General features: G+C 40.1%; 5 protein-coding genes and 1 pseudogene across 8 annotated transcripts in view; 4 read left to right on the forward strand and 2 right to left on the reverse strand.

Moving 5' to 3' along the window:
- The first annotated feature begins 1,489 nt into the window (after window positions 1–1,489).
- On the forward strand, window positions 1,490–2,498 carry LOC129776951 (actin-related protein 2/3 complex subunit 4). 2 transcript variants are annotated; one of them, XR_008743182.1, is made up of 3 exons: window positions 1,490–1,615; window positions 1,677–2,287; window positions 2,348–2,498. XR_008743182.1 is itself a non-coding variant. In XM_055782917.1 (2 exons), the coding sequence occupies exons 1-2, from the start codon at window positions 1,494–1,496 to the stop codon at window positions 2,200–2,202; spliced, it is 648 nt and encodes a 215-aa protein (XP_055638892.1). In that variant the 5' UTR covers window positions 1,490–1,493; the 3' UTR covers window positions 2,203–2,498. The 2 variants fall into 2 exon arrangements, 1 of the variants encoding a protein (XP_055638892.1); XM_055782917.1 differs by having other exon boundaries at window positions 1,677–2,498.
- A 661-nt stretch (window positions 2,499–3,159) lies between these two features.
- On the forward strand, window positions 3,160–9,574 carry LOC129774504 (succinate--CoA ligase [GDP-forming] subunit beta, mitochondrial-like; annotated as a pseudogene).
- Window positions 9,575–14,816: 5,242 nt separating this feature from the next.
- LOC129777493 (uncharacterized) lies at window positions 14,817–17,102 on the forward strand. 2 transcript variants are annotated; one of them, XM_055783782.1, is made up of 7 exons: window positions 14,817–15,023; window positions 15,092–15,275; window positions 15,342–15,548; window positions 15,643–15,687; window positions 15,752–15,844; window positions 15,906–16,216; window positions 16,287–17,102. In XM_055783782.1, exons 1-7 carry the CDS (start codon window positions 14,907–14,909, stop codon window positions 16,818–16,820), a joined length of 1,491 nt encoding a protein of 496 aa, XP_055639757.1. In that variant the 5' UTR covers window positions 14,817–14,906; the 3' UTR covers window positions 16,821–17,102. The 2 variants fall into 2 exon arrangements, with proteins under 2 accessions (XP_055639757.1, XP_055639756.1); XM_055783781.1 differs by having other exon boundaries at window positions 14,821–15,023; window positions 15,342–15,527; window positions 15,586–15,687; window positions 16,287–17,098.
- Window positions 17,103–28,774: 11,672 nt separating this feature from the next.
- Window positions 28,775–49,708, reverse strand: LOC129777866 (zinc finger protein 208-like). Of its 2 annotated transcripts, none has more exons than XM_055784429.1 (5): window positions 49,258–49,707; window positions 48,317–49,193; window positions 47,566–48,255; window positions 29,879–30,565; window positions 28,775–29,388 (listed from the first exon to the last, which is right to left on the reverse strand). In XM_055784429.1, exons 1-5 carry the CDS (start codon window positions 49,390–49,392, stop codon window positions 29,162–29,164), a joined length of 2,616 nt encoding a protein of 871 aa, XP_055640404.1. In that variant the 5' UTR covers window positions 49,393–49,707; the 3' UTR covers window positions 28,775–29,161. The 2 variants fall into 2 exon arrangements, with proteins under 2 accessions (XP_055640404.1, XP_055640405.1); XM_055784430.1 differs by lacking the exons at window positions 28,775–29,388; window positions 29,879–30,565 and adding exons at window positions 40,284–40,869; window positions 40,941–41,475 and having other exon boundaries at window positions 49,258–49,708.
- A 5,811-nt stretch (window positions 49,709–55,519) lies between these two features.
- LOC129777224 (ubiquitin fusion degradation protein 1 homolog) lies at window positions 55,520–56,904 on the forward strand. The gene is made up of 4 exons (XM_055783378.1): window positions 55,520–55,744; window positions 55,809–55,929; window positions 55,985–56,139; window positions 56,200–56,904. The coding sequence occupies exons 1-4, from the start codon at window positions 55,742–55,744 to the stop codon at window positions 56,824–56,826; spliced, it is 906 nt and encodes a 301-aa protein (XP_055639353.1). The 5' UTR covers window positions 55,520–55,741; the 3' UTR covers window positions 56,827–56,904.
- A 14,453-nt stretch (window positions 56,905–71,357) lies between these two features.
- LOC129774505 (tigger transposable element-derived protein 1-like) overlaps window positions 71,358–71,625 on the reverse strand; it is a 1,386-nt gene continuing 1,118 nt past the window's right edge. The window contains exons 2-3 of the mRNA XM_055778252.1: window positions 71,587–71,625; window positions 71,358–71,524 (exon numbers count right to left, since the gene is read on the reverse strand). The exon at window positions 71,587–71,625 is cut by the window's right edge and continues 258 nt beyond it. Of these exons, the coding sequence (XP_055634227.1) occupies window positions 71,358–71,524; window positions 71,587–71,625 (206 nt within the window). The remainder of the gene's footprint in view (window positions 71,525–71,586) is intronic.

Here is a 71,625-nt window from a genome sequence, read left to right on the forward strand (position 1 = left end):
ATTATCCAATTCACTTCCTGTTTCTTCGGAATTTTCTCAGCAACAACAAAACACACCGCCTTTTCATCAGATCCGTAATATGCGTTTGGTTTCCTCGATTCATTTCCATTTTTCTTCTCGGAACAATCTGCAACTCTGTGGCCTTCCTTTCCACAGCCGAAACACTTGATTTTGTTCTTCTTCTGCTGCCTTTGCGGCTTCCGAACTCGCGACCCAGAAAAAGCTGCTGAATCCGTATTCGCCTTGATGTTTTCGACATCCGCACTCCTCTTCTTTGTCTCCTCATCGAGTAAACGACACTTGACAAATTCGAGCGTTAACGTCTCCTCCGGCATCGTCTCGATGGCAGTCACAACCGTTGCATATGACGGCCCCAAAGTCAACAATAAATGGCACACGATATCGAGTTCATCAATGCCAGCGCCTGTGGCTTTGTACTCACGTACTATCCGATCGAATTTGAGAAAATGCTCTTGTAGACTAGCACCGTCCTGCCGAAGAGTGATCAGTTTCTTCTTCAAATGCAGCCGACTCGCTATGCTTCGTCTCTCAAAAATTCGTTGAAGTGCTTGCCAAATCGCTTTCGAGGTCAACTTGTCTTGGATATATTCCAATTGACTATCGTGAATACGGGAGATCAACAACGATCGACATCTTTTATCCCTCTTCTGTCTCTTCTCCAAAGCCTTCGTCTTGAAATTTCGTTCCTCAGCCGTGTCTTCCTGATTAATTTTCAGCTCTTCTACTTCCGCTACTTCCTGCTGGATGCATTCCATCAGCTCATGCTCATCAAGTAGAGCCAACATCCGGAACTTCCACGACGGATAGTTAGAACCATCAAAAAGTGGCACACGGACAAAATCGCCTTCTTTTTCCATTTTCATCCAATAAAAACTTATTCTCGACACTCGCGAATAACTGGGCCCATAACCTTATGGGAGATTGAAAAACGGGTTAAAGAAAAATGGAAAAACTAACGGAACGTTTTATTAACACGTCTGGCTTTTATAATGGTTGTTAAGCAAGTGAAGAAAATTCTGTAACAAACTAAAAATGTTGCTATGGTTCGCAACAAATCAGAACTACTTCGATTGGATTGAATTGGCTATGGCATTGTACATCTTAATAGGGCAAACAGTGTACGGCCTCCTTAATAACCATTAACCGATACTTTCATGTATTTAAATGCCGATTCCCCCCCCCCCCCAGGCAGCTCTGTTAGGGAACACATTTCGGTGGGAACAAAAGCTCCCCCTACTTCTACTTCTACTTCTGCTAGATTAGAAGGTCAATCTATAAACAGTTCTGCGATTGGACCCATTAACGTGCGCTTAGTTAAAAGACGTGGATGTGATAACGGAAAATAAATTTTGAGCAGGATGAAGTTTGCCGGGTCAGCTAGTAATAAATAAATAAATTAGCTAGAAGTCGAATTAGAGGCGAAATCCTGTAGATAAAATTCCAAAGGGAGTTCCATTTTCGCACTTGTCCCAATGCGTAATGTCAAACGGTATGAGCTGTCGTCGATCGCAAAAGGTAATCAAAAGAGGAAAGATAAATCGCTATCAGTGGGAGTGTTTTCTAATTTTTCACCACAATTTGAACACATAATCAGGTATGGGCCTATCTAAACGAACCATCGTTCCGCAAGCGATGTAACTGCTATCTTCTTCCAGCACACAAGCACACCCGAGGATGGCCGCAACGCTCAAACCGTATCTCACCGCGGTCCGGCACACCCTAACCGCGGCGATGTGTCTGACAAATTTCTCCTCGCAAGTGGTCGAACGACACAATAAACCCGAGGTCGAGGTTCGTTCGAGCAAAGAACTGCTGCTGACGCCTGTGGTCATCTCCCGGAACGAGAAGGAACGGGTTCTGATCGAAACGAGCGTCAACTCGGTGCGCATCAGCATTGCCGTCAAGCAGGCGGACGAGATCGAAAAGATCCTCTGCCACAAGTTCACCCGGTTCATGATGATGCGGGCGGAGAACTTTATCATCCTGCGGAGGAAACCGATCGAAGGTTATGACATCAGCTTTCTGATTACCAATTTCCACACCGAGCAGATGTACAAACACAAGCTGGTCGATTTCGTGATTCACTTTATGGAAGAGATTGATAAGGAGATTAGCGAGATGAAGCTGGCGGTCAATGCGAGAGCCCGCATATGTTCGGAGGAGTTTCTGAAGCGGTTCTAAGTCCAGGACGATTGTGTTGCATGTTTACTCTCGTTCAGTCCCCTTATGTTTTTTTTTTTGAGAATCACTTTATTTTTGTTCAAAGGTTTGACAAAGTCGATGACTCATTTTGTGGACTGATTTGTATAAACATGGTTTTCTCCAGTTTTAGGATGTAATTTTCGGATGTCGCCGTCTCCCACAGCTGGAAACACGAACGCATGATTGCAAATTGTGCTAATATAAGTATTAAAGTGACAGTTCTAAACATTCGATGATAACTAGCGAGCCAAATCTAGGACAAGAAAGCAAAACAACGGTTCTGTTTATTCATTTTTGGAGAAAATTCCAAGTTTCGCTCGAATTAATACTCCGATGAGTACGAATCATTATGACGAGATACACTCGAATGGGTCCTGGTTTATGAGCCTTCCATAGAGAAAAACAACCATCATGGCTCAATTCGCCTAGCCACAACATTAGGGCGTGTTTACCTTTAGTTCCAAACTTCCGTCTAGAGGAATGACTATGCCCCCAAGTACCCCTAAAATAATAAGCCAACGCCGATGCGAAAACCTTTGTCTGTCATCCGATCGCAAGGTTGTGCTGTTGTGCATTTATCGGTTATGGAAATCTGGGTTCAATTCATTCATGACTTCTTAAACTTGTGGCAGCAAATCCATTGGATAGAATTAACTCTCCTGAGGTCGAATCATCATATAAATTTTAACTATTCATTCATAGTTTGTATAAGTTTTGGAAATCGGATTAACAAACGCCAGATGGCTAGTCGAAAGGTCTCATTTGCCCTATCTACAAAACGGTCGATCGACTCGATTGTAACAACAACTATTAAGAGATTACGTTGATCAATTCTGCATACAAAGTGCTCTCCCTATCCTGATCTTCCGACTGAGAAAGTTAGCGGAGCCCTTCGACGGCGAATACCAAGCCGGTTTTCGAGAGGGACGCTCCATGATGAACCAAATGTTTACCCTGCGACAGATCCTAGATAAGTTCCGGGAATACAACCTGCAGACTCATCATCTGTTTGTGGATTTCAAGACGGCATATAACTCTGTCAAGCGAAAAGAGCTGTGGCACAGTTTTCCGGCGAAACTAATCAAGTTTATCCGAATGACGCTGAAGAAATCTTATCATACATACGAATAGCGGGTGAGACCACAGCCGCTTTCGTAACGTTTCGTAATCGGCTGAATCAAGGTGGTGCGCTTTCGAACTTACTATTCAACATTGTACTGCAAGGTACAGTACGAATAGCAGACGTGCAAAGAAACGGTACGATTATCATTAAATCTCACATGCTTCTTGGTTTTGCGTATGACATCGATATCATCGGGATCGACCATAGAGCTGCAGAAGAAGTCCAGGGTCTTTCAGATTGAACGCTCACCCAAACAAAAATCGAATAGTTTTCTATAATTTTTTTTTGCTCCGTCGATGGTAACATTATATTCTCCACTTCGGGACCCGGGTTCAGTCTGATCGGATGGTTTTTGGTGTTAAGATGTACAATTTACAAAAACGTTTATTTTTAGTGAAATCGTATTACTCGAGCATCCGAAGCCTTAATGAAATTTTGTCCTCTTATGGTAAGAATTTGAACTTTTCTCATCGTCGATTACTTCCTCTAGGGGTACGTGAAGGACTTTCAACGGATTTTCAATAGCATCGAAGTCGTAATGTTAGAGTTATCACGTTATCGAAAAAAGAGGTTGTCACACCGAAAATGTCCTAAAATAAGCTTTATTTTCGATTTCCAAAAATAAAAATCGGTTCACTTTTGTAGAAGTTATTAAAATTTGTCGCGTGAGCGTTTAATCTGAAAGACCCTGTATTTAGGCCTTTCAAGATAGCAATGGAAAAGTTAAGACTCATCATTAACTCTACCAAAAAAAAAATTGTAAGGGGTTGTATCTAGGACACGACCGCATATTTTTGACGTAGAACTACGCAGTTACATTATGCAATACACTTGTTTACCACTTCGAATATTATTTTAGAATGCATCGAATTCATGTGAACAGCAGAATTATCAAACGATCATTGTATTTTACATTTCCCTTTGAAATTATTGCACATCTCATGTTTACGTAGTTCTCGAACCGCGAAAGTTCATTCACCTCTAGTATCTGAAATGACGATTTTCCCAGGCCTCTCAGTTTAAAAGCACGTTTTAGGGAAACATTCCGGTCTGCTCAATGACAAGCGGGTACGAAAGTACTCAACACCAAAAAATACCCCCGACTTGAATGTATTTGCAAAGCGGATTTCCACAGGTACATCGATTTTGAAGTCTGTGTTGAGGAAACCGTAAATCGGGCCAATCAAAACTTGGCAGTCAGGGCGTTTAAATAACGCTTGACATTTTACAGTTATTCAATTGTTTATCTCATGAAAAATAACATTTTATTAATTGTGATAGACGCGTAGAAATATTTCCTATCAATTGGTGCAAACTTCTCTCCGATCTGTTAAGAAATGTTCGAGTTATAAGCATTCGAAACACGGGTAGGGTTAGCACGCAAATCGACAGAACAAATGTATGGGAAAAAAGGAAGTTCTTCCAGTTTTCATGAATTTAAATACTTTAAAGATTAGCGATGTAATGTATAGCATATCAAACAAATCTTAGAGAATTTCCGATTCGATTGGTATGCAAATCATGAGAATTCGTTCACAGTGAAAATAGTGATTAACGTTAACTTTATTTCATAAAAACGTGACCTGTTCTCTGATTTGGCACCCTTCCTGAAAGACGTAGTTCTACGTCAAAAAGTACATGGTAGCTGGTAGAGAGCGTGGAAGTCCCAGTAAAGTTGGTGCTGAGGCGGATTGGATGGGGACCGATTCGAAGTGATTGAAGAATTCGTATATCTTGGTACACTCGTGACCAGTGATGGAAAGAAATCGCTTTGAGCGATCAATGAATTGGTATATACCACTAGTCAGATGTATTGACGTTACCAGCAACGGCCATGCTTTCTCGTTTTCTTCATGCTTACACAGAGAGAACACTATAAACGGAAAGCTGCCTAAATCTCACAAAACCGATATGGCAGTGGAATGATTACTATCTGCACTCCCAAAGCTTTGCTCACACGATTCAAGGTTTATCGTGAGGGCACGCTACAAACGATTAATCTCAGTTGGCGAAGCTGGGGATGAAATATTGTTCGTACTCTTTACTACTGACGAACATCTATGATCTAAGAATTACTTCACTCTGATTTTGAATTGCCGAAACGATTGTTAATAACGAGCGTCGATTTTGTTGCACACTCATCTCCCGTCTCGCCTGCAAAGACGCACACGGAGAGTCAATTTTACATTCGGTAACATTGGGGTCGTGGCAAGCTAAACTGAGCGGAGAGGCGAGATACTGACAATCGTATACCATAGAAACACTTGCCTTCGTGGAGCAAATTACTGCTGCGATTTGTATTAATAAACTAAGAGTAACCAAGAGAACATCAATTTGTTGGGGAGGGAGCGGATTGATCGTTGATCGCAATTTGTACAGATCGCGATCTGTTCAGTTTGCGATTAATCATGAATCGAATCATGATCGCTTAATTGCCATCCTTGCTCGTAACTTGTGACAACAATGTGATCCGTGAAGTCAAAAGACGCATTGTAGCTGCTAGCAGGACTTTCTACGAATTACGTGGTCCCGTAGTCTGCAAACACGCACCAAACTAGCGCTGATTTTCCCGATTGCCCTTTACGGACATAAGCATGGACACTGAAGGAAGCCAATCGAAGAGCGATGTTTTTGAGCGTAAAGTGCTGCGTTCAATACTCGACGGCAAACTGGAAGATACAATGTGACGCAGACGCATAAATCACGAGTTGTATCAAGTTTATAAACGTGCTGATATAGTGAAGTTAATACAAAGAGGACAGGTTACGGTGGGCTGGACATGTGGCCAGAATGTCGAAAGAGTCGCCAAAACTACTTTCAGCAGAAAGCCAGGAAAATGGTGCAGACTCCGGAGTAGACCTCGCACCCGATGGTTATGTACTGTGAAGGAGAATGCACGAGCCGTCGTTGTTTGAGGTGACTGGAGAACGGCTCTCCAGGACCGACGATACTGTACATCTTTAATTCGTTCGGCGCTGGTCCGGTAAGCGAACTGTTTCCACAAAAGTAAAGTATGTATCCGCGATAATCTGGACAGGTTCAAAACACTAGCTTTTGAAATATTTCACACAACGATATGTCTGTTCTAAAAGAGGGTATGTTCGATTTTGACACTCTATAAGCAATATTCAAGATGGAGAAGAATGAAAAAAGTGCGCGAACGTATCCTGTATAGCTAGGGTTACCATCTGTCCTGATATAACAGGACATGTCCTGATTTTAAGATCTATTTGAGGCGTACTGATTTATTTTTCCCCATCTAGCCTTTGTCCTGATTTTCTTTAGCAGTTCAATTTTGTTGCAGAATCAGAATTATTTTCAGTGTTTTTGAGTAAAACCTTTTTTATTGAAGATCAGAGTTTTGTGAGCATATAAAGAGTAGCAGTTGGATCTTCCACGAGATCTTCCATCTATTTTCATTAAGAGATTTTGCTTCACTGGCCACCACATCTCCATGTTTTCGTGTTCTGTCTCGATGTTCCAAATTTTTTTTTTTCAAAACGATCAAAACGATCGTTTCATTTTACAGACGAATTTCGACGAAAGAATACCTTTTTCAAAAAATAATTTAAGGATTATGAGGCCAACGCTGCATAGGGGTAGTGGGGGCAAATTGGTCATGGGGTGCAAAATGGCCACCTGCTTGTTTGGTAGTATAACTGTTGACTATTGAAACCGTATTGAGTCACCTTATGTTTGAAGAATTTAATGTCACCCTGTACTTCAGTAGAGCTGTCAAAATGTCAAAATATGAATAAAAACAAAAATTGCTCTCTCGAATTGCTTGCATTTTATTACTTTTTCTCAATCAACGGCAATTTTCATTTCCATGTGCATGTATTTTCCTGAAATCTTTATGATAAACCACGGTCAACGAAAAGAAAGATCCTTCTTTTCTGTGAACATGGTAAATGGAAAGTCCTTAGTGTAATATAGTGTTTTTTGGAACTCGTAGCGATAAATATAGAAATATCAAGAGTGGTGTTCATGATATCTTCTTCTTCTTCTTCTTCAATGGCACTAACGTTCCTAGAGGAACTTCGCCGTCTCAACGTAGTATTACTTGCGTCATTTTTATTAGTACTTAGTTGAGATTTCTATGCCAAATAACACGCCTTGAATGCATTCTGAGTGGCAAGCTCTAGAATACGCGTGATCACAGTGGGTGTTCATGATATACAATTCTTAAATTAGAATAATGTTATATGATGCATCGAACAAAACGAAAATAATCATCTCTATTCCGGTTCACGATCGGCGAACGGATTTCACAATCCGATCGGGTTCGACTACTACATTCTGCAACCCGTCCGAGATTTAAACCCAATCGACATACGCAAAAATGGCAACATTACCATGACTTGAAACAAACGTCAAAATAATTTATACATATTCGTGAAGCTGTTTATTATGTTATTTTTGAGGGCATTTTAAAGGATTTCAGTAAGTTCATATCTTTTTTATGCGTTTTCGAGCGCAACACATGTAACGGCGGCCGAGGCAAAGATCATTAATGGTCTCAAGAGAGGCGTCCATATCTCCGAGAAGTGAGTATCGATCGTATCGGGCGAAAAGATGAATGTTCTTCCGGAGATGTTGAAATTCTTCCGGACGGGGGAATGTGACCCGTTTCCTGGAGTTTAAAAAAGCGAAGATTAACTTACTGTTGAAAATCGATGACAGACGAATAATTTCCGTTTATGTCGAGTTAAATTTTGATGACAACGTCGAGTTTCGACTGAGAGACATTTTCGCGATGGACGTTCACGAAGATGAAGACCCGAAGGCGGTGGAAACAAGCTATAGAATCTCAACTATATCGCCATGGAGGGTAACATTGGTTTTTTGGTGAAAGAGCCGGCTTGGTAATGACAATAATGGACTTTATCAAATTGAACGGAGGCAACCCGGCAAACTTGGGGGTCTTTGTAGCAACATGGTTACGCGTTCGTTTACTAAGCGATCGATCGTGAGTTCAAACTCAGGGCCCTCAATTGACCATCTTTGTGTTGTTATAGAATAACTACGTCCACGCAACCATCATCCGCGATGGAGAACGATCCACGGTCGAAATAAGATCGATTCATCCATACAACTGCTCTGCTCTGCAAGAAACATCGGGCTGCTGTTCTATAAATAACCCAACAATGATCAATGTCAACTGTCTCCGCTGTCCGGTCTGCTGAACAATGGAAGAACAGATAGAATACCCTTACGCCTAAATGGCTACAACAGTGTAATTTACCATAATGTAATGGAACAGAAAAACCTCCTAAACTGTGCCACCATTGCTAATGGAATTGGTAATGCTTCCTAAACGATCGGACTCAAAGCACCACTGTTTGTACGACTGGAAGGTACTGACATGGAGGCAGCTCAAAAAATATTGAAGGAATCAGGGCTGAATTGACTCCGCTCAGGACTTTGACGAGACAGAAGGCTGTCGAAGCGCTATGCTAAATTAGTACTTTTAAAGAAATCGCTTCGGTTAAGTCCATTTATTGATAAGATTCTACAAGTTTAATATGTAAAAAACGAATTTCCAAATATAACTTAAGTTTTTCCTATAAAAGAAGGACAATACGCAGTTCCGGGGTCACATTCAGCTTTAATGATATTCATCTTGAAAGTAAAAAGACGGGTGGGTAATGTCGGGGACATAACCGGAGTGACGTAGGACTATACAAAGGGGACAGCTTTTGTTAAATATATATTTTAAATATATTGTTTTATTTTTTTCTCACTATCTTTTAGTTGATTTTTGATTTTTTTCTGAAACCTTTGTACTACTACAACTGTTTAATTTACAATTTATAGAAACATAAACATATGTACATGTACACGATAAAAACCCGGCTCTGTTACAGATAAAATGCTAATGAGCCTAAGAAATAAATAAATGGGATAAAAAAAAACCGGCAAACTTCCTAGATGTGGGCGGTAATGTGAAGGAAGAGCAAGTATTAAAGCCGCTTCAAATTTTAACCTCAGATCAAAACGTAAAACCGACTTTGGTGAATGTTTTCGATGGGATTGTAAACTGTGCCACCATTGCTAATGGAATTGGTAATGCTTCCTAAACGATCGGACTCAAAGCACCACTGTTTGTACGACTGGAAGGTACTGACATGGAGGCAGCTCAAAAAATATTGAAGGAATCAGGGCTGAATTGACTCCGCTCAGGACTTTGACGAGACAGAAGGCTGTCGAAGCGCTATGCTAAATTAGTACTTTTAAAGAAATCGCTTCGGTTAAGTCCATTTATTGATAAGATTCTACAAGTTTAATATGTAAAAAACGAATTTCCAAATATAACTTAAGTTTTTCCTATAAAAGAAGGACAATACGCAGTTCCGGGGTCACATTCAGCTTTAATGATATTCATCTTGAAAGTAAAAAGACGGGTGGGTAATGTCGGGGACATAACCGGAGTGACGTAGGACTATACAAAGGGGACAGCTTTTGTTAAATATATATTTTAAATATATTGTTTTATTTTTTTCTCACTATCTTTTAGTTGATTTTTGATTTTTTTCTGAAACCTTTGTACTTATCAACGCCGGGCAACTTTTGGAGTATACACATATCGTACAATCAAAATGATGGCTGTGATAGGGAATGCATAGGTGGTCATCAGCGCGCGTTTTGTACTCTAGCGGTACACACTCACAGGATAGAGACAAATCGACAGACTCAGCCAAAGGGGCGAGTCCAACGAGACGAACGAATGAGCGTTAAAAGGGAGCGATGGCAAAAAAATACATTCATTACGATTTTTTCGCTCGTTGGATTCACATGCAGGCTAAAAAGGGTCCTTTTCAGGATCACAAAATTATCTTCATCCTAAAGAGTTTATTGTTTTGTTATCACTCGATATCCCCATCTTGTTCAGCTAAACCTTTCTGCTTTCACAGTTGGAAAATTTCTTCCCATCCAGCTTGTGACATATTTTACAGTAAATTTTATTCAATGGCACGTCGCATTACCACCACTCAGTGTCGGATTGGAGGTAATTTTAACCTGTAATTGAACATTTGCGATGACAGTGGTACAGTGTCGACTTTCAATGTGGGGTCATAATTTGGATCTCTATGTTTACAAAAATGTCCAACTAAATAAGTCGCATTACATGTCCGTCCAATTAGCTAAATTTTACAAAATGTAATTGTAAAATACTGTAATCTGGAAACAATTTAAGAATTGAATAATCAGGAAAGTCCCCAACTATCAATAAGCTCAGAACAACTGCCAAATTCACATACTCATCATATCCTGGCAAACAAATTATGAAAAAATCAATTTGTGTTTTATTATTATTTTGGATATTGTTTTAGAAAGCATTGAACTGTATTTCCTAAACTCTTTTTTGGAAGGTTTAATGGCCCTGAAAAGCGCCTTGTTTTATGGAATGGTTCCAATTTAGAAAACTTTGTACTCGTGGTTTTGAAAAAAACCATTTCGAACGCCCTCGATGCCGCCTTGTTCTGGATTTGCCACCAAAGCAGTTTGTATAAAGAACAAACTTTTTTCTTCTGCTACCTGATGCCGTTTTGCGATTGCGTTTGCCACTCGCCACTCGCTGCAACTGCCTGTTGTCTTGATGTCCACCGAACCGAATGTGTTCTGTTCCGAATGCGGGTTTTCTTATCGTCGCGAGCAGCTTTGCCAGCTAACTCGATCACTTCGGCGGCCGAAACTATATAACGCCGGCTAGGTGGACTGGTACACTGGTACTAACGCGCTCGGCCTAGCTACTCTTGCGGGGAACTCCAGATCAACACGGTTCGAGCGGGATTTTGCCTTTCCCTTCACTTTTCCTCCTTTACCATGTCCAGACATGGCTGCTTGGGTTGGTTTGTTGATGTGTTGTGATGCGAACCTATGTGGTGTACGGTTTGGATGAGAATGTTCGTTACGGCAGCGGAGCGGGGATTTTTAAGCTGACTGGCTGGCTCGAGAATTACGCATGTGTGAGACTGCGACCAATGTTTCCCTCATTTTTTTTCTTTTTCCTTTCCAATCGTGCTTCATTCTATTTCGCTGCTGCTCTGGTTGCCCGTTTTGGTCGGTACGATTTGAGGAGCACAAAATGGACCAATCAAAAATGGGCACATAGTGCATTTGGACAATGCTTGATATTTCACAATTATTCAATTATTTATCTCAAGAAAAATGAAATGTTATTCGTTATGATAGATGCGTAGATATATTTCCTATCAATTGATGCAAAAACCTTTGCGATCTATTGAGAAATGCTCGAGTTATAAGCGTTCCAAATCTTGCATTTTTTCCTACTTGTTCAGTGCCTAGATTTCCATTTCACCCCCTATATCTTCCGGTTAGACGTAGTCCTACGTCAAAAATGAACATTTGTATTGATAACTTTTTGTTGGTGTTGAGTGTGTGTATATTTTCTTAACGATTATTTCTTTTTGCTCAGTACTTTTGTGGTTTGACTATGCGCTGCTGTGCAATGCATTTCTGTATTTCTTCGATACATTCGTCACTGTCTGCACTCCTCTTGGAATGGTTCCAGAGTACGCAAGTCCGGCCAATGCTAGGAAAATATTAAGAAATAGTTAAGTTAGGGTGAGAAATACGTGTTCAAAATATTTGAATAACACCAAGCGATAATTTTCATTTATATTTCAACAATGTAAAACAGCATTCTGGCATCTTATTATTATAGGGAGTAAATCGCTTCACGAATACGAACGAATTATTTTGACCTATTTTGACGTTTTTTTCGCGTCAAGACAATGCTGCCACATTTGCATATGTCGATTGGGTTTGAATCTAGGATGGATTTTAGAATGCACAAGTCGATCTCGTTCTCGTTCACCGCGCAGAATAAGGAGGATTGTTCCATAACTTAATTTTTTTGTGGAATCCCTTCAGAAAATTTAATTGACACCACACGTAGTGATCCCCGATTTTGAAATTAATCGTTCATCCACTAATCGAATACTTTTCAGCAGTTTGTTATGCGATACGATTAATCGCTCCAAATAATCGATTAATCGTCACACTGAGAGAAATAATTAGTTAGACTAATATTTCTCATTTGTTAGAAAACCATCTGGAATCAAAAAAGTGTTCATTCCGCCTGAAAATCAATTATTATCTTTTACGCTCCCCTAAACTCGTAAACGAAGATCATTTCGAATCGAAGGCATTGAGATTCTTTTAGGGTGCTCATACACTGTTTGACCGAAGCCAAATATTTTACTCTTTTTGACAGATAAATTTTGTCCAACGTGTACTGATCAAATATATTCTACACGACAAGCAAATATTCAATTAGGGGCTGTCCACATACCACGTGGACAGAAAAAGCACGGTTTTAGACTCCCCCCTCCCCCTCCGTGGACAAGCGTAGACATTTTCATACCCCTACCCCCCTTTGTCCACGTGGACATTTTTCCTTTTTAAATTAAAATAATTAAGGAAATGACTGATTTGCGCCTAAATTCCATTTTAATTATATTTAAGTTGTTTTTATTTCAAATTTTACTTGCTGTACCCTGTACCTGCTTTGTTGTGGCCCATTGTTTTTGTATGGTAGAGAAATGAGTGGCATAACAAGCACATGCTTCTTGTGAGTTTAATTTTGAAACACTTGTGAGTACACAATTTTTTTTGTTTTTCCATTATCAGCGAAGATATAAAGGTTATCTGGTTTGCTAACACGGAAACATGCAATGCAAAGTTAACCAGGTGAGGAACAATCCGCATCTGAATATAAACTACACAACTTCAAAGATTGATCTTGAGCTTTGCTAATTGAGATTGCAAGATCCAAACGAATAGAAATAAATGGATTTAAAATCATTTTTAGTTCACGATTTTCTAAACACTTGCAAAAAAATGTGTTGATATCATATAGACGCCAGTAATAATCCAGTCAACTTGATTATTTCATATGGAATTCCAGTAGAACTTTTTACTACAGGATATTCTCGATCGAATGAAAAGTTATCCTTTCATTTTGGATTATGAATATTCAATGACATAACGATCGCACAGCAAATCGAAGGGCAATTGTGGAAACTTGAAAATGTTCTATACAAGATCCAGTTATTGCTTTGACAAATGCATTATTTTATTTGTCAATTGCATTGTTACGGTGTTACAGTGTAACTCAAAATTTTAGATGAAACAAATCTTTGCCCACTCCGGAATATGATCGATCACAGTAAATGCCGATTCTTTTTCACTCTGGATTTCCGATTCACCTTTGGTCGGTAGCGCAAGTCAAAACCTTTTCCGCCATAGTTCGGAAAATTTTAAGAGGGTATTGAAGGCGTCTTAAAATATTTTATTATTTTTCAAATCCTTATGGGTCATTCTGCATTGAGCGTCTAGATGACTTTCAAAGTGCTTGCGGGGAAAAATGACATCAGACAACTTACGATACATTGATTCCCAAGTATGGAATTAAGATCAAATCTCAACTGTGAAAGTTGAATTTTTCTTGAGACTCATTTTTTGCTCTAAATTGACCCCAATTCAAAATTACGCTACTTAGAAGAATTTAATTGTTATCCTAAGACTAACTGTTCTCGAGATAGAACAAAATCTGTAGAAATATCATGAAAACTTAACCATTATGGAATCGTTTATTCTTTATAGGTTTAAGCTATGAACGTCCATGCACAGCCCGCAACTATAAAATTATAGGATCATACAAAAAAAAGCTCTGTCGCTCACAGTTTACATGAGTTATTTTCAGAATATAGATATCAGTGAACAAGTTCAATGATATTAGTAAAAATATATGAAGCACTCTCAGGCAGCTCAATCTGTTTATTGATAAATACGTAATACTCAGGATGGGCGGAAAGTTTTAAAATTCTTGAATATGGATCAGTTTTTATTTAATTTAGGATGTATCGGTGATTATATTTGAAAAAAATATTTATTTTTCGTGTCCACGTGGACATAGTCTTTATCCCCTCCCCCCTCTCCGTGGACAAGCGTGGACATTTTCATACCCCCTACCCCCCCTAAAATTGTCCACGTGGTATGTGGACAGCCCCTTATTGGATGCCTAAAATATTTTTTCAGTCTGTTCTTCGAACCTGTCGGTACATGGTTAGTTTACCTTGAAAATTTCAGTTGATTTTTTCCATGTTCGGTGTTTGATATTGTTTACTACTGTTGAAAATTGAAGAGTGGCAAACAAAATAGTGTTTGTACAAATATCAAATCAAAAATCTGTCAAAAAATATCAAATATTTGACCTCCGGGCAAACAGTGTACGGCCACCTTTAGGAGTTTAGGAGAGCGTCAAAGATAATGATCGATTTTCAGAATAAAACTGCAACGGCCGTACGGTTTTTTTTGCTCTGGGTTTGGATCGATTGATCGACGTAAATTTTTCGTTCGCTTCGATTTCTATAGGAAGTATTCGATTAATCGAGCAATTATCGGGGATCACTAACCACACGCTTCACTCAATGTTTGTAAACATAGAACAAATGTGCTTGTATTGGTTGAAAAGTATTGCTTGTGGAACAGCTCCAAAAAATCACAAAATAGAAAAACACTTCGGCTAAAAATGACTACCGTCTGTCGTTTCTGCTTAAAGAACTCCCCGAAACTAGTACCACTGTTTGAAACACTTATTAATGGTGAATTGCTGATCGAATTTATACGATCAACCCTTCGAGTGGAGGTAAAATCATGTGGTTAAATCGTGTTTTATTACGTGAAATTATGCTACCCATTTTTTATTGCTTTTAGATCGATACCAGTTTAGATTTTCCGCGTGAAGTCTGCCAAGATTGCCTCAAGAGGGTTCACTCTCTGCATAATTTTCATAGACGACTGCTTGAAAGCCAATCACTTCTCATTCAATGGAGAAAAGAGGGTAGAGCACTAGCTGTAGCCATAGAAGAGATGAACACCAGCAGTTCCCAGGCAAACGGTAATAAATTTCCACTATTAACGAACGGTAATAAATAACAAAAGTAATAAACACATTCCGCTATAGATGGAAGCAGTCCCGAAATAATCGTTGATCATGATGTGGTAACTGAAATCATTCGGGAGCCTGTTGAGATAAAAAATGAACTTTTGATTTCCGATGACGAAGAGACCACACAAAGCCGAGATAACGGTAATGTAAGGCCTCACCCTAAGAAAAGAAAGAGAAGTACCATAGCAATAAATTGCCGAGGTGAACACTGTTTTTCCTTAGGTACCACTTTATGTGATCACTAATGACTTTCCTACAGGTCAGTTAAATAATATTGATTCATCTTCACGAGATTCTTCTCCCACAATAATTCAAGAAACTCATCAAATTGCATCAGACTCGCCAGTTGGTATCTCCCGAAGTATGTCCTATCACTTGAGTTAACGTGACGTTACTTCTTATATACTATTTATTTTGTTCTTCAGGGTCGCAACAATCAACAGCATCCGCGTTGAACAACAAAACATTGCAAACTACTTCGAGCGAAGCCAATGGAACTTCTAAAAATCCTAATGATTGTGAGTATAATTCACATTAAAAATCTTTTTCTACTTCAATGTATCATATTTATAATTTGAGGCGGCTCGAGGTGCTTCCCGTTTGCATCTTTCAAACAAGAAATGGACAAATTCAAGGTCGAACAAAGCGTGATTATCCACACGGCTGTAGAGTCTGCTGTCACGAAATGTTTCGATCAAAATTTCGCACGTTTCGCATCGTTACTGGGTATTAACAAAACGACACGCCGAAGTATTCCAGATAACATTGTTGAACGAAAGGAAATTGCAGATGTGAAAACGGCCTCAGAAAAATGGAATTTGATAACAAACGAGCAGGAACTTGTTGAGTGGAATGATAAACTAGATGACAGTGAGCTCTGTCAAAGTTATGTAAGTACTGTTAAAAATGCATCATGTCAATCATCTGTTGTACTACAAAAACACTTCTTAATTTCTCCAGCTCAACTATTTCTCGAATATCGTCATGCCAAACGCTTACGTGGGGAAGGGAGACAACGCATGCTACATCATCGTGGACTGTCTATTTTCACGCGAATTTTGGAATCAGTTCACATGGACAGGGATAAATCGCGGCCAGAAGTCCAAGCGAGGATTCCGCCAATTTGGAAATGTTACAAAATTGCTACTGGACATTGTACGGATTGGTGATCCCCAGTACACCTTCCAAAAGCTGGAAACCTTCTGTAAGGCGCGATTATTCCGCTATTCCAAATCACGATCATCGAGTAAGAAACTTCGCAAGTCGGTGTGCCGTCCTGGGCGGAGTAAGGCAAACAAAACGTGTAAGGCATATGGTTCACCTGATGAACAAATCCATGTAAAATCTGAGGAATTCGTGGACGAGGGATACGAACACACAATGTCGAATGAGATGGCGTATGTTGATGTGGACAACCAAATGGAAGAAGAATCGTTAAGCAATGGCGAGAATTCCGAGGGAGCCGAGGAGTATCTGGAAGAAGACGACGATTAGTGTGAGCGACATTCGACGTAATCATGATTTTCAGCAATTGATTTGTATCTTTTCTGGTATAGTAGCAAATCAGAATTGGTTAAATTTTGAAAAAGTGTGGTTCTTCCAAAGTTCGCTTTAAATAAATAAATACAATATCACCCGTAATTACTACTGTGGCTACATAAAACTTGATTCATTTAGAATCGAGAATCACAAAACCTCTCGGGATTGGCAAACCCTTTAACGGGCCGTGAGAACTAGGCATATAATCAACGCAAACCACAATAGATCGACATGTTTACATGCTAAAATACACAAAACAATTTTTTTCAATACGCAAAACAATAAAAAAATGAAAAAATTGGTGGCACTTCTCAGCTAGCGGTAAACACTTGATGGTAAAATTATTTTCTATATTTGAATTTTTGATGTTAGTTTCAACAAAAACATCCAATAAAACCCATGATCAGACTCAGCAGGTCCTAAACAGTCAAAAAGTTGACTGTTTTTCAATGATTCTTCGGGAAATTTGCCCTTGCTGTTCTACATTGGGAGTTTTTTTTCCAAAATATTTTTTTTTTCTTAAGGCTCATATGGCGTTAGCTTCACGGGGCCGAGAGTTCAATATTTCGACAATTTTTGTCTTATGACTGTTAGTAATATGTAACCGATTACTCGCGGCTGGCTCGAGGTCAGTATTACATCGTATTCTCTTATTTGGGATGTTGCAGTCTCCAATGCACTGTATGTGTGGCCGACACGGGATACATCCTATTAAGGGGCCACTGACCATTAATCAGCGTCTGTACCCCATATCAATCGTGGTGCATCTCCCTTGGCTAGAAGAATCCTGGGTAGAATGGTCATTGGCCGGTACAAACATCAGCTCGTGTGGAGTTGTCATGAGCGGTACAACCTTTGGCTCTTGTTGAATGTTCAGTGGCCTGCACAACCTTCGACCTGTGTATCTGTAAAGAGTATATGTATGCATTGCCGTGAATAATAGCGAATTCGTTTTTAAAACTGAGTCAGTGCCACACTGACTCTGTAATTAAAAAACGTTTTCAGTTTCACGAATGCGGTGGTTTGTTGGTGTGCGTTATATATTCTGATTTGTTTATATTTGCGACGACAAATGTACAGTGTCGACGTCTGGTGGCGATATTAGTGCTTGGGAGGTAAATTATTCTCTATCAGATCAGAAGGGCCAAGTGCAGTGTAAAAATATAAAACTTTGAATGAAAATTTTTATTTCATATTGTTTGATTACCTAACACATGTAGTCCTGACACTCACTTAACCATTTTTCGATGCATTTCCTGTTTGTTCCACAAATAATTACTTTTATGATATAAAATCATCGTTAGACACAGTTTTCGTTGAATGTTTCTGCGAAACCGAAAAAAAAACCCTCTTATTTTATCATATAAAATAAATATTCGATACGTTAAAGTAAATTTTCATTCATAATTTTGATTTTGAGAGCATGTTTGTTCCTCCTGAATATCCATAATAATTTTCGCCTCCCAATGAAAGCACACGGAGCTTAATGCCGTCTACACGAATATACTCTTCAAAATCAGAATCCGAATTGGATTACGATTCCAATAATACAAAAGCAAGAGCAGCAGGTTTTCCATTTTCATAGTATTTATTTTTAGATTTTCCAAAACAATACTCGGAACTTGACAGTTCATTATAGTTGTATTGGTGAACCCGAGTGCCAACCCGTGAAACATCTCAGTGCGAAACTAACAGCTTTCGGGGCGAACTAGTGCGACACTGAGTGCGAAACTGAGTGAATAAAAAAACGTTTTGACAGCAGTTAGTGCGGCACTGGGGTTGAAACTGAACAAAAACGAATTCGCTATAAGTAAAAGTTCATCGATCGGTTAGAAGGGATATGATACAGGGATACAAAGGAGGAAACATTATTGAACGTTGAAATCGGCGTTTCTGAGAAACACGTATAGATGAAGCAGAAGATCAGGATCACGGCTACCAAAGATATCCCGGACGGGGATATCCGGATTATCTGCCTTGTGGCAGCATGGAACCGGATACACGACCAGACAACATGCTTGGGAGTTGTTAACACAAGAATACCTCTAAAATGTTTTTGATTTTTTCGCGCTCAAAAAAATCGGGCATGTTGCTAGAAGCTTACAGAAGAGAAAAAAAATAAAATCGTTGGTGGCATAATAGTTGTAACCAGGGCTTGGAAATATTGAGCTTGTAATATTGTAATATTGAAAATATATTTTTATCAGTGTAACGCGTTTATTTCGCTTGTCGATGCTGCTGTCATTCATTCGACGTCAAACAAATTTACAACTGTGTTCATTCATATTCATTATGTGCTATCTGAGCCAAGACGGGTCTATGGTACTAGGTGAGGCCGTTTCGTCACTAAGTTGGTTAGGGGAGCGGTATATGAAAACAGTACGGAAGAAAGCAGAAGGGGAATTATTTGCTTGTAGCGTGAAAGAGACAGACTGATCACGAGCGAGCTCTGGCTCTAGCGTATTGTGTTTTGTTTACAAACAAAACGCAGTAGACTGAAGATCAAGATGGCTGAAGAGTGGTTTTAGCAAGTTGGCCCACCTTAGGATATACTTCTAGGCGCCTTGATCTGAGCTTTCCTTAAAGTTCGAGTCATGAAAATTCATTCACATCTATTGATTGCCATTGAATTTTCAGAAATGTTGTGACTGTTCATTTTCAGTATCCCGATAAGTGTGTGATTTTCTCATTGAGTCAGTGCCTTGCTTATTCAGTTATTTTTGAAGTTACTCCGAAAGGGCAACACAATCGGTGGCGCAAGCGGAAATGTCAACAAAAGACCAATATCTGCATGCACATTCACAGCTAAGAATTGCATAGGCTTGGACGGCGAGGAATCATTCTGCAGAATCGATCCGAGTAGCGAATGCATACTTCGTCAGCCAAAGCTGAATGTTGGCAATTTCATCCCCTAATTCGGATCGGTTTGATCCGTTTGCAAAATGAAGCAAAAGCAACATTTGAGTCAAAAATTAAATGTTCGAAATTCGAGTCATGACGGTATTTTTTACATCGGAATTGGAGTCTTTTGAAGCATTTCTGACAAGTCGAATTGGAATTGCATATTCACTATGTAAAATGAAAGCATTTCAACTGAGACGGAAACCTTGCATGCTTGAACAATTTAATTTCTTGTCACTATTATGAGCATCCTGTACTTCGTTATCTTCCTCAACGAATTTCTCAGTTTCGTCAGTGTCCGAGAACGATGCTGATAGTGAATGAACTAGTATAATCATATCAATGAATGACAAAACTAGGAATATTTCCTTTTGCTTACATTCCGTGAACACAGAGCAGAAGGAAAAAGAGAATGAACGAAACTGGATGAATAAACTGTAAGTGGCTTGCTGTGATTGTGAGGTTTGGCGTTGGTTCATTTTCGGTATCCCGAAAGCAATGGTATAATGATCGAATGTGGTCGGAAATTCAGCTGAAAAGATTGATGTGAAACAGATACTTTCAAGCACTGGTAACTACCCATTAAACGGTTAAAGGTACAAAAAAATAATTACATATCAAAATATAAATAATTGTTCTTTTTAGAAAAAAAATACAAAGTTTTTTGGGACAATTTTCTGCCGAAAGATTTCAGATACGCCTAAAAATGAACAGTTATTCCAATTTCTAGCTGAATCAAACTTTACTACTTCAAAAAAGATATTGTGATCACATTTTATTTTATCTTATTTCATCAATTACACATTGTTTATTCAATTTAATTAATTGAAATCTTACTAATAGCACTAATAGCACTTCAATTAACTTCAAGTCCGCTGGACTCCCATTAACCCCTTAGCCTACGATTAAATTTCCAAAACAACGGACCAAATGCAAACGGTTTGATGAATAGTTTCACTACAGGTAAACGATTTTTATGTGCGATCCTTTTTTGTGTGATTTTCTATTCTTGTGCGATTTTTTGTGCGGTACATGAAAAGAAGCATGTTTGTCGATGTTATCGTCCATTTACTTTTTTTATTGTTTTATATGCATTTCAGTGCGAAGAAAGCATATTTGCGTCTGAATTATCCACTTCTCAAATCATTCCCATTCTTTCATCATATGCTCTATTTTACGAACGCGATGTCGAGGTTGCCGTGTACATAACGTACAAATGAAACACGCACGAACGTAAACACAAACAAAATAAAACTATTTTATTGGACGGACTAAAAACATACTGTGTACATTGAACGATGACGGAATTACAATTCTCGCGTAACTTTTGAAAAGGTCCTATGTAACATTCACATCAACTCGAGAAAACCAGGGGTACGACTAAAACGTCAAATCCCTCATATTGCCAGTGTACCCAATATTGCTGCGGTTTACTGACATTTTGGTTCAATCAATTACTGTTGTGTACAACTCGGTGCGGTTATATAGTCGAATAGTGGCTAACTTTAAACTCCATGTTAAATGTGAACACCTCCATGTGAAACAGGAATATGAAAATCGCTCATGCAGTTAGAATAAAGCAGCGCATTTTTCGATTTCAATCCTCGTAAATGATATGTTGATAAACAAATGACGCCATATTGATTTTGATTTTGGGTAGCCTATATTCAATTGATGTCTAACCCCTGGAGAAAACAAAGTTAAAGACCAGAACATTATTCCGCGAATCGTATCAAAAGGAATCGATCTTTATCACTTCTTTTACCACTATCAGCCAATAATAACTCTGAAAAACCAATCGTAACTGTTGTAGGGTGCGACTTCGTGTTGTTTTTATTGCTTTGTTACTTCGGACGTATCGAACGTTAGAGGAAAGTGGCGTCCGAAGTAACAGTTGAGTGCTTAAAATTACAATCTATACTTTGTGGAGGCGATCCGGCGTAGTGGTAACATCCATGCCTCTCACGCTAAAGGTCACGAGTTCAATTCTCACTCCCAACATTCTTCCAAAAATGGAAGTAAAAGTGGCGAACCAGCCAAATGAGTTGAAAGTCACTATAATACAGAAAAAAAACAAAAACAATCTATACATTGAACATATTTTGTACCGGAGATAAAAAGGTGAAAAGGATAGATACTTGAACGGTTGTTTTCGCAATGCGTTCAATGATTAAGAGCTAATGGTGTGCATTCATTAACTCTATTTGTTTACATTTGTTACTTAGGACCTTTTCAAAAGTCACACGAAAATTGTTATTGTTTTTATTATGCTGTTGCGCGCATCTACGGGTGACAGCTTAAGCCTGGTTTAGAGTTCCCGTGAACGTGAACTTGAACAGGTGGTGAAATAGTACGATCATTTCACGGTGAACTACATTGCGATCAAACAACTCAAAAAATCGTGGTGAATAGAAGGATTTTGTTCACGTTCACGTTCATATTACAAGTTCGGCAGTAAACGTGAAGTAAATAAACACCGATCTTCAATAAAGTTATTCGGATAAAATATACAGTTGTTCACAAATCAACTCGAAGCAACGAAGTTTTTCAACCCGCGCAGAGATCCGATTGAATGAAATTGCATCCATATCAAAATTTTCATTGAAAACTTGAAAATTTTTCAGAATGCCTTGGTACATTCGAACGTGAACATGAACGGGGAAATATTTTGACGTCTATATTCACCACTGTTTTCACGTTCACGTTCATTCCTATCGTTTTAAAATGTTTTCCTCGTGATTTATATATGGACTGATGAATTATTAACAAAAAAGTGTTTGTCCGCGTTCACGTTCACGGGAACTCTAAACCTACCTCTGCAGTGTTGATGCTGATAACGGTCGTTCTGTACCAGGATGTAAGTTCAAAGTTTCGAAAACGAGAGAGTGACGCTGGACTGCAAAGTTTTGAATGTTAATACCTCTTTTCCGGCTGAACGGAGTGGTATGATAATCATTTCATTTCAGTTATATGATTGTTAAGTATTGACCCAAAAACTTGTTTCAATAATAGCTTTAAAATTGCTTAGGAAACGGGTTATTGCAACCGTATATAAACTCGCACACGCTCTGGAAATCCATTGAACTTAAAGATGTAGAACTCTAGGTTGATCACTTGAAATGTAGTATTATATTATAATGTAAACCAAATTAAGAAATAAAAAGAATTCAAGTGAAAAAAAAGTGAAAGTGAAAATCCATTCGGTTGATGCGGCGATGTGAGATGTAGACGGTCGCACTCAGATGCCTATGCATTATGCTCTTCTTTTCCAATTCCATTTCTCTCCTGCAGTTGAACCGAACGCCACTTCCTTTGCTTTCATCCATTGCTACCTCTACTTTCATACCGTGAGAGCTCGCTTCATTGAGACCAAGCAGACAGCTCATAAATCTACCGGTGGTAAGGCACCACGAAAGCAGCTCGGAAAAGCGCACCAGCCACAGGAGGTGTGAAGAAGCAACATCACTACCGACCGGGAGGTCGACCGAATTGCTGATCCGCAAGCTCCCTTTCCAGCGTTTGGTTCGTGTGATTGCCCAGGACCTCAAAACCGACTTGCGCTTCCAAAATTTCGCCGTTTTGGCACTGCAGGAGGCAAGCGAGGCATATTTAGTCGGCCTATTCGAAGATACCAATTTGTGTGCTTTCCACGCAAAACGCGTCACATCATGTCCACGGACATCCAGCTACCCTGTCGTATCCGAGGAAAGCGTGCTTGAACAGCCGCGCTTCCACTTTCGTGATTATTATCTTAGCATATATTCAACGGCCCTTTTCAGGGACACCAAATTTGATGGATTAGAGTTCAGAAAAGTTTCTGCAGGCCGAACTGAAAGAAGCATTTAGCGAAAATCGTGGTGTCGATGATAATTCGATACCGATGGGTGCCATTGACTATGGATTTCATAAATATATTAAATATATGACATAATGTATTAAACATTTCATCATATCGAAGAAATCACTTTGATGAAAGCTGCGTTATAAAATTATTTGTGCCGCAATGCCACAATCGATAGTCGATTCTAATTTGCGCTGGGTATTTCATCAGAGGACTAGATTCCTCCTTTGAGGATTAATAATCCCTTTCTGGCAAAACGAAGTGGTATGATAATCACATTATTCGAAAGATAAAATGCACAAGTTTTCTGCCAATCTCCTTTCAACCTCCAACATCTCTTTCTCCCGTTTGTCGTTTTTCAATTCCATTTCTCTTCTGTAGTCTGACCAAACTGAGCATTTAGCGAAAACCGAGATATTGAAGATAAATTCGGTACCGATGGGTGCCATTGACTATGGATTCGATAGCGAAGAACACGATATGATATGGTGTAGTGGATATTATACTACATATCGAAGAAATCACATTTATGAAAGCAGCGTTATAAAATTATTTGTTCACGAATTCTGCAATCGGTCTTCGTATTAGAAATATGGAATTGTTGGGAAGGGGGTCTTATTTTTGCTGTGTAATTCCGAGGAGGAATCCATTCCTTCTTGAGTGTGGATAATCCTGCTCCGGATCAACGATGATTACAATTGTCGGGGCTTGGGAATGGGTATATTTATGCTGGGTATTTCCGAGGAGGAATCGATTTCCCCTTTGAGCGTTAATAATTCTTTTCTGGCTAAACGTGGTGGTATGATAATAACTTTATTCGAAAGATGAGATGTCTAAAATTTATATGCTTATTACTTATTTATTGCTAAACAAATGTTAGTCCTCGTTTGTCCACCTTGCGGTTATATCAAAGATATATCAAACTTCTAGTTTTTGACGTAAAACTACGTCTTTTAAATTCCCTAAGATTTGTAAGATACGCTCTACATCACAATCCTATAGTCTGTATATGGTTTAAATTGATGAAAATTGGAAGCATTCCCATTTTCACATACATTTGCTCTGTCCATTTGTATGCTTTCCCAAACAGAGCTGTCAATAACGAATAATAGAGTATAAACAGTGGATCTTGCTGAGGCAAACTTTGCTTAGAGGCGAATGAACTGGAAAGTTTAAAGCCTCTTTAAAACAAAGAAGAAGAAGAAGGCAAACTTCAATCTTCGTGAGGACACCGACTGGACAACATCGTTGCTGGGCGAGCTGGACGGCGAGGAATCGATTGGTTTTCTCAAGGCAATGGGGGTGGAGGAGTAATATGAGGAAAGAGTAGTTTTCCAATGTCCTTTTTGAAAGCTAGAGAGGAATCAACTGATGAAGTTTAAAGTCTCTTCAATAATAAATCTAAAAGTAAGGAAAGGCAAACTTTCAGTATCGTTCTAGATACGAAGCAATGAACATCACTTGTTCTTCCTTGTTTTGCGCCATCACATGTGTTCGCTTCGGACTGAGCTGTGGACGCAACCAAATTACTCACTCGCTGATGTCTCTGGCATTGCAATCATTGCATTAAACTGACGCCATTCCGTTAATGTTTTGAGTCACACAATTTTGTGGGGAAATAGTTCACCAAGAAAATGAATGCTCTGGAATTTTGTCAGTGATTTGATTTCGCATGACGGTAGGAAAACTCTCTTCACAAAGGACGACAGCTAAGCTTATCTAGACTGGCAATATTAATAGAAAGAGCTTCTGTTGAGAAGAGCGCAAAACAGAGATAGGTGTGTATATTTAGTTGCTTCAAGCCATCGATATATGGATATTTGTGTGCGTACCTGCGTGCTTTATAACCCGTACGTAAAAATAGTGCATTTTCGCTATGCTGAAACCCCATTTGTGATGATAAATATAAACAAGGAGGGAAAATAGCGGGCGGGAATTTACGCTAGGAGATTAGTAATGAATCTCAAATATTCAGCCTTTTTCCAGCTTGAGCTAGAGCTTGGGTACACTGTACACTTCGTAGTTGCTCTCCGTGATTGACCTGAACCAGCGAAATTGCACAAAGAACACACTGAATGACGCTTGGGAGTAGCAAATCATTCTCATTGTGCAAGTTTCGGAGATTCGAACTTTAAATAGTTAATAACGACGCCGGCCACGTCCTTACAGTCACCAGGGGAAGGGAAGGAATCTTAGTATGATATTCACCGCCCGAAGGCCAGAAGGGTCGCCTCTATAGCGCGGTTCCCTAGCGTTTATCATGGGAGGGGAGAGGTAAAAATCAGGATTCACTGAGGTAAGTGATGTGATTATATAAACGCGAACTCTTAACTATTCGAGGAAATTTCGAAAATAATATTCATTTTGACCTGAGAATGTCACTGAGATAGCTCATTCAAAAACTCTCGAACTATGTATTTTAATTCGTCACTCGTATTGCATTTCACTTTTTCTCAACTGTTTTGACCGAGGATATTTTTGGCAACTTGAGAAGTTCGCCAAGAAACTCCTTTCATATTCCTCGAGTAGACGATATATGTTCAAAATTGATAAGGTCACGGAGAGAGTTTCTGACTTAGGGGTTTATCCACTTCTTTCTTTGCATAATAACCAATGATCACAGGTGCGCCAAAAAATTATTAGAGGCTTTGGACCCTCTGCTCTGATTCCCAATAATTCCAGTTCTAACTAAGAATAGATCAACAGCAGCAAAAAAAAGAGCCAAGGACATAAGAGCAAACCCAATCGCGCAGCCCGCCATGATGCGAGAAAACGGCTGAAAGAAACCAGCCCTCCAACTCCATGCCGCGTCCGTACATAGAGCTAGAAAGTTGGTCTCCCCCTCCCCTCCCCCCACACCACAACAATTGCACGACCACGACCGCCCCCATGCTCCCAGCTCCTTCCCAATGCTATTGATTTATTCCCAATATGAAAAAAATGTTTCTGTTGAGAATAAAAAGGGGAACTTAGTTGATTTTGACGCGCTCAACGATGATTTTTTTTTGCTGTGATACATTCACTACCAAGTAATATTTCGCACTCGATATAAGAAAGACAAGAACAAACACATATACGTCACTATGTATCTATCAAGCTAATGCAAGCGAATCATTCACCACACTATTTGGAAAGGGAAACGCAATAAAACCAAACCGAACATGCGAATAATCGAGAGTGCAAAAAAAACTTAAAGTTTTCACTACCACATGCGAAGTAAAAAAAATAGCTTCGTTAACAAAAATTTCACAAAATTATAAACATTTTGCATTAGAAAACTTTATACACTCCATAATTACTAAAGCAGGGAGCACACTTTTTCGTGCATTCCAAACACATTTAAAGACACAGCGCACAAACGAACACATTTCTTCGGTACGTTGCTCAAGCCCCTTTTTCAACACAGTGATTGGAAAGAAATTTCGAATTCGCGAATTTAAGCACTTTTCACGACTATATTTAAAATCTGCATTTAAAACAATGAGAGCAAAACATATTTGTTCCTATCTCACGTAAACAAGCAATTTCAAACGTAAATACGCGCGGAGCAACAAAAAAAATACATCCGCGCCCGACGACTACCCGATCCCTCAAATATTCAGCCTTTTTCCAAGCAGTTAACATTGTTTGTTTTCTGTCATCATAAAGGCTTCGTTGGTGCCTTTGACATTGCACCAATGTATTGAACTGACGGTATGGTGAAGCAGGTGTTAAGGTTGAGCACCAAAGAATTATTTTTACCAAGTTATTCAATAAGTTCTAATAAGTCTTTAATTTATTTGGGTTCGCGTTCAGATAGAGTTTATTTCGCTTATTTAGTCACCAAGAAAGTAAATGTCGTTCTGGAATTTTGTATGTGATTTGGTTTCGCTTGCCAGTAGCAAAACTTTCTCCACTAAGGATGACAGCTGCGCTTCTCTCGAGCATGTATTGTTATGCGAGCACAAGAATGAATCATCAAACAATTATCGTCAAATGATTCTACAATAGAAAAAAACATTTCATGGCGACCAAACTGGTAGAATGATTATTTCAAAACTTTCGTAGCATTATAAAATAATATCCGCAGTTATAAACAAGCGACTTGAATTAAACTACAGCGTAGTTCTACGCCAACAATGCGGTCGTGTCTTGAACACAACCTCCTAGATTTTTTTACTCAATTATATCTTTTTCTTTGAATAAATACCAATAACGCCTAAAAATACACAATAGCAATATCACAGAGACGCGTGCAGTCCAGAGTACACAAATTACGATTTTTCGCGCGAGTATTGGAAGGTTAACAAGAGACTTGAATAAAATATCAACGTAGTTCTAGGTCAACAATGTGGTCGCGTCTTGGACACAACCTCTTATAATTTTTTTTTCAAATTGTGTAGCGAACACGATTTTTTAAAGATACTGGTGAAATTTTGTACGAGTCTTTTATGCGTTTTTTTGTGCGGTCCCTATCCATCGCACAACAAAAGGTTTGTCTGTACACATCAAAAACTACCAGGAATTACGTTTTGATGTCCAAAATCTTGCAATCATATTTTGGTAAGCAACTTTCTGCTTCCAAATTCTTAATTCAACCCCCCTTTTACGTTTTTTGGACGTAAAATTGCGAAACATTTCCATTTTTTCAACGCTTCTCTCGTTGAACATCACACAATTTCGGAAATTTCAAAAGTTTTGCTAACTCTCGAGCGAATAGACCGAGTTTTTCGTTTCGAGCTTGCTGGATTGAAAATCGCGACGCTGAAACTCGGAGGCGGTAATGCATATTCTATTCAGTACGTGGCCAGGCACGTAGGAGTACTCCTACGGAGTAGCAACCCCATTGTCCAATTTTAGGACCCGCATTTGACCACCTTCCAATCAGTCTTCTACAAGGCTAGAGGTGAAAGAACTGCACAGTTTAAATCCTCTATAATAGAAAAAGAAGAACACTTTTTTATCCATTCCGACCAGGTGTGAAATAAAGAGTTCTCCTCCAGCATCTTTAGCAAGCTATTCATCAGTGGGATCCATAAATGGGATCCCCATTTAGATTAACATTATTTTCACACAAAGACTAATCACGCCCAGAAGTAATCAATTTTTAATTCCAAACATCCAAATTTAAACTTCAGTTAGATTTTCGGAATATTCGGATCAGTCTTATACTATGATTTAAAAATACTTTTCTAACAACGTATTTTTATTTGAAATACGGATTCCAGTGCTCAATCAAATGATTTGGCAACTTACCTGAGTAATATTTTGCTGTTTTCGATGCTTCGATTCCAGGTTGTATTATTTTGTTTTGTGTTCTGAATGGATTCAAGGGCAGAATCATTGATTTTCTAGTTCACACAGAATATACCGAAGTGCGAAGCTGCGATGTGATCAATTATTGATAGCAAGATTCAAACAGGATGTCCTCCTGTACCAAACAGTACCAGAGCAATATGGAAATAATCTTGTTTAGATCAAATATATCACGTCCAATATCAAATCATGTTCCTAGCATCCTGCTGTGACGGCTGTGTCGGCTGTGTGATGTAGCATTTGCTTGGAGTAGTCTTCATTACTCAACCATTTCTTCATAATCGGATTGATTTGGTTCAGTTTTGATACCAAGCGGTTCCAATTTTATCAGCTCCGGACTGAAATATGCATCTTCGTTCTGATTGTCACTTCTAGCGGCGATAGTTTTCTCTGCGGTTCCAGGAAATGCCTTATCATTGCTATCATCATTGCTAGGCATTGAATTCATTCCATTTGTGTTAGTCGTTTTCATTCGTTCCGTGTTACCTTGAAAGAAAATTATCTGCTTAATATAGGATAAGGTGGAAGCATTGATATGTAACCCGTTCGCCTACAAATAAATTCGGATAGGTTAAATATGCCGTGAGTCTATGCACATTCCGGCTGGCATTTTAATGATATGACCCGAATGTTGCGTTTGCCTTGGGTACTATTTAATTGGGTAGTTTGTCATAGCAGACGAAAAGGCTAATATAAGATTTGTTTAGAAGTTCTGTATAGAAATAAACCTTAGTCTTTCGAATTAAGATTATTTGATTAGTAAAGCTCTAATCATTTAGAAACCAGAATCATTGAATCAGTTTTATCTCGAAGTATTATAGCGAATAAAAAAATGACCCTCCGTTGTCAAACCTGAATGGTCATTTCGTTACACCATTTCATTTTCACTGCCACTACTAGAAAACAAGCAGCGATTCCTGATTTTAAACCACTTGAGCATCACTTGTAAACGCTAGAAATCTATATCAATACTTACGTATACACAAAAACGACACTTTATGCCTTTTCAGGGCAACCTCTGCTGGGAAAACTCTCTGGCAGGGTTCACACTTGTACCGTTGCGTGATCAGATCCTTGTGACGGTTTATATGTTTCAGATATGAGTGGTGATTTATTTTAGTGAACCCTTTCCCGCAGGTTTCGCAGGTGTATGCGATTGTTTTTTCCTCATGAATTCTTCGTATGTGACCCGTCAGCCAAGAACTCTTCCGATACCGGAACGGGCAGTGCGGACAAACGTAGTTGAATTCGTGCCTCTGGAAATGTTTGTTCAGAGCTACCACAGTGAGAGCCACGATGGGATGGACATCTGTGCTACAGGGCCCGCATTTATAGGGTAGCATATCCTTGTGGCTTTTGAGATGTTCATCGAATTCGGTTTCGTTTCCGAGAATAGTACCGCAAACGTAGCACTTAGTTGGAATGATTTTGGCCACCTTGGTACCTCGCTTGAATTTTATTGGTTCATTGGAGCGGCTAGACTCATCCTTCTCGCTATCATTGCTTTCCTCATCAGTGGATTGACGAGCCAATTCATCGTGATCAATAGTGCCCTCCGGGTCGATTGGCTCTGTTTTTACTATTGGAGTTGGATTATATTTCTGTTCGACTGTTTCAGCGTCCGCATTGCTCATTTCTTGTGGTGTCTCCTTTGTTTTCACACCTTAAAGGATAAAAAAATTATTTGATTGTAGAACAGTTTTGCTACGCTTTAATAGTTTAAATCTACTACTAAATATCATATTGGGTTGGGGGAAAAGAAATGTTGTATATTGTCAATATATGGCAACACTTAAACATATCTTGTGTTGTACTTATCGCATCGGGTCATACTATACGGCGGATTAAAGACGACAATATGTACTACAAGTGTCGTTTTGACGGTGTAGTGATTGTCCTTTTCAGTCTCAAGTTATAGCGCGTCAAAGATGGAGTTCATCAAGCAAGAAATTCGCCATATTTTACGTTTTTACTACCTGCGAGCTAAAACTGCAACGAAGGCGGCCGAAAAAATTCGTGTAGTTTATGGACCCGATACTGTAACGATTCGCACAGCACAGCGTTGGTTTGATCGATTTCGTTCTCGTGTAGTGGCTATCGAAGACGCACCTCGTACTGGTAGGCCAATCGTCGTCGAAACCGATAAAATCGTTAAAATCATCCAAGTAGACCGGCATGTGAGCACTCGCTCGATTGGCCAGGAATTGGGTAAAGACCATAAAACCATTTGGAACCATTTGCAGAAGATTGGATTCCAAAAAAAAGCTGGATGTATGGGTGCCACACGAGTTAACGCAAAAAAATCTTTTAGACCGAATCAACGCCTGCGATGCACTGCTGAAACGGAACGAACTCGACCCATTTTTGAAGAAGATGGTGACTGGTGATGAAAAGTGAATCACGTACCAAAACCTAAAGCGAAAAAAGTCGTGGTCGAAACGCGGTGAGCCGGCCCAAACCATCGCCAAGCCCGAAGGGTTTTGCTGTGTGTTTGGTGGGATTGGAAGGGAATCATCCACTATGAGCTGCTCAACTATGGCCAGACCCTCAACTCGGTTCTCTACTGTGAGCGGCTTGACCGTTTGAAGCAGGCGATGGACCAGAAGCGGCCAGAAATGATCAATAGGAATGGTGTTGTTTTCCACCAAGACAACGTTCGGCCTCACACATCTTTGATGACCCGCCAGAAGCTACGGGAGCTCGGATGGGATGTCCTATTGCACCCACCGTATAGTCCGGACCTGGCTCCAAGTGATTATCATCTCTTCCGGTCCATGCAAAACGCTCTTGGTGATACTAAGTTGGCCTCAAAAGAGGTTTGCGAAAACTGGCTGTCTGAGTTTTTTGCATATAAAGAGGGGGGGGGTGTTTTATAAGGGGTGGATAATGAAGCTGCCTTCTAGATGGCTACAAATTTGCGAACAAAACGGCTCATATTTGACTTATATTGGATAATTTTAAGTATGTTAAATAAAGCGTCAAATTTCGACCAGAAATACGACATTTCTTTTTCCCCAACCCTATATTTCCACCTCTTGCCATTTTATTTTATGCATTTAGGATCATTCATATAAATAACAATCTTTTTCAGATGCACTGTTATATACGAAACCCAGCCCAGCAGCACAACAATCCAAATTTCACGTTCTAACAGTCCAAGGTCAGATGATCATCGAACCGCGAACTCAGTAAACATTTCCCACGAGCAGTTTAAAATATAAGCAAATTCCCATGAACTATCACCATAAACAGGAGATAACCTCATCAGCAGAATTCACAATCACAAGTTGCAACACGACACCATGAAACATCATGAATGGGCACCAACGAGGAGAGCGGATCGAACTATCGTATCATGGATAAGGAGTTTGCAGGTGGGTGACGTCTTTAGAAAACTCCTATTGAACTGACAGGAGCCAACATATCGAGTATCCCACTGACATTTTCCCTTTGTTTTCCCATGAATTGGGTATCCCACTGACAGTTCTGCTTGAGATTTTGCTAAAGATCTTAGCATCAATCATAGCACCCGGCTGAGAGTTTGAGTCGAACACACACCGTGGCAGATAAACATCAACACAGCCCAGAAGAGGTAGAGTCTGGTCGCAGCTGTGGTCCCAGCTAGGGAAACTATGGAGCTAGCACTGAGTCAGCATTTTTCTGGATCAACAAAACGACTACGAAAATCTGCACTGTCTAGCAGTGACGGAAATCCGAAGCCGAATCGCTGGCCGGGAACCAACGGAGTTGAATGCGCAAAAACCAGCAACTGGTGAAACCAAATTTCTGCAACTGCTCGTACAAATCCGGTTAGTTAATCACACACATCACACATCATCAGAAACAACATACTTGGAACGTTTCGGAAGAAGCCTCTTTGTCTGGCCACATACACATTATTGACGAAGAAGTACGTCCTTCGTTTCTGTACCTGGGTGTAAATTCAAAGTTTCGAAAACGAGAACGTTACACTAGGAGTGCTCTAATGCTTTGAAATCACAATAATCTGTATATAAGCCGGTGCCCGCTCGGAAATACATTTAGTAGTGATTGCAGAGCGACAGGGAAATGGTCTCACTCGTTCGCTCGTCTTCACACTATGCTTTTCTCTCCCAACCCCATTTCATTTCTGCCACCGCATTGAATGGTGCGAAAAACGGAGAATCGATGATAACTCTTTGCTTGGTATAGCTTGGTATTCTTTGGTATTTCGAGGGGGGATCGAATCTTCTTTTGAGCGTTATATTTTTTTATGGCTCAATGGAGTGGTATGATAATGATGATGACGCACCTCATACCCATACCATGGTTTGAACAGGTCGATTTATCTTATATATAATATTTATGTTTGCATTAAAATTAAAAGACCAGTATTATAAAACAAAAACAAAAACGAACTGACTCTGTTGCAGGCATGAATTTCTAATAATCGAACAATATAAATAGGCAAAAACTGTGAAAAAACAATGGTTCTATCCGTATCGACATTGACATAAACATAGTCTAAACTTCAGGTACAAAGCTTTTTCAAGGCATGTCAAGAAAATTTCCAATCCGGGAAGATCCACGACTGATTGGGAATTTAACCCAATATCTAAAAGTGGTAATTGTTCACTAAAGTGAATTTCTTTGCAATGGTTCAACCACGTGAGTGAGTCGAAAATGGGTATCAAAACAGGTGCAGGAGTAAATGACCCCAGAATGAAAATATCTGTAGCTATGGGAAACTGGCCAACAGTTTTTCAGGCAGAAATAGCTGCAATCATTTTTTTTTCAAGTTTCTTCAAAACATTTTTAGGAAATACATTAGCCTATTACGACAACTTAGTCAGATAAGTTTGGTAATTCAGTACTGGATTCTTGGCCATTGCACAATGGTCCAGGAGATGCATTTAAGTGGAAATTAGCAATAGCGCTCGGCAGTTATTCTCTAGACAAAAACTGTCTTCGACAAAGTTGTTACATATGATAGAGCGCTTATTTTTATGTTATCAAAAAATAGGGTGACCAAAATCGTCGATGAAAAAAAAATTAACTTTCTTAACTTTATAGATAGAGGTAGACATAGCTCGACAATGAAGTCCCAGTTATCTGAGAATCTTTGTAACACAGAGTTTTTTTTCTATCTCTTGAAATAACCGATATAGCGCCTTTTTTCTAAATTGCGTTAGGGTCACCATGAAAAAAAACTGTTTTTTTGCTCTAACTTTTATATTTTAAATTCTACATACAAACTGTTTGAAAGATTTTTAGAACATACTAAGACAAACATTCTGCGATGTAGAACTTGTCAATATCTCAACTTCACTCAAAGTTATTGATATTTCTTCCCAAAAAAATACACTCTCTTCAATTGCTTGCCATTCTTTCTGGGGCAAACATGTAAAATGTTTGTTGACGGAATTTGAAAGAACAAATTTCACTCTATATAATATGTGATTTTCAAAGATATGTTAATTTTTGTATTTGAGTAAATTAAAATTGAAATCATGAGTTTTTGGGTGAACACCCATCAATAACCTTGAGCAGTATAAAGATATTGACAAATTCTGCATCGCAAAATGTTGGTATTGATAAGCTCTAAAAGGAGGATTGGTTTAAGTTTTATTAGGTATGTTATTCCTTATTGGCACCCATCTCGCAATTGGTTTCAGTCTACTCCTTCCTCAATATGCACTCCCCACAAGGAAAAAATGGGTGGGTTATATCTATGATATAACCGCAAGGTTGACGTGGGACTGCCGTGGGCTTGGTAATCATTTTTTTGCACTGATTAAATTATTGATTGATTGAAAAACAATTGAAAAAAAACAAAATTTTTAGATAACCCTTAACATTTTACAGTTATTCAACTGTTTATCTGATGAATAATATCATTTTATTGGATTGTAATAGATGTGTAGAAATATTGATGCTATCAATTGATACAAACATCTCCCCAATCTATTATGAAATGTTCGAGTTATAAGGATTCGAAATCTTTCATTTTTTCAGCATGTCCTGTGTTTAGGTTTTCATTTTACTCCCGATATATTTCGGTTAGACGTACTCTGACGTCAAAAAAAGGTTCAGCAACTGATATCTAGTTTCATACGGTAGCAGGAACAATGGGTCATTCCAGGGAAGGAATCGTAATCATAAGAACTTCCACTGTACAGCTTCAATAGGGCAATAGTTGTAGCGTGTCAGCCGGAGTCTGTGGAAATGATTTTTTTTAATTTTGTGTGAATGTGAAACACACAAAGAGATGCACGTTATTCAGTCCACTGCTTGATGAAACAACATCTCTTTTATTATCAAATCTGTACCGACCTCTTTCAGGATATCTGCTTAATCCATACTGCTTAATGATATCCACAGATCGCATGATTTCCGTGAAAATGCGATTACTGTCAAGCATTTGTCACATTTGTTTTTTTTTTTGACATAGGACTATGTCTTTGATTTCTATATAGGAGGGTCACTCTACGAAAAAATGCTACGATTCATTAAGAGTTTTCACACGCATATTACTCAAAATCGTTATTGCGACACATGTTATGTTATATACCATTAGACCGAAAATTTATCTAGCATTTTTTTTGCTTAAAACATGAATAGTGAATATATTAAAAAAGTTAACAATTTGACGATTATAAGGGGTGTTTTTTCCTTCGATTGCACTAACCACTCACTTTCCCCAGACGCAACGAGCAATCTTTTCGTCTAAATTCGGGCGATAGCTCACAATGTGAGCTGATGCGTATAATGAATTATTCTCCATTCACCGATAATATGCATTTTTCAGTTATTGTATTGTGTGTTGCCCGATCAATTTGTGCTCAATTCACGTTTTTATCGTGTAGGTCTCACTAATAACAATTCATTTAATTGTGGTCCAGGATGTCATAATATCGAGCATGTTGTTTGACTATGTAAATAAGGCAGTGAATGAATTTAACTGGCTGCTGATTTAGAAGACTGAAAGAGTATACTCAGATTATGAAAGTTTGAGTATTTGTGATCTCAATACTATGCTATATATGTCTTTCTAAGAAACCCGCTTCACTTCCTCGAATGCACATGCCCATTCTCCTTTCCCTTTCCTATACATAAGAAGAAAATGATACATATTCTTTGTCTTCTTCTGTATAATTGAATAAACAGAAGATAAGGGTAGTATTGGTATTTTTGTGTACATTTTTGAACAGAATGTGGTTCCAGATTCTACCACGTTATCTCATCTAACCCGTTAAAGGATACAGGTTCATACAGGGAAACGGCTTTTTTCAGGGCTTCCAATTGATATATCAAAAGATAAAAAATTACAAATTTTGAATAATAAAAAAACTATTCAAATGCAATTACTACACACAATCACAGTCCTATGTCAAGATCCCGTCCGTTCCCCTAGGCTCAGACCCATCAACTTTTTTGACGTAGAACTACGTCTTTCATTCCTGTACCAGGGTGTAAGTTCATAGTTTCGAAAACGAGAGTGACGCTGGAGTGCAAGGTTTTGCACGTTAATACCTCTTTACCGGCTGAATGGAGCGGCATAATAATAACTTCATCCGAAAGATAAAATGTCAACGAGTTATATGATTGTCACTTAATGGTCCAAAAAATCGTTGCTTCGAATTGCTTCGAAAGCAAGCTATTGAAATTATCATTGCTCATTGATGATGATTGATGATCGCAATGTGTTCCCGAACACGGACGCAAAATCTAGGCATCTGGAGAAACCGTCATAGCGAATACCTGCAAGCTGTGACTTTTTTTGCTCGCTTGCATTAGTGTTTGGGAAACCATAGCGGACACATGCAAGGCGTGAGTACTTTTACTCGCATCAGTTTCTGTTCTGTTTTCGCATGGAGCAGTCATGAAAAATTGTTTGCGTGTGAATGCGTCCGAGCGAAGGTATATTCGCACCCATTTACGCATTCGACATGATGTTCCCGTGATGCAATCCAATTGACGAATTTGCGCAAAGCTGAATCGACTCATGCGACACCTACATTAGGGCTCAGAACCACAAAAATGATACTGTTTTTTTTATTCTACGCACTGAAAGTCAAAATTCGGTCGTGATTATTGATATTTTTTCTATTTAGATTCATTTCAACCATTAAATGTCGTCAATATATGGTAAAAAAGTTAGAGTTTTGTATATTTTCGATGGTTTCAACACGCGATTTGACCAAAGTCGTATATAATCTTTGAAAACTTCAACTTTGCTAATGCATACTGGTTATGAATACTGTGAATAATGACGATGAAATCGACACCATACAAAGTTGGCTAATATCATTGATTACGTAGGGGCCCTTCCGTTTTCACCGTGAAGTGGCACCCTCAGTTTCTATTCTGCGCAAGAAGTGTTCATGAAAAATCTCGTGTTATTCTCACTAAAACAAAAATGAATCATATATAAAACATCCTCAGTTACTTTTACAAGGCCGACCAAATTCCATCTGTTCGTTTCGGGACCACCAACAAGTTCGAAAGAGTTGAATTTTATGTTAATAACAATTCCATACTTATACTCATCCAACCAACAAGGAAACTTTCAGCAATCTTTCAAAACATTCATTCATTCATTCATTTAGAATTGATTCAGATGCAATTTCAAATAAATAATTACCGAGCCAACGGTAGTCCTACGTCTACCTAGCGGTTATATCACAGATATATCCCACTTCTTGTTTTTTCACAAGAAAGTTGCTGCCCATCCCTGTGCTGGGTCATACCTCTGTGCTGGGAGTGATGGAACCTCTCCGCCCTTCATTAGCAAGCCGGTCGGCTTCCTCGTTTCCTGGTATACCGAATTTCCAATTTCTCGAAAGATGGGGTGTTGATTTCTATCACCCTCTACAGCAGAAAGAAAACTTGCTGTATTCATTCAATTGAGTGCGTTATTAACTTCCCGATGACTGAACAGTCAACGTTGACGGAGCTATCAGTATTGACAATGTGTTTATCTGCAAAACCAGTACGTAAAGTCTAGTGTACTACTACTTGCACTCAGAGGGATTTTCTCCACTGCCCATTGACGTAACCTCCAGAAACATTTAGTGATGGGTAACGCTTTTCCTTGGTTTTCACAGAACAATCATAACTGTGAACAATTTATTTGTTTGTTTATCTTCGACATAAAAAATACTAAGTCTAAGCCTAAACACATTCTTTGATATACCAAAGTCAAGCATATAAGACACTTCGTTTAACTTGCTACAACAGACGTCCAACGGATTATTCGTACCATAGGTTGTGCGGTGATTCGATCAGCGGAGAAATTGATTGCAGCGTCACTCGAAAAGGTGCGTTGAAACGTAGTTTCGCTAATATGTCTGAACAATCGATGCGATCTGTAAAGACATCAAAGACGAGTAATCGCTGAAGAAGCACTCGTCTACTTGCTAATGTTGGCAGGTCAATCAGCAATTGTGTGCACCCGTGGTCGAGTGGTTAGCGTCTCACATTATCATGCCGGGTGTTCGGGTACGATTTCCCGATCTGGCCGGGGGATTTTTCGTCAAAGAAATTTCCTTCGACTTGCACTGTGGTCACGCGTATTCAAGAGCTTGCCCCTCGGTATACATTCAAGGCGTTTTATTTGGCTTAAGAAATTTCAACATAGTATTAGCAAATGACGCTAGTTAGTAAATACGTTGAGACGGCAAAAGTTCCACAGGGAACGTTAACGCCATTCAAGAAGAAGAAGGTCAATCAGCAAACAACGGCTTTCATACACTGGCAGATTCGTCCTATCGCTCCAGTTGAGGTTCCGAAGAGCATACCGAATAAAATGTTTTGGACTCGCTCTATCCGATGTATGTGGACTACATGGAACGGTGCCCAAACTTGTACTCCGTATTCCAACACACTACGCACCAATGAACAGTACAGCGATTTCAAAGAATAAATATCTTCAAAGCATTTCGTGTTTCGTCTGATGAAACCTAACATGGAGTATGCCTTCGCAGTGACTGACGCAATGTGTTCCGTGAACCTTAGTTTGCTGTCTACGAGAATTCCCAGATCCTTTACGATACTCGTACGCTTCAAACCTGTTGTCGCCATTTTATAGTCGAAGACAATCGGTATACGTGAGCGGCTGAATGAAATCACGCAACATTTGCTGACATTAACATCCATCTTGAACGGGACTGCACCATTCCAAAATCGTGTCGGCGTCCGATTGCAATGCACAACAGTCTATTAGCGTTGAGACAACTCGAAAAAATTTTAGATCGTCAGCATACGTCAGCAATTTATATCAAATAACCTGTCTATTTAATAACTACCAACGAGCAAAAATGTGCCGGGTGGATTTTATAAGTTTTTGTTATTAGAGTTCAATTTAAAACCCTTTACGTCAGTTTATATGCAAAACAAATGCTTTGTTGAATGTTCATTCGCTAGTTTGGCGTAAAATTTGACTACTATCTATCTCGCTCATCTAATGATCTAAATGTCACTCTCTCTCCAACGGTCGAAAATTCCAGTGATTAGAAAAAAAAGAAATTTAGAAGAAAATTCCTATAATATCCGGAAGAATGTTTCAGGATTTGATGCAGTTGTCTTATGCTAATTCCGAAGCAGAAACTGAGAGTGATACGGATCTGTCGACAGCGTGTCAAAACGTGCAATAACTGATTGTTCTTGTTCGTTCTGGTTCGAAGCGACCTTGTCCATCTAGGCGGATAGTGGAGGAATGCAAGCATAGAGAGAAATGGATCTCCAAAAGAAGGCACCTTTTGGAGAAGTGTCGATGAAAGGCAACTTGTTACGAGAAAATTGGACGTGAGCGTGATATCACTAAAAAAAAGTGGATTTCGATCATGTTGGTGCTTACGTCAATCATGTATATTTGGGTAGCCCAATCCTCACATATCGTAATTCTCATAACCCTTTTTCGCACCTATCCAGTGTATCAACCATTTTTTGTAAGCACGCTATTTCAAGCGGAGCTTTCAGCTAGAAGTGTAGAAGTTCCTTTTTTCTGAATCGAGTTCCGGAACAAACAAGACTTAACTCCATAATGAGGATGTCAAATTTGGATATATTCACTAACTCATTGACACTCATTTCAAGCGTTTATAGATTCAGTGAGGTGACCCGTAATGGACTTTTACGGCCTGAACCAAACCCAATCTTGAGACTATCAAACTCTCTAACAGGCGTGCAAATTTACTGTGATTTTCGTATTCAGGTGTCTGGACACATTTGACCTGCTAAAATTTTCCTAAATTCTTTTTCGAAACAGAGATGAGTTGTTTTATTAAAAATAAACAAATTTTATACAAGAAGCTATCTTCTTTATCCTCTGATATTTTGTTTACGATAAGAATGGATAGAGAATGTTTTCATTGAATTCTATTATTGACAACAACGACTACTTCAATTTAATTCAATATATGTATATTTTTCAAGTCGCTTACATGATTGAAATGTAACATAACTATTCTAAATTTTTATGAGCTCCTTTATATTCAGATAGATCGATCCTTTAACTGCGTTTCTTCTTCAGTAATACAAGCAAAATTTTCCTAACCATAAAATCTTTCCGTGATTTTTGGATGCCATGTGTCTCTGTTTGTCGTTTGCTCAGTACATTGAATGAAGGTTTTGTAATTTCCATCAGATGTTTCTCCGTACACAATTCATGTGTTTTCGTGTCCTGTGAAGACTTCATATACTTCATGTCCTAATCGAGTGAATTTTATATTCAGCTCCTTCATTATCCTACAGTAAAAACTGTAACTGCAAGATTGCTTATCTGCCTGTAATTGGCGCTCTTTAAATGAAGCAAACATCTTTCGAGCTGAAAAGTCCGACGGCAGATTGTGCGAGTTTGTCGTTGAGTAAAGCATAATGTCGCGCCTGACGATGTCTTGAAGTGTTGTCGACCGGACATATCTTCCACGTTTTTCTTTCAGTGCACCATCGTTATGGGCCTGACCTTGGTACCGATAGATTATGTTGCTGAAGTTACCAACATCAATAAAGATTTTTATTATTTTTTAACAGCTATTGGATGCAATAAAAATACAAACCTGCTTTTCATATCATAGCCCAATGTGTTCAGGAAGAAAGCACAGCATACATCCTGTGGTACTCCTCTTTCATCTTCCAGCTGATACACGTACGAAAATTGTCGCCGAAAGTCCTGGGTAGAGCTGGTTTTCTGACCACGCCGTCGTTTAACAGGCTTACGTTTACTGTGCCGGCAAATGAACGACTTTTGTTCCGCCGCCGTCAATCCCCAAAACCAAGTATTGATTTCAGATCTTCGCTGGGGTCCGATTTTCTCGTAACAAATTTCCTTGCATCGGCAGCCCTCCAAAATGGGCCTTCTCTTGGAGGCCCTCTCCTCCCTACGCTTCAGATCCTCCGCTGTTCGCTTAGATGGTCGCTTCGAACCAGAATGAACGAGAACGACCGGTTGTGATTGCACGTCTTTACACACGATCTGCAGATCCGTATCAATCTCGGTTTCTGCTTCGGAACTAGCATAAGATGGCTGCGGCAAATCCAGGTCATCTCTTCCGGACGTCATAGAAATTTGTTTTCTTTCTGCGATCACTGGAACTGTCGACCATCGAAGTATATCAGATGTTTTTAACGTTATCAGGTGAGTGAGGTAAGAGCATGAACATTGTAGTCAGTTTATGCGAACAGAACAACACCTGTTTGCTCGCATAATCTTACGTAATGTGTTTTCAATTGATTAAAAATGACAAAATATTCATTAAATAGAAATTCGTTTATATAAATTGTTCAGTCATGATAAAACAAAAAAGACGCGTTTCACCATCACTTAGATGGGAGACCTTGCATATTTGAGCAATATAGGACCTGCTCACGAGCGTCACTTCACAGTGAAAACGAAATGAGGTGTGCATAACCTTGCATACAATTCATTTTTCATCGTGAGGTGGCGCTGGTGATCAGGCCCATAGTGAGTACCAGTAAGCACGGATGCCACTGTTGTATGTGTGCCCTAACATTCAGGTCTTTTACATGAGAATTGTTCATCTCTTCACGGTAACGTTACATTTCCGAGTCCATTGTCTTGTTCGTGACGAAAGCCTTAGTTTTCTGTCCTCAGTTGCAAATCCCTTGCCAAATCAAGAACTTCCTTGAAAATTTATCACCAAAAACGAACTTAAATTTGCTGAGGTCATCTTCTCTGACAATGGTTTTATAGAATAGCAGGCTTGGGAGCTGTCCAAAGTCCATCTCCACGTACGTTTTGTCATCCATCAGCATGCATCATTCGTACTTCGTCAAAACCTTGTTGTACAACTTTCGAGCGCGTCTTTTGTCCACCAGATTTTGCTCCAGCGTTCTGTTTGGTTGCTCATAGGTACGGAAATTACGATAACCTACTCGCATACGAATTCTCGATGGTACTTTGGTTGGATTTGTGTTTCTTGGCGATGTCGTAGTCCGAGAGTACCGGGCTTGTCTTAATTGTTCTCAATATCTTCAACCTAAGCTTCCGATCGTAAGTTACCCAACGATGCTTCCTCTTATCTATCCGAGCAAGGGTTCTACGTTCGCGGAAACGTTTCATTACATCATACACGGTCGATTTAGCCTCTTTCAACGATTTCGCGATTTTAGTACCTGACCACGCCGGATTTTTAATGTGGGTGTCCAAAATCAAATTTCTTCTCTCGACTTTCATTCTGCCCACCTTTTTCAAAACAAATCGGATCGACATGAAAATTTTCCCGTCGAAAGATACAGATTTTTCAGATAATTTGCTGCCAGATGTTTCAAAAACACCTACTACGACTGCTGGTATAAAATGAACAGTGACTCCGGATTTTCACTGAATCAAACCATAATTATTCACTTAACACTCTCTTTTGGGATTTTATTTCCTTCGGATCCGTACGTATGCTTTGTATGCATTTTCTTCTTTGCTAACCGATGAAGCTCAAATGAAGATTTAAAACTACAAAAAACTATTTAATAGAGGCAGAGGCTTGAGCTCAATGAAAACTATTTCAGAAAATCTGGATGTAAAACATTACTGGTTTCTACAATCTGGCGACGAGGTGAAAGCAGAAGGTAATTAGTCAATGTATTTTTTGCATCCAATTATTAAATGAATTCAGATTGTCCGTGTGATTTATCAACGGTTGAATTGAATGGAGTTTCTACATTGAGTAGCGGTATGGAGATTCTACCTTTCGGTAGCGGTCGGACTTCGTGTCCAATGAATGGAGTTCTTCTACCAGTCTGGTAGCGATGGAGTTTCGGACTCAAATAATGTAGTTTCTACCATTTGGTAGCGTTTGGATTTCGAATCCATACTATGGAGTTTCTACCTACATGGTAGCGATGGGATCTCGGATCCTGTAAAAGGAGATTCTACCTTGATGGTAGCGATGGTATTCTGAATTCCTGATGTTTCTACCTGCTGGTAGCGAAATTTGAATTTTCATAATTAATTTAAAATTAGAAAAAAAGTTGTTAAGTTAGGTATTTACCATGGCATATTGAAAAAGGGTCAAACTCTTCCACAATTCGAGGCTTTAGGAGTTATGAATGAAAGTGGCGAGGAACAAGTATAGAGTCTGTCTAGCTCTCAACTAAATGATAAGAGAGAGTATTATGTTAAAGAGCGGAAAATTGGAGGATTACAGGCTCCAAAATTCGATGACGCAGTTCACCGGACTGTGAAAAGTTCGATGATCCGCAGCAACAAAAATCCACATGATCGTGTAGCGTGTTCCATTTGCGGAAGGCACGGTCATTTTTCCGAATTATCCGCATTGTCCGGTGCGTAATCAAGAATGCAGGATCTGTAAAATACGAGGTCATTTTGAAACGGTGTGTCGTAAAACAAAGTATTGTATTTTACTTGTTCAGAAAGATTGAGCCATTGAAGAAAGTACGGCTTGTTGAATCTGCTGAAACGAAATCTGATACGGAAGTTGAGAATGTTGAATCTGATAAGACGTATTATGCTTTTTTTACTCCGAAAACAAGTCTAATTTGATTTCGTGCTGCATTGGTAGCGTGAACCTGGACATGTTAGTGGACTCCGGAGCCAATCGCAATTTGATTACACCGGAGGCTTGGAACCTGTTGAAGGCTGTTGGTATTCGCCAACGAAAGGTTGTGATCGGAAATTGAAAGCTTGTGGAAGCGAAAACTTGTTGTTGCACGGAGAAATGGAGCAGACTGTATTTTGAAGTCTATGAAAAAAGGGAGGAGAATATAAGCGTAATGTTGCACATTTGAAGAAAACTGGAGGCGAAGATGAAGATAAGGACAAAGAATTAGACGAAGTAGAGGATGAAGAAATAGATAATAATCCAAACAAAGGAATGTGTAGAATGTAGAATGTGTACATCATTACTTCAAGGATCATGAGCTACATTTATTTATTTTCAATAAAAACAAGAAGGGATTGTAGAGAAATGTATGTAATAGCAGGCCATGCAATATCTTAGGAACAGATAAATAAACGAAAAAGGTATCCTCTAACGAAGAAAGGTTGTTCTCCGTTGAAGATTAGAATATCTGGATGTAAAACATTACTGGTTTCTACACGCTTCGCCACCTTCGAGGTGTGATTGGGGTCAATCTCTCGTTCGAAAATATAGCCTTTCATATTCATCTTCCTGAGTGGCGGCTTTAAGTTTTCCTCCAAAAATTTGACGTAGGATTCACCAGTCATATTCCCTTCGATCTTGACAAGATTGCCCCCCATTCCATAAAAAACAGCCTCACACAAGCAGCGATCCTCCTCCGTGTTTAATTGTTGCTTTAGTAAATCTGAATAGCAGACGCTCATACTTCAGGCAACGAGTCCGCTGACGTTTCTTTGTGTCTTCTTAGCTCAAACATACTTTCATCGGCCCAAACAATCTTATATTGGCTTTTTCTTTTTGAAAAAGCGACTTTTTGAAAATTCACGAAGTCGGTTACTCACAGTCCTACTAGTTATGTCGATGCCTAACTCTTCTTGGATCACCCGACAAAATTTATCGGAATCCGGTCGAATGAAGCGGCGAATAAGACGATCTGTGTGAACTGAAGTTCTACGAGGCCTACCATTTCCGGGTTTCCGCTCTACTGTGTCCAGCGTATTATGCTTTTTCGTGATTTTCAAAACCACTCCGATCGAAATATCATATTTTTCTGCGATTTCACGGTAGCTCACATTCGATTTTCTTTGAAAACGATCAGATTTTGAATTTCCACTGATCAAATAAATCTATATATATATATATATATATATATATATATATATATATATATATATATATATATATATATATATAAATGGATTTCTGTCTGTTTGTCTGATTCTTATGGACTCGGAACCGATCAACATGAAAATTGGTATGTAGGGGTTTTTGGGGCCGAGGAATTAGGGCGCAATAAATGTTTCTATAGTGGTTAGACTCTGGTGGTTCATACAAATGAAACACAAATTTCTGCATTACTCGAGAATTAATCAGGCAAATGAAACCAAATTTGGCATGTAGAGGTTTTAGTGTGCAATAAATATTTCCACGGTGGTGAGATAGTCCTCCCCTTCCTCTTAGGGGGGCTGCCATACAAAAGAAACACAAATTTCTGCATTACGCGAGAATTAATCAATCAAATGAAACCAAGTTAGGCATATTGAGGTTTAAGGATGCAATAAATGTTTCTATGACCCTCCCCGACCCCACCACACTCTTTAAGGCGGGCTGCCATACAAATGAAACTCAAATTTCTGCATTTCTCGAGAATGAATCAAGCAAATGAAGCCAAATTTTGCATGTGGAGGTTTTAGGGTGCAATAAATGTTTTACGGTGGTTAGACTAACACCCACCTCTCTAAGGGGGAGCTGCCATACGAATGAAACTCAAATTTCTGCATTACTCGAGAATTAATCAGGCAAATGGAACCAAATTTTGCATGTGAATGTTTTAGGGTGCAATAAATGATTCTATGGTGGTTAGATACTCCTCCTCTCTTAGGTGTAGCTGCCATACCAATGAAACACAAATTTCTGCATAACTCGAGAATTGATCAAGCAAATGAAACCAAACTTGGCATGCGGAGGTTTTAGGGCGCAATAATTTTTTTACGGTGGTTAGACACTTTACCCCCCTCTCTAAGGGGGGGCTGCCATACAAAATTAAACGGGGTCGATTAGAAGATCAATCAATGAACAGTTCTGCGATTGGACCCATGAACTTGCTCATAGTAAGAAAATTGATAACATTGATAACAAAAAACAAATTTTGGACGGGCGAAGTTTGCCGTGTCAGCTAGTCCCAAATAAATATATGTACTTAAGGAAGCCACAAATGGCTGCACAATGGTCATTTCTTTCATCTTATTCTCTTAACCCTCGCCTGAAAATCAATAATTTTGCGAATCAGTATGAAGAAAATGATCGTTTTCGCACACTTCCTCTCAAGTTTTATCGACCAAACTCTAATCGATTACTCACAAGATATTAAATTTTCATCTGCCGTCGCTATGTATAATGAAAAACGTCGGAAAACTCGAGCTAGTGCTCTGAAAGCTAAATTTCCATTTTTCAATTTTCCGCAATGGTGCAATGGAACACTGCCACGGCTGCCTATGCTTTCAAAAATAGTAAACGGAAAAGTATTACATTCAATCAAAATGACTCGGCCAACGAAGAGAAGGGTTAAGGCTCTCCAACGTGGATATACCATACGAACCATACGATCAACGAAGGAAAAGAGTAAGGAATTATCAATTACTATGTGGAAGAACTTGTTAATACCAAAAGAGCCCCAATTCGCACGTGTTATAAATTTGCTCTTGTTACGCTCGCGTTACACCTTCTATATATATTTATGTTTGCAATTGTTCATCGGAACACATCGTTCATACATTTTACTTTAGTATTCAATTGTTTTTTTTTTCAAATGTATTCTAAGACTTGTGTCAGTGAAGCGCCACACAGTCTGAGAAGTGAATTGATCTATTTACGTTTCAAAACTATTACGAACCGGGTGCTTTGCTCTTCTCTCACAAACACTTAAGTTGCCAGTTGCCTAATGTGTATGCTCCTGTTTGATTACACATGCTCTCAACCTTTTTGCGATATTCAAACACATTTTTACTCGTGGTTTTACCTATACTACTACAATGGTTTATGTTTTTACCTTTCTCAAGATACCGAAAACGAAGATTGACAAACAACACAATGTTTTTTTGCAAAAGATTTCGACGAAATCGAATGAACCAGCCTTGCTCACCTTTTATTCTCCGACAGCAAATCGACAGAGCTTTAAACGAAATTTGCTGTCGCCTAAACATGCGTGAATAATCAGTGTAGTTGTATTTGCTGCATCAAGATATCTTGACTATATTATGTGGGGATGATCAAATCGCTTTATAGTTGTTGTATAGCTTTATAGCTTCTTTATAGTAGATATTTGATTAATCGAATTTAATACCGAAAGGTACCAGTTGTTTACTTTGTTATTTCCAATACTGTATATGAATTGAAAGCATTACATGATCCAGAATCGTGTAAAAATCGAGAAGAATCATCTCGCTCATTGGCAATTGTTCAACAAGACATTTCAAGCTATTAGAATGATTAAAAAAAATAAGTTTCGTTCTGTGGTTGCTAATGCTTTTTTCTTAAAACAAAAAGGAGAATGAATCGCGATACTTACTTCCAGCCCGAAGTTGCTGCTTAAAATGCAATGCCTGGTGCTTATCAAGGCAATGCCGGGAACGGAAGTTCTTTTGGCAAAGTTCGCATTTGTATCGTTGCATCATCACATTCCGATGAACGACGAGATGATTCCGAAACGCATAAACATTGGTAAGCACCTTTCCACAGGTCTCGCACTGATATTCCTCTGTCTGCTCCTCATGAGTGCTTCGTACGTGATATGTTAACGTATCACTGTTCCGATAACGTAACGGGCAGTGGGGACAAGGGTAGTTGAAGCAGTGCGTTTCGAAATGTCTGTTCAAAAGCCGCAGAGTGGTATAGATGATAGGGTTTGCCTCGGTGCTACACTGCGTGCATTTGTACGGAAGCATCTGCTTGTGACTCTCGAGATGTTCGACGAGTTCGTTTTTACTCTCGAGAATAGTGTCACAAATGTGGCATTTGTTTGGAATGGTTTTCACTATCTTTGAGTATCCCTTCCGCTTCTTCGGAACACTAGGCTTTTCATCGTCTATATCATTTCGTTCCATTTTCACGATAGAACTTGAAGCTCCATATTCTTCTGAGGACATTGTTGTTTTACCTTCCACATCGTCAACTTTTGCCTTGTGCTTCCTTTTCCGTTTACCGGCCAATGCTTTATTTTCGTTTGACTCCGAAATTATTATTCCCATCCCTTTCTTACCTGGAAAATATGAATTTACTGAGTTGTTGGTCGACTTCTGAAAATCTCTCGTAATACTTACGTATAACCGCATCGTGTGAGAGACTTTTCTGATGTGTCCGGAGACTCTTGCTCGAATGAAACGTTTTCTGACAGGGTTCGCATTTAAATCGTTCCGTCATCACGTTCTTGTGTGCGTTAACATGATTTCGATACACTTGCAAATTGCTGAAAACTTTTCCACATATTTCGCAGTGATATTCGGATTGATTTTTATCATGATTGGTCCGCACGTGATATACACATGAGCTCGGGGTCCGATACCGTAATGGACAGTGTGGACAAACGTATTGGAAGCCATGCGTTTCGAAATGTTTGTTAAGCGCTGTCACGTGGAATGCTTCGATAGGATTTGCTTCCGTACTGCACTGCAGGCATTTGAAGGGTAACATGTTCTTGTGACTCTCTAGGTGATCATTCAACTCGCTTTTGCTCTCGATAATGGTGTCGCAAATATAACATTTGTTTGGTTTGGTTGTCGCTGCATCTAAATTTTGTTCGTTTTGCACCTCAGAGTCATCAAAATCAACAATATCGTTAACATAGTCTGGATCATCCATTTCATCATTGTGGGAATCCAATGGTTCTTGTTTGATGTCGACTGATTCCAATTTTATCTGCTCATGGACGGAACCTGCGACTTCGTCATGGCTTCCTTCTAAATCTCTGGATTCTGATCTCACGCTTGAGCTTCGATCACTACGGGCATCAATTCCATTTTCCTCTGAGGGTATGCCGATAGTTTGTTCTGCAATCCCAAATTTTGTATCGCCCTTATCTTTGCCCATTCTGAGCATCGATTGGCATTTGATCAGATCCTGCTGAAAGTCGTACATAAAATTCACCTTTTCGATGCAATCCTGGCAAACTTGACGCGGCAAATCAAAACTCTTGTCGAGCTGGAAGTAAAAGTAAACAGTATAATTTCTCATTCCAAAGTAGTGTAGCGCTAGAGTTGCTTACCTCGATTCCAACAGTGACATGGATTACTTCGACTAGTAATTTTTCGCCTATGAGTGCTTCGAATAGTGGAACCATGCATGGCGAGAATCGTAAACAGAGGCGACAGAGGGCGGTCATTTCAGATTGCGTAGCCATTTGAATATTATTTTCGGACGCTTCCAGACAAAATATCCACTCGGATTATTGTTTTTTTGTTGCCCAGTATCGCTGATTGGGTTCAGTAGCGCAAATCAGAGATCGTTTGTTCGTCGTACATATTCAGTAGATTCCTTGAATATTACATATATTCACAACGAACCCTTGAAATTTATTCAAGTACTTGTTCAGATTAATATGGTTAATCTATATTCTCTGAGTTGAGGTAGTTCTATTCAAACGAAATTGAAACGAATCCATTCACTAAATTTTTCACTGGACAACGGTGAATTCTGTTGCGTAGACGTCATGCGTCATCCCTTCAGAATTATACTTGTTGCACTCAATGCGATTGTTTACACTACACTATGATTTTATTTTAGTTATTTTCTTTACGGAATTTTGGTTTCTCGTTTTCGGTGACAAATTTGATTTGATTTAGGCTATTTACACACTAGGAAACCAACTTAACGAATATCGCAAAAAGATTGAGAGCATGTGTAATCAAACAGGAGCATACACACTAGGTAACTGGCAACTTAAGTCGGACCAACTTTTTAGATTCAACCTAGCATGTCAAGTCGCGCGCGATATATGTTGGCAATGTTTTCGTTCAATTTTTGTTTACATTTTAATTTCTGCGTTCGTTCAGTTTCAATATTTGTCAGTGGAAATAAAAACAGTGTTTACAAATCGACATCATTATATAAATTCTTCTGGAGCTTCGCAAGGGAGACTGCTGGACTGGTCAAGGAGGTGTACAAAATTAAAGATTGCTGGATCTCGCGACCTAGTGCAGCGAGCATGGTTTATGCTGGAATTCCTATTTCGAAGTTTATTATTGCTGCCTACAAAAAGATTAATCACAGCGAACTATGAAAAGTCCAATGCTAAAATTGAGAAAAATATCATTTTCTTGGTGTGTCACTCTTGCACGGATATACGACCCAAAGGAAAAATTCTGAAAGCATCGGAAGTCTGATAAAATACGTAATACAGCGTTTGTGATCACAATCTTTCAATAAATCTCTGTCGTTAAATTCAATGTTGGCACAAGCATCAGGAGTCTGGCTTTTTTCAAAAATTAATACTTTATTCTGCAAAAATGGTTACAAATTTTATATTCAAAGTATTGCCCATCGCTAGTGACAGCTTTTTCCCATCTTTCTGGCAATTCACGTATCCCTTTGCGGAAGTAATCGGCCGGTTCGTCGGCTAACCACGAACCGACCCAATTTTTGACTTCATCAAAGTTGAAGAAGTGCTGGTCAACCCGGCTATGTTGCATCGATCGAAAAAGGTTGTAATCGGACGGATCAATATCTGGAGAATACGGCGGGTGGGATAGGACTTCCCATTTCAGCGTTTCCAAGTATGTTTTGACCGGTTTCGCGACATGCGGCCGAGCATTGGCGTGCTGCAAAATAACTTTATCGTGTCTTTGCTCGTGTTGTGGCCGTTTTCCCTTCAGTGCACGGTTCAAACGCATCAATTGTCGTCGGCAATGGTAATGGTTTCATTCGGTTTTAGCAGCTCATAGTACACCAAACCCAGCTGGTCCCATCAAATAGACAGCATAATCTTCTGGCCGTGAATATTCCGCGCGGCCGTCGCTGACATCGCCAACATAGATCGGGTTGCGGTTTCCTAATGTGTCGAAGGCCTTAGATTCCAATATGGAAACGATTATGCCCTTTCACTAGTCGTATTACGTGTAACGTTAATTACAAGCATTGTTACAAGCACTCCAACTGTGGGAGGAAGGAATCTACAATTATTAAGCTCTGTATGCACCTTACAGTTAACATCTACAAGGTGGACAACGTTTCCAAGGAAAAATATCCCTCACCCGAGAAAGACATTTCCAACCACACGACATCAATCGAATCAATTGCTTTCAACGCTACATCCGAATTGTTGGCCCTAGCATTCCCAGACGTACCAAATGCGGTCAGGTTGATGCACCTGAAGAGTTGCACAGTTTTCCGAAATTTCCCGATGATGAAGGCAAATCTTGGAAACGTATGGCTGCAATTCTCACCCGGTTTCGGTTTCTTTGCAAATGGAAACTGACAAGGCGTGATTTCTTTGTTTAGAGTGAGGCATTACATGAACTATTGAAGTGTAGTTAATAAACGTGAGATGAACAAAAAAAATTTTATTATTTTTTAATAAAACGAAAGAAAACTACTAATGGTTTCATTCGGTTTTAGCAGCTCATAGTACACCAAACCCAGCTGGTCCCACCAAATAGACAGCATAATCTTCTGGTCGTGAATATTCCGCGCGGCCATCGCTGACATCGCCAACATAGATCGGGTTGCGGTTGCCTAATGTGTCGAAGGCCTTAGATTCCAATATTGAAACGATTATGCCCTTTCGCGAGGCATTTCTACATGCGGATGAATAATCACATACATCTGCTACTGAGTTAAGGGATATACATAAATGCCGCTGTACAATGCTGCCAGAACACGACATTAGTCGTATTAACGTTACACGACATTGTTACAAGCACTCCAACTGTGGGAGGAAGGAATCTACAATTATTAAGCTCTGTATGCACCTTACAGTTAACATCTACAAGGTGGACAACGTTTCCAAGGAAAAATATCCCTCACCCGAGAAAATCATTATTATTTATTAAGCTCTGTATGCACCTTACAGTTAACATCTACAAGGTGGACAACGTTTCCAAGGAAAAATATCCCTCACCCGAGAAAACCATTTCCAACCACACGACATCAATCGATGATGAAGGCAAATCTTGGAAACGTATGGCTGCAATTCTCACCCGGTTGCGGTTTCTTAGCGAATGGAAACTGACAAGGTGTGATTTCTTTGTTTAGAGTGAGGCATTACATGAACTATTGAAGTGTAGTTAATAAACGTGAGATGAACAAAAAAAATTTATTATTTTTTGATAAAACGAAAGAAAACTACGAATCTCTGATATACTTTTTATACAGTACCAGAAACTGCGCCACGAACGCTTCCAGATAAAATATATGTTTGTACCAATCCACGGAATATAACATCCGAGTTTCTGATATTTTGAGAAAGCTACTCCCTTATACCAAAGTTCACTTTGAGCAGTTTATCCGTATTTAGAAGGTTAGGAAAAATCATTACCAGCTTCGTTTATTCTTTAGTCAAATCTTTGTCTTGTGTGCTTTAACTGGAGCAAAATGATCCTTAATTGCATTTAAATCAAGATCTGCTAGCGATTCATTTTCGATCGAAAAAATTGCCAAGCCAATGAGTCGGTCTCGGTTCATTTTAGAACGCAGATAATTTTCAATCAATTTACTATTGCTGAAACTGTGTTCGCACGATGCGCGGTCTGTGCCATTTTTACTTTAGTGTAAATGCAATTGCTCAAAAATTGCCTTCCAATAACACAGACATTATTTAGAAGTATGCGTTCTTATAATGCTTATTCAGCTTAAAGTGTGTTTCAGTTAGAATTTGGTCGCTTATTTTTATTCACTTCAGCGCCCCTAGTTGTCACATCGAGAAACTATTGACAGGGGTTTGATCCGGGTTGTTTGTTTATTCAGTAGTACAGAATTCGTCAAGATTGAAGGATACATTCAAAAGTTATCGACGATGGAGCGCGAAAGGCGAAAAAAAATCGCACAATCACATCGAGAACCCGACGTGATCGGGAGGAAAGATTGCAAAATTCCTCAAATTTCCAAAATCGACTGTAAATATCGTACCCAAACGTTACCGGGAGACGTCGAACATCGATGAAAACTTGAACAAAGTGAAAGAAATGGTGCATGAAAATCGTCATACCAGCTTAAGAGAGATATCTAATGAATTTGGCATTGCATATGGAACAGCACAGCATATTGTTTGGGTATGAGACGCGTTGACACATGTGTGTTGCTTCAGATGAATCGTATTTTGAAAGAGATAAAATTTGCATGAAATTTAACTCTATTTTGTTTTATTTAAATAATCCCGGTACTTTCTGATCATACGTACGTAAAAATGGATTTTTAGACAAAAAGTCGGTAACAAATTTTACCTTGTCAAGCGTAGAGTTTACGCAGCGTATTTGTTTACGCAGATAAATTTGCCCGTAAGTTGATGATTTGGCGAGGGATCTGTAGTTGTGGAGCGACGACAATGGTTGTCATCACTGGGGCAACAATTACAAGGAGGAGTGCCTTCAGAACAGGATTTTGCCATTCATTCTATCACACAATGGTCCAGTGAAGCTCTGGCCTTACTTGACAAGCTGCCATTGCGACCGGGATGGCATCAAGTGGTATAAGGAGAAAAAAATCGGATTGTTCGGATTTTCGAGAGATATTGGACAATATCAAAGGCAAATTGAAGAAGTGTAGTAGAACCATCAAAAATACAATTCAAATGCACCACTTTACCAAGAAGATAGCAAAATCACACGAAAAGTTCGAAAATCATCCGAACAGATGACGAACAATTTTCATGTTTTTTAACCTTAACGTTGATAAACCTACAAAATAACATCCTTCCCTTTTTTGTACGTTATTTCTATGCTGAAAAATGTCCTACTTTATGCGACCAAATTCTAACTGAAACAAGCTTTAACTGTAAAACATCGTACGGCCATTCACGGCCTTTTTCGGCGTCCCTCCGCCTCTCTGTATTGGCTCCATGCGCCTGTTTTGCATTGCATGGAGAAGCGCCCAGGTATGCGTAGCGAATAATCAAAAGGTTATTAATGTAATGTGGTGTTGGGTGTTTAAATTTTGCGAAAATCAGAGAGAAGTAATTGGTTTTATTAATGTACGGACAGAAGCAACTACTCATAATGGATGTTTTTTTCTCAATTGAAAGAAGTAATATACAAATTGAGAAATATAATTGTAGGAAAAAAATGCTATTCAAAATTCCTGGATTTTGGCGCAATGCCGGGTTTGCCGCCCGCACACTACGCCACTGTTCCCAAGCAACGACATCGAACCTCTGGAATAACCCGCGAAGTAGAATTGAGCACCGAATCTATCTACACGTAGACACCTACTTTTCCATGACTCTTCTCAACGTGTGCTGGGCATCTTTGGGCAGCTCATCCACCTCGGACGATCGTCTTAAATTCCCAACGTTCGATTATTTCATTGCGTAGCAGTTCCACGTCTGGTCCGTAAAGTTCCCTTGCGAAATAGATGCAAGCGGCGGGTACTTTTGTACTCGTTTTGGTTTTTGTAAATTGGAATGTGTTTTCCTAATACAGATTCCGAAACCAAGAAGTTAGGAAAATCGGCATTGCAGATACATTCAAGTCGGTAATACTGGTGTACCCCCAAGCATTTTTACACTCCGGAATTCGTTTACAAATGCAACGCTTTGTCTCGATTATTCAAGGCTGCATTGGAAGATATCTCTCCATATCGCCAGCTCACTGAACTTCTACGCAAACCGTTTGATGATTAGGCAAAATGTTGAAAACTATTTGCTGCGATAACTACTATCATAATGCATGAATTGACTTAAATTGGTTTTTATTTGCAATTGAATTCGTAAATAGTTTCATTCATTCACTAGTTCAATCAATAATTTAATCAATACACAAAATATATCGTACCTAATGAGGAACATGCGAGGTGGGATTATTGCATATTGAAGAAATACAATTGATTACTAAGCCAACGGCAGTCCTCCGTCAACCTTGCGGTTATATCATACCCTCCATAGTTTTTTCATCAAGAAAAATATTTTTTTGGCCTATTCGAATGTTTTGGTCATGTTTGGAGCAGAATACGGTGATTGGTCAACATTAAATTGTTCTGCTAATTTTTCAACCGTCGTCTTCGTCTAATAAATTTTGCAATCGGCGAGTTGCAATTTACCGAGAGTATGCCGGCTATTTTTGCATATGCCGAATTGGTTTGAATCACGGACGGATTTTAGAATGCAGAAATCAATCTCGTTCGAAAGCAGAAATCAAAAAATGCTTTGAAAGTCATAAAATAATAAAAGTCGATCTCGAACGGGTTACAAAGATTCAAACTCGGTTGGGTTTCGGAATATGGGTGTATACTTCCTATCCACCTTGGTTGCACCTATCTTGAACACTTGTGCGGGTAGATGATTCCGAAGGGATTTATTCCCGTAATAAAAACGTCAAAACACTTTGTTTTGTTTAATTCTCATAGTCATTCATTGCAGCAGGTAGGAGGCGAGAAAAAAGTTTACTGAAATACATCAAGTTTGATCATAAAATCGACGTGAAATTCTTGTTCAAATTCATAACTACCTGCAGGAATCTTCCAACAACGCCCTGCAAATACTGTTACGGTGATAAGTCACAGCTGATACAGAATATCTTGCAGAAGATCAAACGGTTTACAAAATGGTAAATATTCTACTCTGATTATTTATTCTTCTGTTAAATAACAAAAAATATGTTCTGATTTCAGTTCAACGGATTCAATATGATGTTTCCGGACCATTCTCGTCCATTCAATACCACATACAAATGCTATTCGGTATCGATGCTACCCGGAAATGAACGACAAGATGTTGAGAATGGTGGAAAAAGTACGATTCTTTTATGGTTGCTGTACGATTTTGGTATAAATGTTTTTTTTCGCAGTCATAATGCCTCCCTCTGCGTTGGACCAGTTGACGAGATTAAATGTCGAGTATCCGATGCTGTTCAAACTAACGAACAACAAAATTAACAGAAGCACACACGCTGGCGTGTTGGAGTTTGTGGCCGACGAGGGGAAGATCTACATTCCCTACTGGGTATAACCAATTGAATTTAAACTTTTCTTATTCAGTCTTAAAACATGCTAATCTTTTTAGATGATGCACAATCTTCTTCTCGAGGAAGGTGACATTGTTCAGATCGAGAGTGTCTCCATCCCGGTCGCAACGTATTCGAAATTTCAGCCCCAGAGCGTTGAGTTCCTCGATATTACCAACCCAAAGGCGGTACTCGAGAATTGTCTGCGGAATTTCGCATGCCTCACGACCGGAGATTTGATAGCAATCAAATACAACAACTGTACATTCGAGCTGTCCGTGCTGGAAACAAAACCAGGCCCAGCGGTGACTATTATCGAGTGTGATATGAATGTAGAGTTTGCGCCGCCGGTCGGTTACACAGAGCCCCAGAAGCGAGTCCAAGAAGATGAACCGATGGCGCTTGACCCGGCGGACCTGATGCCTGAACCGGCTGGGTTCGTCGCCTTCAAGGGAGCCGGAACGCGACTTGACGGTAAGAAAAAGAAAGACAACAGCTCGAACGAGTCGAGTCCCGCACAAAGGACTAATTATGTCCGTGGAATACCGGACTATGACCATCCGTTCGGATTGCTGCGATTCGATCGCACGATGCGGAAGGCCGAGATGAATGAGAACAAAGCCGAGGACGACACCTTCAAGGCGTTCCAAGGCGAAGGGTTCAGCCTTAAGAAGAGTCGAAAGTAGTCTCGCGAACATTTTTTCTCATCCGAATTTTTACAATATAATATGTACTTTGAATAAACTTAAAATTTATGCGTATAATATGTTTCATTCAAACTCTGGGTTTGTTATTTTCCCTTTAAAACAGCATTGGTAATAGCTCCATTACACAGAATCTTCTTAGCAATAGCCTCACATGTAAAATGGATTGATCATTAACCCATTAGTGCCCATCGTATGAAATATAATACGCAAAAATGCCCGTTTTTGAAAAACTGTTTTTGATGAAACTAAAGTGTTAAGCGCATTTTAAATGATACCACATGACAATTTCAGAGTGTTTTTTGTGTCAGTGTCATTTTATATGTCATCTTTGTTGTTTTGTTGTGTATTGAAGCTTGCAAAGTTCGAGTTTAATGGAGTCGCAAAAGTAAACATAAATTTATCAAAGTTTTACCTCTGTTACGACCCCTCGGTCGGCGCGTCTCACAATGTGAGCGGATCGACAGAAAACTCGCCCGACTACGAGAAACGTCAAACGATAGAACGACAAACGTTTTGTAATAGTTAAAAACAATAGAATTGAATACTATTAATTGAAAGAATAGGAGTTTGAGATGATGTGAATTCTTAAGTGCTACATGAATTATACAGAATATTCTACTTAATCCTAAAATTTGAACTAGTTACTCTATATTAAATCTACTTACTTGGTAAATACCACCACCGTTGTGTTTTTGTACTATTATTTATTCTAATTAAAATGTTTTCATTAGGATAACCTTAGAATTAGAATTTGAAAACGTTACCTAGAACTAAAAGCAAGTTGAATTCTAAACTTAAGTAGAAGGTAAGAATTACTTGGAAATTAAATATGTATAATTGAATTCAGGAAAACTCATAAACAGGATCCGTTCCATTCGGTGGAAATTCCACGCCTACAGCGCGTAGCGCAAACTAGAAGTGAAGCAAATTAGCAGGGACCAAGAAAACACTAAACGTAGGTTGTTAATTTATTGTAATCAACCTCCAATTATACCCATTGTAAACTTCCAGGAAATTTTTAATACACGTTACTACGTTATTAAGAACTCGGACTATTACTTATTCCCAGCCATCGTTGACCTCAAGTCAACAACCTCTTAAAGAATTCTAAATTGCTCAAATCTGTGACAGAACACTACTAGACGAGTATAAAAAAGATATCTAGCAAAAAATCCGAAGAAAAGTTATGAAATTATGAAACCGCAAAAAATCTATGTTTACATTTCAGCGTATGAAATTTCGGTACTTTCGTATTATGCGGGCGCTACACGATTCGTCCAACGTTTCACTCGAATGTTGGACTCAAACATTTGACTCGATTAATCGACAAATGTTGTGACGAATGTGCTGCTACACGGTGAAGTGAATGTTCGATTCAATGCAATCGGTCCAAACAATCGGCGAGTATTTGGATCGAATGTTTATTGTTTTTACTTACCATCAAAAATGTTAGGAAACTGGATGACGATGCGAGTATAGAAATTGCTGCCGTAGCAGTTGTACTGATATTGGGCTGTAAATTAAAAATTCTTGAAATCAACATTATTAAACTGCAATATTTTGCCGAATATTTTGAATTTTGTGAACCAAGTTCATAGTTCCTTCATCTAAAACTTGTAAACAAACCTATCTGTCAAAGATAGATTCGGACGAATCGTGTAGCGGTGTATCGAATGTCATCGAGTGTCGAATCAACGAATGACAAAAAATCTTTGAACTAGTTCTTTTGAGCAGTTCACTCACTGTTTCGTACATTAGAGGGATATGCCAAATCATGTATAAAATAGTGTGAAATGTTATGTAGGACTGTTCTTTTCATTCATAAAATGCTGTTTGTTAGCAATAACTCTGTGTCCGAATTTTGTTAAAAATATATTAGCAAAATAGAAAATCAAACTATGATTTTGAAATTTTGATCTAGTTTGAGCCGTGATTTATTATTTTCAGCACAAACTAGCGTTGCGCTGCTTTTCTACAATGTTTTGCAATAACTGTTATAGCAAAACTGTACCAAAACGCGAAAGACTTTCTCGAAATTATCAAGCACAATATGATATAATATAAAAACATTTCATCCCCCCGGTGATACCCCCTGTTAGCTTGCCTAAAAAATCGAGTGCAGCGGACAAGCAAAATCAGGTTCCTCCTGGCTTCCGTGGGAATAGTTCATCTTTGAACAACCCAGCACTCGAGGGGACATCAAAAACCCCAACTGTCCCTGTTTTTCCGTCCAGTTCAACTTCCCAATCGGGATTTATAAAGTTGTCTGACCTTGTGGATCAAATCTTCACGTGTTTTAATGTTTCCGACTCCATCAGAACCATTGTTATCTCAATGCTTCCAGTATTAAAGACAATTTTGCAACAATTGATGCAAACATGGCCCCTCCTTGCAATGATTATCTCTCTTGATGTCTAATTCAAATAGAGAGGTCGGAGATATCACTGTTTTACAGTGGAATTGTCGTAGTCTTATCCCTAAATTGGATACATTCAAATTTTTAATTCATAACTCCAATTGTGATGTTTTTGCTCTGTCCGAAACTTGGCTTTCTTCGCGAGATGATCTCTCTTTCCACGATTTCAATATTATACGCTTGGACCGTGATGACATATACGGAGGGGTGCTATTGGGGATCAATAAGTGCCACTCATTTTTTCGAATTGACCTTCCACCTATTGGAGGGATCGAAGCTGTTGCTTGTCATGCAAACATTAGAGGCAAAGACCTCTGTATTGTCAGCTTGTATTGGCCTCCGAGAGCTGCGGTTAGCCGCAAGCAACTTGTTGACATGTGCTCACTCCTTCCTGAGCCACGATTGATCTTGGGAGACTTCAACTCTCACGGAACTGCCTGGGGGGAACAGTACGACGACAATCGTTCATCGTTGATATATGACCTTTGTAACAGCTTCAATATGACCGTTTTGAACACTGGGGAAACAACACGTGTACCTAAACCTCCTGCTAACCCAAGTGCTCTTGACCTCTCGCTTTGCTCGAATTCACTATCGTTAGATTGCAAGTGGAATGTAATCCAGGATCCCAACGGTAGTGATCACTTGCCAATCGAAATTTCCATCACCATTGGGTCGAATTCTTCTGAATCTATAAACATGGCATATGACCTCACAAGACACATTGACTGGAAAAAATATGCGGACGAGATTGCTCTAGCCATCAATTCCAGAGATGGCTTACCTCCATTGGAGGAGTATAACTTCCTTTCTCGTTTGATCTATGACAGCGCAGTTCGCGCTCAAACGAAACCCATCCCAGGTTCCACTATTCGCCGAAGGCCTCCCAATCTATGGTGGGATAGCCAGTGTTCCAAGCTTTATGTAGAAAAATCGAATGCATTTAAAGCTTTTCGGAAACGTGGAACCCCTGAAAATTTTCAAACGTATTTAGCCCTTGAAGATCAATTTAAAAACTTAATCAAAGGGAAAAAACGTGCTTATTGGCGAAATTTCGTGGGAGGTTTGTCACGAGAAACGTCAATGAAAAAATTATGGAAAGTGGCCCGAAACATGAGAAATCGCTATTCAACGAATGAAAGCGAAGAATATTCACATCGATGGATTTTTAATTTTGCACGGAAGGTTTGTCCTGATTCCGCTCCTGTGCAAAAAATTGTTCGAGATATACCACAAGATAGGTGCGATCTTGATTCCGAGTTTTCGATGGTAGAATTCTCTCTTGCTCTCCTTTCAAGTAACAATTCTGCTCCGGGATCGGATAGAATTAAGTTCAACTTGCTGAAAAATCTTCCTGATGTGGCAAAACATCGCTTGTTGAATTTATTCAATCGGTTCCTGGAGCATAATATTGTTCCAGATGATTGGAGACAAGTACGAGTTATAGCTATTCAAAAACCCGGAAAACCCGCGTCCGACTTCAATTCGTACCGCCCAATAGCAATGCTGTCTTGTATACGGAAATTGTTGGAGAAAATGATCTTGTTTCGCCTTGATCGATGGGTTGAAACGAATGGCCTACTCTCAGATACACAATATGGGTTCCGCAGGGGCAAGGGGACGAATGATTGTCTTGCGTTGCTTTCTTCAGAAATTCAAATGGCTTACGCCGAAAAAAAACAAATGGCTTCAGTATTCTTGGACATAAAGGGGGCCTTTGATTCTGTTTCAATAGAGGTTTTGTCGGACAAATTACACTCTCGGGGTCTGCCGCCTCTATTGAATAATATGTTATATAACTTACTTTGTGAGAAACATTTGAACTTTTCTCATGGAGATTCGGCAGTAAGTCGGGTCTCTTACATGGGCCTCCCCCAGGGCTCATGTTTAAGCCCCCTTTTGTACAACTTCTATGTAAGCGACATCGACAATTGCCTTACACAAAATTGCAGCCTAAGACAACTTGCAGATGATGGAGTGGTGTCTGTCGTAGGATCAAACGAATCCGACCTGCAAGGACCCTTACAAGATACTTTGAACAATTTTTCAACCTGGGCCATTGGGCTAGGGATCGAATTCTCCACGGAGAAAACAGAGATGGTGGTTTTTTCTAGGAAGCATAGACCAGCAAAACCAAAGCTTCAACTTTTGGGTAAACCGATCACTCATACTATGTCATTCAAGTATCTTGGGGTCTGGTTCGACTCCAAATGTACTTGGGGGGCCCATATTAGGTATCTGAGTAAAAAATGCCAGCAAAGAATAAACTTTCTCCGTACAATTACCGGCACCTGGTGGGGAGCCCATCCCGAAGATCTTATAATGTTGTATCGAACAACTATTCTCTCAGTGATGGAGTATGGCAGTTTCTGTTTTCAATCAGCTGCCAAAACACACCTCATTAAACTCGAGCGAATTCAGTATCTTTGTCTCCGTATCGCGTTGGGATGTATGCCCTCAACGCATACCATGAGTCTCGAGGTTTTGGCAGGCCTACTCCCACTAAAAGATCGCTTCAATTTATTATCTCTTCGGTTCTTCATCCGGTGTAAGGTTATGAACCCATTGGTGATCGGAAATTTTGAGCAGCTGATCGAGCTAAATTTTCACTCCGGATTCATGAGTTCATATCATGAATTCATCTCCATGCAGGTTGATCCTTCTTCGTATATTCCCAACCGTGTTTGTTTCCTTGACTACATCAATTCCTCTGTGCATTTTGATCTGTCCATGAAGCAAGATATTCATGAATATTCAGATCACCAACGATCGAGGATCGCTCCAACGATCTTCGATGAAAAGTATGGGGGTATCAATTGTGATAATATGTACTTTACTGATGGGTCCACTATAAACGAGTCCACAGGATTTGGAGTGTTCAACGAATTTTTTAGCACCTCACACAGTCTTCAGAATCCTTGCTCAGTGTATATTGCTGAATTGGCAGCAATTCATTGGGCGCTGGACAGCGTCGCCTCACGACCTGTTGAACACTATTACATTGTAACGGATAGTCTTAGCTCTGTCGAAGCTATCCATTCAGTGAGGCCGGAAAAGCACTCGCCGTACTTCCTTGAGAGAATACGAGAAATTTTGAGTGCTTTATCCAGACGCTGTTATGTCATTACCTTTATCTGGGTCCCTTCACATTGCTCCATTCCGGGTAATGAGAGGGCTGACTCATTAGCAAAGGTAGGTGCAATTGAAGGCGATATTTATCAGCGTCAAATCGCCTTCAATGAATTTTATTCTTTAGTCCGCAAAAATACCATCGCTAACTGGCAACGCAAGTGGAATGAAGATGAATTGGACCGGTGGTTTCACTCGATTATCCCTAAGGTTAGTCTCAAACCGTGGTTCAAAAGTCTAGACTTGAGTCGGGACTTTATTCGCACCTTCTCCCGACTCATGTCCAATCACTGTTCGTTAGACGCGTTACTCTTTCGTTTCAATCTGGCCGGTAGCAATCTCTGCATTTGTGGCCGAGGTTACCACGACATCGAACACGTTGTTTGGGCGTGTGAGGTGTATCTTGTTGCCAGATCGAATTTAGAAAACTCCCTTCGGGCTAGAGGAAGGCAGCCCAATGTGCCGGTGAGAGATGTGTTGGCTCGGTTAGACCTTGATTACATGTCCCATATATATGTTTTCCTTAAAGCTATAGATCTTCGTGTGTGATTGTCCCTACATCCTTATACCCTCCTTTCCTTCCTTTGCGGGTAATTCGTCCCCTTGCTATAAATAGTAGAATAAGTTGAAATGTAAATACACTATAGATATACGAATAGATTTAAGAAATGAGTGTTCATCAACATTGTTACAATTTCCTTATATCCCATCCTTCTCCTAAAAATATGTCACCCTCCTAAACTCGAGTACACCGCGAGTAATCGGTTTTCCACCTTACTAATAGATCTAAGAAAAAGTTTTATATATATAGTTTTAAAATTATATTTAAGAATTCGGCTCCTTTAAACTTAAGTAACTGAGCCGGCCTGGTTCTCAAATGGGGATCAACATAGGGTAGGAGCCTGCCTGTTGGTCTCAAATGTTCCTATCTCACGCCTCCACGAAGATCATATGACGACATTTTTAGATCGGGCGTGAACTGGAAACACACACCTGGTCTTGGCTCCGAGAACGGGTGTCGAAAGTGGCTAAGTGAGGGGGTGCGAGCGAGTCAGAGCGCTATATCTCTCCCGGGGAAGGCCTCCCGGGTCATGGAGGCCTTGCCAACCCGCTGTCTCCCGGGCAAAGGAGATACACCCAGAAAATGGAGCTACGTTCACGAAGAGTAATTAGAATGCGATCACCCGATGAGGGTCCCCGAACTGGAGCTGGTCCTGGAACGGGCGTAAGAGCGAGCGGCCAGCGGCTGGAGGGCGATGTGCAAGAGCGGGCCACCAGCCGGGTTCAACCCGAAGAGCTACCGCCACACGGAAACAGCAGCCATCGACATCACCCAAGAAACGCTGCGCCTACGAGACGTGTTGCAACTGCCAGACGACAGTCGTCCACACTTGTGGGTACCACTAGGCGCCGGATCATGTGGACACACGAAATGAATGAATTCGTGATCCGCGCCTATTACATCTGCACTGCTTTGGAGACGGACATGAGCGGTCGCCCTCGAATACTAACAATGTTCGAGGAAGCGTATCCAGAGTTCGTCGGGAGGCTTGATCAGAACGCGATGAACGCGAGGCGTAGAGCGATAGTACGCAACAACATGCTCTCCCAAACGCAAATCGACGAGATCAAGCAGCAGGTGCAGAGAGAAATAAGCTCCAGGAACAACAGAGCAAGCGATGTGTCGAGACGAAGTTCAGTACGGCTGAGCAATTCATTCGCGAGTGGGGCACGCGAATCAGCACCAGTGGAGGCCACAGTACTACAACCCCCTGAGCCGGAAGACCCACAGCCAGATCAACAACTACTACGCGATCTGGTCTTCCACTACGACGAGGCGATCTCACAGTTCCGCGACACAGACCCATTGTCGCGCCCCAGGATCCCGAAGTTGCAGTATTCCCGCAGGCTGACAAGTGCAGTAAAGCTCATGAACGAGCACGTTCTTCCGCTGCACTTGGTTGATGCTGAGAACATGGAGGAGCTGCAACTGAAAGTTTACTGTGCTGCTGTGGCGACCGCCAAAAGTTTAGGATACCGATTAGGCCAAGAGGCGGACTGCTCCAACATCTCCGTGAAAGGCGTGAGCCTCCATGGCGAAGGAGATTGGAGCAACGGATCCTAAACAAGCGCGCCGCAATTGGAAGACTGATGGCGTACAAAAGAGGCAGCAGATCGGCGAAATTATGTCGCCAAGTTGCTGTGATCGTGCGGCCTACTGAACTTCGCCAGCTGGGAGCTCACCAGCTGACGGAAAAACTCGACACACTGGTACAGCAATTGAGCGTCCTAACTAAACGGCTGAAACGTTACTCTGACTCTGCAAAGCGCCAGGAACAAAATCGGATGTTCAGAGATAACGAGAAAGCGTTCTACGACCACATTAGCGACGAGAAGCCCGACTACCGCGAAGGTTTGCCAGATATTAGCGATGTGACGAACTTCTGGGCTGGTATTTGGGAGACCCCAGTACAACATCGCGACGGGCAAATGTGGTTAAGACGGGAGGAGGAGAGTTGTGGTGAAATTGGAGAGATGCCAGCTATCATCGTCGAAGAGAACGATGTCCGCGAAGCCTCGCGGTACCTGAGGAACTGGGCAGCACCGGGCCCCGATGGTGTTCAGAACTTCTGGCACAAGAAGCTGACCGTCGCACATCAAAAGATAGCTGAGTGCTTCAACAAGGTGCTACGTGACCCACACAACCTCCCTGAATTCGCCACCCGTGGCGTCACATTCCTCCTCCCGAAAGACAGCAACACATTGAACCCATCAAAGTACAGGCCGATAACGTGCCTATCGAGTCTGTACAAGATATTAAGCAGCATCATAACCGCCAAAGTTTCTGCCCACTGCGAACAACACCATATCATCGCAGAAGAGCAGAAAGCATGCAGAAAAAATACGCATGGCTGCAAAGACCAGGCCATCATCGACGCAACCATAGTCGGCCAGGCGGTTTATAATCAGCGGAACCTAAGCATGGCCTATATCGATTACAGGAAGGCTTATGACTCCATACCTCACTCGTTTCTCGTCCGGGTATTGGAGCTCTACAAAATTGATCCCGTCGTCGTTAGGTTCCTGCAGCATGCGATGAGGCAGTGGAGCACGTCTCTGCACCTTAGTGATGGGGAAAATGTGTTGCAGTCTAGAACGCTGCAGATAAAGAGGGGGATATTCCAAGGCGACTCTTTCAGCCCGCTTTGGTTTTGTCTGGCACTGAACCCCCTCAGTAGGACGCTCAATAGAAACGGTCATGGCTATAAAATAAGGTATGGCGACGGCGCCCACGAAGAAGTGACCCATACCTTTTACATGGACGATCTCAAGGTCTACGCTGATTCACGTCAGCGTCTAGGTGTAGCTATCCGGGTTGTCGAAGACATAAGCAGGGACATCTGCATGGAGTTCGGCCTCGACAAGTGCCGCTGTGTCCATCTGCTGAAAGGGCAGCTTACTGAATCCGGAGGTTACGAGGTCTATGACGGCGAGTTTATAAGAGACATGGTTCGTGGCGAATCCTATAAATATCTTGGATTCCGACAGCTCACCGGGATTCGCCACTCCGACATCAAGACGGAGCTGCGAGACAAGTTCTTGAGTCGAGTGAACTGTGTCCTGAGGACTTTCCTCAACGCGGGGAACAAGGTACGCGCGATCAACACATTCGCGGTTCCCCTGCTCACCTTCAGTTTTGGTGTGGTCTAATGGAGCAAAACTGACCTAGAGGACCTTGAGAGAAGGATGAGGAAAGCATTTAAAGAGGCCGGAATGCACCATCCTCAATCGGCACTGGAGAGAGTTTCACTACCACGCAAAGAAGGGGGACTTGGAATCGTCGACATTTCTGCACTGTGTGTTGCCCAGGTACGACAACTGCGCGAGTACTTCGCAGAACGCGCCAACCAAAACGCGCTATACCGGGCTGTCTGCGCCGCCGACAGAGGATACAGCGCTCTGCACTTGGCGCAAGCGGAGTACCAACTCAACTGCAATCTGCAGACAGTGGAGGAGAAGATTGCAGCTTGGAAGCAGAAGGCAGTGCATGGTGCCCACCCCCATCAACTGGACCGGCCACACGTCGACAAGGCCGCATCTAATCTGTGGCTAACGCGTGGTGAACTCTCTTCAGTAGTAGAAGCCGACATGATAGCCATCCAGGACAGGATAATGCCGACGAGAAACTGCAGGCGGTACGTCTGGCATCAAGACGTTGATGACATTTGCCGGATGTGCCATCAACCAGGTGAAAACATAGAGCACATTATGGGAGGCTGTCCCGTTTTGGCCAACGCAGCCTACACCGAGCGCCACAACAACGTGGCCCGTATTGTTCATCGACAACTGGCGCTCCAATGTGCTCTACTGGAAGACAACGTACCAAACTACCGGTACCTGCCTGCACCTGTCCTGGAAAATGACCGTTTCAAGCTGTACTGGGATCGCACTGTTCTGACCGACCTCTCGATCCACCACAACCGCCCAGATATAATGGTTTACGACAAGAGCGACCGCAAAGTCACCATCATCGATGTCGCTATTCCACTGAACCAGAATCTGGAGGATACCCACGGTCGCAAAATCTGCAAGTACCGACCATTGGCCGTGGAGCTCAAGGAACTGTGGGGGCTAAGGGAGGTCCCAAGAATTGTTCCAGTCGTTCTCTCTGGAACTGGTATTATCCCGAAGACACTTCTGGAAGCGCTAAAGGTGTTGAACATCGAGAAGGAATTGGCCGGCATCCAAAAGTCGGTCATCCTTAGCACCTGCGCGATTGTCCGACAATTCCTCGGTCAGGACTAAAACAGCACGAGCATGCAGATACGTGCATTCCGCAGAGCCTAGTCCCCCTTTGGCATTCAGAAGCCCGGGGGCAGGTGAAAATTCTGGCTAGGTTCGCCTAGTTAAGAAGTGAGATAAGTCTGCCTAAAAACATTTCATATCAGCGACACAAATTTTTATTTACTGTTGAAAAATACTGTTTGAATCGTTTCGCTTTCAACTGTTTTTTTTTGTGATTGCATATCTTACTGAAATATTTACCCTCAATTTAAAAATATGAAATTAAAACTTTATTTGATAAAAAATCGAACAATCCAGTTTAAGAATCATCGTGTCCTGAAATATTGCGTTTTATTATGAAAACGACAATACCGACATCTTATTTTTGTTATTTCATGGGGCTTTCGTTTGTTTCTATTCGTTAATTTGAGGACTATTTACCTTGCAGCAGCATTCGTGCATAACTCGTTCGCTCGCCTTGCTCTTATACACCGATCACCATACACAGTTCGTTCTGAACTGTATACACTAGAGGTGTGCAAATCAGCTCATCATGATGAACAGCTCTGATCATATCAGCTCATCTAAATGAGCTGTTCTTTATGAACAGCTCTTCAGCTCAGTTGTCAGTGCCGACTTTCAATTTGGGTCCCAAACTCGATAGCCACGAAGCCAGTTTGAAAATGTTAAAATTCAAATGAAATTTTTCACACCATATTATTAATTACTTGAAACACGTATTCCAGACTATTATTTACAACAGACTCGGCGAGTACAACATTTCCGACATTTTTACTGAGGCTTTACATTACAATAGAAAGTTTTCTTCAAAAAAAAAAAATCTTATGAGATTTTTGCACCGCCTGCAAACAAAGTGTTTTTCATTGAAATAGAATACTCGTTTGATACACAGAAGTTAATTTTCATTAATAATTTGAATTTTAAAAACGTGTTCATTCTGCCTGAGAGCCAATTATTATTTTTGGCGCCCCCTAAACTGGTAAACAAAGCTCAATGCCGTCAACGCGAATATAACAGTTGAAAAGACGAGGGACAAATGAAACTAAACTGATGTCTTAACACGAAGAGCGAGAGACGGTCAGTTCATTTGAATCTTACAGCTCACACACTCTCTTCAATTCTACAGCTCTTTTCTCTCCTTCATCCTCATCAAAGTGAGCTGAAGAGCTGTTTGATTTTTTTTGCGAGCTGTTCCGCGTCAACTCACTTCAAAGAGTCGATTCTTCGGAACAGCTCATGAGCGGATGGCACATCTCTAGTATACACAGTTCCGCCAGCGGTCATCGTAAACAGTTCGTTCTGAACTGCATACACAGTTCATCGTTCACCGTTCAGTTCGTTCTGAACTGAACTGTATACACAGTTCAGCCAGCGGTCTTCGTACACAGTTCGTTCTGAACTGGGTAAGCAGTTCATGTGAACTGTTGCCCAGTTAAAAAGAACGACCGTTCGTTCACTCTTTTTGGTGAACTAGTTCTTTTGAACAGTTCATGAACGGTTTGCCCATCTCTAGACTCGTGCCACTCGCGTTGGAAGGTAATCCACAACGAACGGATTACCTTCCAACGCGAATATTCGACGCTCGACATTGAAAGCTCGTAGCTCGTCCATCGACTACACGATGCGTCGAACCATCGAGCATCCAATATTCGGGGGTGTTCGTAGCATCGTGTGGCGCCGGCTTTAGTATATGGATGCCCTAGGGCCTTGTGAAACAGTTCAAGCGATACCATGTGGATAAAAAGGTACACAATATTGCTTGGCTGTGTGGATCGCATTCAATACACTGGAGAAATAGTTTAGTAAAAGCAGCTACCAAATCTTTAGTAGCCAAAACATTGGTAAATTATACAAATGTTTTGTAAATATTACCAAAATTACGTAAAAGCGATGTCAGACGCAATGAACGTTCCTACCAGAGATTCGTAGATTTTACTTCATACCATTAGTAACTTTGTTTTTTTGTCATACCTAACATCTGTGATGTGCGCACTTTGCAAATCGCCATTTCTATTTTGGAGATGAAGCGATTCGGAGGTAAGCATTTTTTTGATGTTACGTTTCATTACATATATACATATTTAATATTATTAACATATGTATTTCTTTTCTTCATAGAGACACGAGAGAACAAAATGCGGATGAAACGTGCTGGTGCTACCCAAGACGGGTCTATGGTACTAGGTGAGGCCGTTCCGTCACTAAGTTGGTTAGGGGAGCGGTATATGAAAACAGCACGGAAGAAAGCAGAAGGGGAATTATTTGCTTGTAGCGTGAAAGAGACAGACTGATCACGAGCGAGCTTCGCCACTAGTGTATTGTGTATTGTTTACAAACAAAACACAGTAGACTTCCAAGATGGCTGAAGAGTCGTTTTAGCAAGTTGGCCCACCTTAGGATATACTTCTAGGCGCCTTGATGTCGATGATGTGATAAATAATCGGCACCAAGTGAGCTTTCAGAGAGCTGCTATATCGAAGTAACTTACGCAAAGCGCGCCAATTGCGAATCAGGAGTGTGCATGGATGGCCAAATTCGGGAGAGAAATAAGATAGACTTACGATGAGGAGATCTGTTCGCCGTTCTCTTCTCTTGTGCACAGAGTCCACTGCACGAAATCGTTGCTAACACATTGGCAGTTTAGTTACCCGAAGCTTCAACACAATTTTATCAATCAGTGTGTAGATATACGTAATTTTTGTGCACTAATCGATGTGCACTGACTGGGGAGAGCATAGAATAAATGGTACAAAATAGAAATCAATATACGTAATTCTGCACAGTGGGTGGACTGGGAGAGCCGTTTGTCTTTCATACTTTCCATACGTTTCTTTTCTGAGGTCATAGCATAGTAGGAGCCTTCCGCTTTTTAAATATTAAGTTGTGCAGTGCACGAGGTGCACATATGGACGAGACGCCGCTGCTATCTATTGTATTTCGGCTAAGGTGACGCTAATACGAAAGTACCGAAATTTCATACGCTGTGCAACTACGGTATACTTTTTCTCAATAGGATATATCAGCTTCCCGATAATCCAGAGGATCTGTACAATTATCTGATTGATTTGGACGAAGACGCTTTCGAAAATCTAGTGTCAACAAATAAAATTGACTTTGTCATCGTGCCCCCAAGCGGTGCAGACAACGATGTGGATGCTGGAGATAGTGACTCGGAGGACGGCCCTTCCGGTTTTGGCAAACAAGTGAATGTCGAGAGCAACATTGAACGAGGCCAATCACAAGAATGCTCCTCGGGCGGCAGCAAGAAGCGGAGAGCCAGACACTGGGAAAAATGACCTTAAATTCGGATGAGTAAATGACATGTGACATTAGCTGTAACAGAGCCGAATTTTAATCGTATACATGTCACATGTTTATCATATGTATAATTAGCACATTACACAGTTGCCATTTTTCGGCGTTAGAGTATTCCCTTCTATACCATTGCATATGGTACACATTTGCACAGTAGCCATTTAGGCGTAAGAGTTTTCTTCTGTTCTTCCATTATCCAGTTAGACCAGACAACGGAGACAGTTGATTGATCATTATTGAATTATACCCAGGTTTTTTTTACGCGGGGGATACGTACCTCGTAAAAAAACCGCGTTAATTGGAAAATCCGCGTAAAAAAACCGCGTTAATTCGAAAATCCGCGTAAAAAAAACCGTGTTAATTGGAAAATCCGCGTTAATTGGAAACTCCCCGTAAAGAAAAAAAGGTCACATAAAAATCCTCTTGAGAATCGTGATGAGGTACGGCATACGCTCTGAGGGAGCTTGAAAGGGAGAGACATGAACTGAGAGAGAGAAGTGATGTTGCTCAGGTTTACGCGCAAAAATAGGAAAATCCGAGAAAAAAAACCGCGTTAATTGGAAAATCCGAATTCGAGTAAACATTTATTGTAACTCATTAGATGAGCGATTTTAGGGGGTATGACGAAGCGAGGTGGAGTGTGACAAAGTAGTTGCCCAGCCTAAGGTAAATTTTATGGTTTAAATGCTCAAAAAGGTGCGCCTGAGGGAGAGATGTGATATTGCTCAGATTAAAAATAACATAACAAATTAATTCAAAAAAATCCAAATGTTTAATATCTTTGTTTTTTAAATTAATAGAACACAAATTCAACCAAAAACTGATAGAATGTATCGTACAATGCTTAATCGCTATCGTAGATAGCACCACATCGTCGGCGTTTCAACGGGCTATCGACAGGTTGTGGTTCCTCGCCGTTTAGCTGTGCATTTTCGGTAGTTTTCTTCTCGTATTTTACCAGCTCGGTGTATCGTAGTAAACAGTGCCTTAGATCGTTACGGAAGGAGATGGCTCGCTCGATACAAGGATCGTTTGTCACAAAAAATCAGCAAGCGTTTCACCAAGTTGCAAACCTTCCTTAATCTTGCTCTCGGTGAATTCCGTTTCCTCGT

Source organism: Toxorhynchites rutilus, chromosome 3 (assembly GCF_029784135.1).
Source record: "Toxorhynchites rutilus septentrionalis strain SRP chromosome 3, ASM2978413v1, whole genome shotgun sequence".
Classification (NCBI taxonomy): Eukaryota; Metazoa; Arthropoda; class Insecta; order Diptera; family Culicidae; genus Toxorhynchites; species Toxorhynchites rutilus.

Excerpts from the sequence above, each read along its gene's own strand:
- LOC129776951 (XM_055782917.1), top strand. The coding sequence starts at position 1,494 with ATGCGTAATGTCAAACGGTATGAGCTGTCGTCGATCGCAAAAGGTAAT. Across the intron at positions 1,616-1,676 it reads CAATTTGAACACATAATCAG|CACACAAGCACACCCGAGGA; the intron begins GTATGGGCCTAT and ends ATCTTCTTCCAG.
- LOC129777224 (XM_055783378.1), top strand. Across the intron at positions 55,930-55,984 it reads TGTTGAGAATGGTGGAAAAA|TCATAATGCCTCCCTCTGCG; the intron begins GTACGATTCTTT and ends TTTTTTTCGCAG. Across the intron at positions 56,140-56,199 it reads AGATCTACATTCCCTACTGG|ATGATGCACAATCTTCTTCT; the intron begins GTATAACCAATT and ends TAATCTTTTTAG.
- LOC129777493 (XM_055783781.1), top strand. The coding sequence starts at position 14,907 with ATGACTACCGTCTGTCGTTTCTGCTTAAAGAACTCCCCGAAACTAGTA. Across the intron at positions 15,024-15,091 it reads GATCAACCCTTCGAGTGGAG|ATCGATACCAGTTTAGATTT; the intron begins GTAAAATCATGT and ends TATTGCTTTTAG. Across the intron at positions 15,688-15,751 it reads GCCAGTTGGTATCTCCCGAA|GGTCGCAACAATCAACAGCA; the intron begins GTATGTCCTATC and ends TTTGTTCTTCAG.
- LOC129777866 (XM_055784429.1), bottom strand. The coding sequence starts at position 49,392 with ATGGCTACGCAATCTGAAATGACCGCCCTCTGTCGCCTCTGTTTACGA. Across the intron at positions 49,194-49,257 it reads ATGTCACTGTTGGAATCGAG|CTCGACAAGAGTTTTGATTT; the intron begins GTAAGCAACTCT and ends TTTTACTTCCAG. Across the intron at positions 48,256-48,316 it reads CTCACACGATGCGGTTATAC|GTAAGAAAGGGATGGGAATA; the intron begins GTAAGTATTACG and ends CATATTTTCCAG.